The sequence below is a fragment of the Drosophila hydei genome, unplaced genomic scaffold (assembly GCF_003285905.1).
Source record: "Drosophila hydei strain 15085-1641.00,03,60 unplaced genomic scaffold, DhydRS2 tig00008116-arrow-pilon, whole genome shotgun sequence".
Taxonomy (NCBI): Eukaryota; Metazoa; Arthropoda; class Insecta; order Diptera; family Drosophilidae; genus Drosophila; species Drosophila hydei.
This window is the reverse complement of record NW_022045829.1, coordinates 1-58,423: the sequence shown is the minus strand read 5'-3', so window position 1 is coordinate 58,423 and position 58,423 is coordinate 1. Positions and strand designations below refer to the sequence as shown.

General features: G+C 39.5%; 20 protein-coding genes and 1 pseudogene across 21 annotated transcripts; 10 read left to right on the top strand and 11 right to left on the bottom strand.

Moving 5' to 3' along the window:
* Nucleotides 1-12,542: 12,542 nt before the first annotated feature.
* On the bottom strand, nucleotides 12,543-13,508 carry LOC111594183 (juvenile hormone acid O-methyltransferase). The gene is made up of 2 exons (XM_023307366.2): nucleotides 12,854-13,508; nucleotides 12,543-12,796 (listed from the first exon to the last, which is right to left on the bottom strand). Exons 1-2 carry the CDS (start codon nucleotides 13,506-13,508, stop codon nucleotides 12,543-12,545), a joined length of 909 nt encoding a protein of 302 aa, XP_023163134.1.
* An 8,909-nt stretch (nucleotides 13,509-22,417) lies between these two features.
* Nucleotides 22,418-24,127, top strand: LOC111594182 (protein disulfide-isomerase A6 homolog). The gene is made up of 2 exons (XM_023307365.2): nucleotides 22,418-22,547; nucleotides 22,639-24,127. The coding sequence occupies exons 1-2, from the start codon at nucleotides 22,529-22,531 to the stop codon at nucleotides 23,934-23,936; spliced, it is 1,317 nt and encodes a 438-aa protein (XP_023163133.1). The 5' UTR covers nucleotides 22,418-22,528; the 3' UTR covers nucleotides 23,937-24,127.
* A 427-nt stretch (nucleotides 24,128-24,554) lies between these two features.
* Nucleotides 24,555-25,161, bottom strand: LOC111594184. Its single transcript, XM_023307367.2, has 2 exons — nucleotides 24,990-25,161; nucleotides 24,555-24,901 (listed from the first exon to the last, which is right to left on the bottom strand). Exons 1-2 carry the CDS (start codon nucleotides 25,033-25,035, stop codon nucleotides 24,555-24,557), a joined length of 393 nt encoding a protein of 130 aa, XP_023163135.2. The 5' UTR covers nucleotides 25,036-25,161.
* Nucleotides 25,162-25,880: 719 nt separating this feature from the next.
* LOC111594194 (protein chiffon) lies at nucleotides 25,881-34,690 on the top strand. Of its 2 annotated transcripts, XM_030224646.1 has the most exons (3): nucleotides 25,881-25,959; nucleotides 28,260-33,741; nucleotides 34,523-34,690. In XM_030224646.1, the coding sequence occupies exons 2-3, from the start codon at nucleotides 28,279-28,281 to the stop codon at nucleotides 34,610-34,612; spliced, it is 5,553 nt and encodes a 1,850-aa protein (XP_030080506.1). In that variant the 5' UTR covers nucleotides 25,881-25,959; nucleotides 28,260-28,278; the 3' UTR covers nucleotides 34,613-34,690. The 2 variants fall into 2 exon arrangements, with proteins under 2 accessions (XP_030080506.1, XP_030080507.1); XM_030224647.1 differs by lacking the exon at nucleotides 34,523-34,690 and having other exon boundaries at nucleotides 28,260-34,400.
* A 1,010-nt stretch (nucleotides 34,691-35,700) lies between these two features.
* LOC115483318 lies at nucleotides 35,701-45,833 on the bottom strand. The gene is made up of 4 exons (XM_030224701.1): nucleotides 45,355-45,833; nucleotides 43,572-44,123; nucleotides 41,953-42,159; nucleotides 35,701-36,183 (listed from the first exon to the last, which is right to left on the bottom strand). The coding sequence occupies exons 1-4, from the start codon at nucleotides 45,761-45,763 to the stop codon at nucleotides 35,756-35,758; spliced, it is 1,596 nt and encodes a 531-aa protein (XP_030080561.1). The 5' UTR covers nucleotides 45,764-45,833; the 3' UTR covers nucleotides 35,701-35,755.
* LOC115483302 (histone H4) lies at nucleotides 36,414-41,313 on the top strand. The gene is made up of 2 exons (XM_030224655.1): nucleotides 36,414-36,481; nucleotides 40,947-41,313. The coding sequence occupies exon 2, from the start codon at nucleotides 40,947-40,949 to the stop codon at nucleotides 41,256-41,258; it is 312 nt and encodes a 103-aa protein (XP_030080515.1). The 5' UTR covers nucleotides 36,414-36,481; the 3' UTR covers nucleotides 41,259-41,313.
* Nucleotides 41,846-42,303, bottom strand: LOC115483297 (histone H2A). The gene has a single exon (XM_030224650.1). The coding sequence runs from the start codon at nucleotides 42,266-42,268 to the stop codon at nucleotides 41,894-41,896; it is 375 nt and encodes a 124-aa protein (XP_030080510.1). The 5' UTR covers nucleotides 42,269-42,303; the 3' UTR covers nucleotides 41,846-41,893.
* LOC115483299 (histone H2B) lies at nucleotides 42,473-42,937 on the top strand. Its single transcript, XM_030224652.1, has one exon. It carries the CDS (start codon nucleotides 42,515-42,517, stop codon nucleotides 42,884-42,886), a length of 372 nt encoding a protein of 123 aa, XP_030080512.1. The 5' UTR covers nucleotides 42,473-42,514; the 3' UTR covers nucleotides 42,887-42,937.
* On the bottom strand, nucleotides 43,316-44,203 carry LOC115483296 (histone H1-like). Its single transcript, XM_030224649.1, has one exon. The coding sequence runs from the start codon at nucleotides 44,143-44,145 to the stop codon at nucleotides 43,396-43,398; it is 750 nt and encodes a 249-aa protein (XP_030080509.1). The 5' UTR covers nucleotides 44,146-44,203; the 3' UTR covers nucleotides 43,316-43,395.
* Nucleotides 45,834-46,023: 190 nt separating the features above from the next.
* LOC115483301 (histone H4) lies at nucleotides 46,024-46,445 on the top strand. Its single transcript, XM_030224654.1, has one exon. The coding sequence runs from the start codon at nucleotides 46,079-46,081 to the stop codon at nucleotides 46,388-46,390; it is 312 nt and encodes a 103-aa protein (XP_030080514.1). The 5' UTR covers nucleotides 46,024-46,078; the 3' UTR covers nucleotides 46,391-46,445.
* A 523-nt stretch (nucleotides 46,446-46,968) lies between these two features.
* On the bottom strand, nucleotides 46,969-47,426 carry LOC115483298 (histone H2A). The gene has a single exon (XM_030224651.1). The coding sequence runs from the start codon at nucleotides 47,389-47,391 to the stop codon at nucleotides 47,017-47,019; it is 375 nt and encodes a 124-aa protein (XP_030080511.1). The 5' UTR covers nucleotides 47,392-47,426; the 3' UTR covers nucleotides 46,969-47,016.
* A 169-nt stretch (nucleotides 47,427-47,595) lies between these two features.
* On the top strand, nucleotides 47,596-48,060 carry LOC115483300 (histone H2B). Its single transcript, XM_030224653.1, has one exon. It carries the CDS (start codon nucleotides 47,638-47,640, stop codon nucleotides 48,007-48,009), a length of 372 nt encoding a protein of 123 aa, XP_030080513.1. The 5' UTR covers nucleotides 47,596-47,637; the 3' UTR covers nucleotides 48,010-48,060.
* A 378-nt stretch (nucleotides 48,061-48,438) lies between these two features.
* LOC115483295 (histone H1-like) lies at nucleotides 48,439-49,326 on the bottom strand. Its single transcript, XM_030224648.1, has one exon. It carries the CDS (start codon nucleotides 49,266-49,268, stop codon nucleotides 48,519-48,521), a length of 750 nt encoding a protein of 249 aa, XP_030080508.1. The 5' UTR covers nucleotides 49,269-49,326; the 3' UTR covers nucleotides 48,439-48,518.
* A 1,125-nt stretch (nucleotides 49,327-50,451) lies between these two features.
* On the bottom strand, nucleotides 50,452-56,077 carry LOC115483317. Its single transcript, XM_030224700.1, has 4 exons — nucleotides 55,604-56,077; nucleotides 53,818-54,369; nucleotides 52,199-52,405; nucleotides 50,452-50,903 (listed from the first exon to the last, which is right to left on the bottom strand). Exons 1-4 carry the CDS (start codon nucleotides 56,010-56,012, stop codon nucleotides 50,476-50,478), a joined length of 1,596 nt encoding a protein of 531 aa, XP_030080560.1. The 5' UTR covers nucleotides 56,013-56,077; the 3' UTR covers nucleotides 50,452-50,475.
* LOC115483312 (histone H4) lies at nucleotides 51,147-51,568 on the top strand. The gene has a single exon (XM_030224689.1). It carries the CDS (start codon nucleotides 51,202-51,204, stop codon nucleotides 51,511-51,513), a length of 312 nt encoding a protein of 103 aa, XP_030080549.1. The 5' UTR covers nucleotides 51,147-51,201; the 3' UTR covers nucleotides 51,514-51,568.
* Nucleotides 52,092-52,549, bottom strand: LOC115483310 (histone H2A). The gene has a single exon (XM_030224687.1). It carries the CDS (start codon nucleotides 52,512-52,514, stop codon nucleotides 52,140-52,142), a length of 375 nt encoding a protein of 124 aa, XP_030080547.1. The 5' UTR covers nucleotides 52,515-52,549; the 3' UTR covers nucleotides 52,092-52,139.
* On the top strand, nucleotides 52,719-53,140 carry LOC115483311 (histone H2B). The gene has a single exon (XM_030224688.1). The coding sequence runs from the start codon at nucleotides 52,761-52,763 to the stop codon at nucleotides 53,130-53,132; it is 372 nt and encodes a 123-aa protein (XP_030080548.1). The 5' UTR covers nucleotides 52,719-52,760; the 3' UTR covers nucleotides 53,133-53,140.
* LOC115483309 (histone H1) lies at nucleotides 53,564-54,449 on the bottom strand. Its single transcript, XM_030224686.1, has one exon. The coding sequence runs from the start codon at nucleotides 54,389-54,391 to the stop codon at nucleotides 53,642-53,644; it is 750 nt and encodes a 249-aa protein (XP_030080546.1). The 5' UTR covers nucleotides 54,392-54,449; the 3' UTR covers nucleotides 53,564-53,641.
* A 188-nt stretch (nucleotides 56,078-56,265) lies between the features above and the next one.
* Nucleotides 56,266-56,599, top strand: LOC115483313 (histone H4-like). The gene has a single exon (XM_030224690.1). The coding sequence runs from the start codon at nucleotides 56,327-56,329 to the stop codon at nucleotides 56,597-56,599; it is 273 nt and encodes a 90-aa protein (XP_030080550.1). The 5' UTR covers nucleotides 56,266-56,326.
* A 177-nt stretch (nucleotides 56,600-56,776) lies between these two features.
* LOC115483316 lies at nucleotides 56,777-57,615 on the bottom strand (annotated as a pseudogene).
* A 73-nt stretch (nucleotides 57,616-57,688) lies between these two features.
* Nucleotides 57,689-58,187, top strand: LOC115483307 (histone H2B-like; the record flags this gene model as incomplete). Its single annotated transcript, XM_030224678.1, has 2 exons — nucleotides 57,689-57,737; nucleotides 57,877-58,187. Coding segments are annotated over exons 1-2 (360 nt in total), but the record flags the coding sequence as incomplete, so codon positions are not given.
* Nucleotides 58,188-58,423: the final 236 nt, after the last annotated feature.

Below are 58,423 nucleotides of genomic sequence, written 5' to 3'. Positions count from 1 at the left end.
ATTCAAAAATGCCCACGAAGGATACATATAGGTGCATAATCTGCAGCTGGCAGTTTGGTTACCTTCTGTCAAATGCAAATTATTGCTCTTTGATGTTGAAGTGGATTGTGGACGGATAAAATTTAATCTTTGAATAGAAACGATAAGCGATTCGTAAGATATTACAAAAATTAATTAATTAATAAAGAAATTGTAATTGAAATTTATAGTAAATTAATAAACACAATTTTGGAATTCACTGAAAGTAAAAATGTTTTATTGAAGCAAAACATTGTCAAAGACAAACAAGGGGTGTTACATATTTTTAAATAAATCACAAATACCTATGTCAACTCATATACATATATCAAGTCTGAAGATACCCGAATATAAGATTTGGCAATCAAAAAACGATTCAAGTTTATTTACAATATCTGATTAAAATGAGGAAATCTCTTGACAAATGCATGGCACATGTAGTTAATAATTCTATGCCCACATTATTATCGATTAAAATATAAATGAATATTTTAACACGTTTTTGTAAAATTAATGAGCTCGATAAATAGCTCCCTAGCAGGCACTGAAAGGCCTCCCCACTGGCCGTGGGCTCATTTAAATTTAAATCCACATGTGTGCGCTTCGTGCATTTAATCTTAATTAAAAACCGGTTTTTCGAGTTCTGTTGTGCTCTCTCGCATTTTTGGTGCCTTAGCTCCAAAGGTTGAGCTTATTTCTAGGGCAAAATAAACCGAGTGCTCTCCGCAACATGGCACACATTTATTTAGAATTCATCATATTTCTGATTTATTCAGTCCAAATGAGCACGCGTATAAATGTTTATAATTACATACCGAAACTAATATACACGGGCATACACACACACATGGGTGAGAAATATAAATAATAATCCCTCAAACTTTTAGAAAGGGTGGGTCACAGCCGTGTGAATGTTTATATATTCATGCTAAAACTTATGGGGTTTATTTTAGCTTCAGCATATCACAGAAGAGATCCCTTCATGTATTTTAATGATTTACGTAAATTGGAAAGCACGTATCTCTTCATTTTAAGAAAGTCGATTTTATTACCAAATATTCTCAAAAGGATTCCAGTCGGCTAATTTATTATTTATGTAGCTAAATACACTTTTTATCTGTCTGTTTTATTTCTGTGAAACTAGAAACTAAGGATTCAATGATTTGCTTCAAAGTGGTACAAATTCATATTTAAAAGTAGAGTTGTATAAAAGACTTGTTTTTGTTAGCAATAGATTGATGAAGAATTAGCTTAAAAGAAGAAAAGGCTCATCATTTTTATATTTTACTATGTATGACAATACCTTTGGTAGTTACAATTGCTACTTAACAATAATAGATTTATAGTCTTCAACTGTATTACTCCTTCAACTGTAATACTTATTGAGTAAAGTATTTTACTCAATATATTTAATTTAATTATAGCAACAGGGTTCCATCAAAAACCAATTTAAATCATTTCCAGTGACAGTCAATAAATGTTACCCTCGCCCTGCTCAACTCCCAGACAGGAGCTCGATCATACCCTATTCCACACAGCAGCACTGTTCTATTGCATGCTTATTTTGCGGCTGTTCAGCACTTAATTAAATCATAAATAAGCATAAAGCGACGCATCGACAATTAAACAAACATAAAAACAAACCAAGTGGTAATGCTCTCAGATGCTCGCTCACAAGCTCAAAACAACCACAAACGTAAAATTGCGCACTCAAATGGCCAAAATGCATTCAATATTGCATTTAATTAAGTCAATTCTCTTTCAGCCCTGTCATAAAAGCCATTGCACACTTTCGGTCCATTTGGGGGTATTTCGTTTTACTGCAGACCTCTGCTGACCGAGTTCATCAACTAAGCCATGAAGCTCACTATATTTTCTATTAATACTAACTTAAGCTTTATAACTATTGTCTTTGTATGTAAAATGTATTTGGGAGAGACTTTCTGTTTACTTCATCCGACAATGTATGTGTTGAACTCGTATGAATTGTGTGTAATACAATCATTTATCAGTGTAAAGCCGCTTCGGTGTTGCAAGTGGACGGCTGTTAACGTTCTGATTTCAGCAGCACAGAAGTGAGATGCACGGCGTTTGACTGATAATGATATGTTGAATGATAATAATGACAATGTTACAGCTGCAAACGGGTCTTTCATCGACCATTGACCAGTGGTTCGGTTACAATGTTTATTTTAATTACTGAAATTGCATTCGAGTGCCAACTGCCAATTGACCGGGCGCTTGATAAAGTCCAATTCCCACTCCTGTCCTTTGCGTTGGTGCACAGGTCTCTTGTTGTGTTTGCGTCCAGTGCATTGTTGTTCTTGCATTGCATTGTTTGAGCTGCAGCTACCCCGCGCCCGAGCTTTGGATGCATTTTACCTTCATTTAAGTTTACATTTGGTTTGGCTTTGCCCATTTGCCTACGGCTCGTACCAATTCCAGCCAGCTCCATATATCAAAGTTTGTGCAGGTAAAATGACGCCGCGCAATAGCCAGGCAATGTTATGAGTGTCATCATCGTCGTCGTCATCAACAACAACAGCAAGGGCAGCCAGCCAGTCAGCCAGCCAGCCAGCCAGCATTATCTATGCAGGCGCACAAGTTCCGAAGGCGTAAGAGTAGGAAGGTTGCAGTGGTCGGTACCCAGTCTGTTCCTCATCGGCAAGCACGCGCCTAGTGCAAACACTTCGAAAGCAGAAATGAAAGCATAATATTGAGCGATTCTAATAGTAATAAGAAGGGACGAGCTGAAGTTGACAGACCTTCAGCAGCTGTTGAATTGATAAAAAACTTCGATGCGTTGACAGTGAGTGTAAAGTTTAAGAATTTTTCAATAGTCAAAAGCATACAAAAATATTACCTATTGCAGTTGAAAGCAAATGTTCCTGCTATCTATATCACTGAAGTCGTATAAACATAAAGACACATTTTTCTGTCAAAAATAACAATTTTTAGAATTCTAACAAAATCCTTATTTGGTACCAAGATCTCGCCTGCAGAAAGATACTAACATCGCTGTGAGTGAGAGGTAAGAACGACATCTAATCAGTAGATTCAACAGATGTATGAATAAAGGAACTCCGCAGGAAGCGAAATTGCGTTCCCAAATCATTTTCATAGATGTCAAAATAATTGAGTAAAAGTCCTCTCTGATATGCAGCTTTATCCAGTTACATTTCAGTCATTTATCACTGATCTTTTCACGTCCATTCTCGCTGTCCCCCGTTGATTACAAGTTGATAAGTTGCTGTGCTATGTACAGAGTTTGCTTTTAAAATTTGATTATAATTAAAATATAATTGAACTATTTATATGCCAGAAAAGGACGCTTTGATATTCAAATGCCGCTGAAAAGTTTTATTTGGCTTATTTTCAAATTGTATGCATAATTCAAAAAGTAGCCACTAGGCACTTCGGTCCAGCAAGGGTTAAGCAGCGCGAGCTTTACAGCATATTTCACATTTCATATTTCATGGTTTCATGCCCAAATAAATGCAATGAATTTCCTCAATTGACTTGATGCGCACATTGACGACGCGTCGTAAGAGCTGTCATTACCGGCATCGCAGTTCGCTTTAGACTCCTCCATTTGCATATAAATTGGTTTTGGCTTCGTGTTTGGTATATTTTATACTCTGTTCGCAAAATAAGTATATTGGCTACTGCCCGTCAGTTGAAATATTTGACTTTGATATATATATATAAAAGATATAAAATTGTGAGAACTATAAGAAGATCTATTAAAATGATTCACCTAATGCAATCTTAAAGTGTATCCATTATACTATGAACAGAGTATTACACGGTCTGCTATAGCCAGCTGCAAAGTTCTTATTCGTTTTAGTATATTTTTTGTCAACTGCTTATCGGGTTGTTGACATCTGTTTGTTGTTGGCATTTGCTGGACGGGAGTATTGTCAATGGACTCATTTTTAATTGACGCAATTTGCGCTTAAACGATTTGACAATTCAACATGGCCTGCAGCCAGCATCGCCGACACCCATGGTGACAATTATATCCGTACGGATCAATGCAGAAATGCCCATGTTTTCAGAGTCCTTCCCTTAGGCATTAACGTTTTGGGGGAGAAACCAAATATTTACTTATACATAATTGCGAAAAATAACTTTCGAAAAACATTTCAAAAATATTTGAAAATCAACAACAGAAAATTCAAGCAAACATCAAACTTCTGCCCTAGATGTTGGAGCTCTATTGCAAGATTATAGTTTAATTGCAATAAATTAAATAAATGAAAACATATATTTAAAATGATGTTGCAAAAATATATTTGAACACATTTATATTAAACAAAACTTACTTTAATCAGTTCCGCATAGATGTAAGCCTATTCATAGGTACATTTTATAAACCTTTTAAAAGAAATAATTCTTCCTGATTGAGTATCAACTATATACATATAAACTTTGAGGCGGGATCTATTTTTTATTTTATATTTTTTTTTGTTTAATAATACTTAATTATAAAAAGCAGCTAAATATTCAATGACTCGAAATAGAGATTTAATAATTTATATTAGAAAATTAATATATTCGCCTAGCTTTCTGGCAAGCACAGCTCCGAAGTAACTCCACGACACAGAAATTTGCTTTAAAAAGAAACCATAAGGCGTGTTTTTTAAAAGCACAGAGTCGCTGTATCCGAAGCTGTAGACGACAAGAGACTGGGGTGACATTATTTTTCATGTCGATGTCTAAAAAGGCCAAAAGTCTGTCAAGCTTTTAGCGGTTCGCAGCGTTTTGTTTGCCCTGCTGATTCTTTTGCATATCTGATGGCACATGGCCTACCGAGCACCCCCAAGGGCAGGTGGATGCTGTTGCGCTTTGTTTCTATTGTCATCAGCTGAAATTGGCTTTTAATGTTGCCGCAGAGATATCTTAAGAATAATTGTTTTGCGTGTTTTTCTTGATTTTTTCCGTCCCAGCTGACCCCGCAGGTGTATTTTATTCGTAGCTGTCGCGATTTTAAGAAACTTTTATGTTTCTTAAGGGTAATAGTACTTCCGAACGTTCAGCCATGGGCTGGGACCTTTTAATTGTACAAAGGTGCTAAAGTTCTTAGTAATTGCTTTTCTAGAAGCTCATTTTTGTTAACGAACTAGCTGAGCTCAAAGGGCCTCCTCACCAGATCAAGTTGAGGCAGCTAAGCCAATGCCAGCCTGCACTGACCAACTCCAACAATAGATAGATAGATGGCAAACAGATTCATATATGCATGTTAATAATAAAAAGGAAAAAAGTATCATCTCTACCAATTCGACATTGTTCCACCCCATAGCCATGAAATTGCTTTCCGCTTGACGCCCCATTCTTAGCCTGTGCTACAAGAATTGTTATCAAGCGACCCATATAACTGGGCTGGCCGCGAGGAACGGGAAGAGGAAACTTCCACTGTAGCGCCGACGGCAAGAACAAAAAATCGTCGAAGAACAGACGCAAAAAAAGTATATTTTTTAAAGCCAATGCGCAAAGTGGGAAATAAAAGGTTTTTGGGGTGAGTTTGCATTTTGGGTACGCAGGGTGGGTTCGGTCTTGTGCCAGGTTTTGCAGTGCCTGCAGATAGGCACAATAATTGTATCAAAAGCATATTTTCCATTCTAGTAGAACGAATTTTATGCCTTTTCAATAAACATTAACCGATTTTGGTATTTTTTCATAAAAGACCAACAACAACAGCAGCAACAGAGGCACATACCTCACTAACCAAACAGAAATCATATACGACTGATCTACGCAATAGCAGTCGACTAGAAGTTATCCCTTAAGCAGATGCAATGATTGATTTAGTAGCTTATTGTTGACAGTACACTGTAAGTGACTTGACAGAGCTCAAATCGTTGCCATGCTGGCAACCTACCAACCAGAAGAGATAATTCTAGAAGTATACTTGATGGAGTGTCGCAATGTCATGGAATAATATAATCTTATTAAACATATTGAGATTATTTAACAACTTCAGCCTAAGATACATCTCCCATTTACGCGTCCACACACCTATTAATACAGGGTATATAAATAGCCTTGTATGCGACGCCGTTAACGTAAACAGCCAAAAAGTATGCAGTGCTTTTGTGCGGCAATCATTCATGCGTTCATTATTTCATAGACTACGAGTTGAGTGCGTCGCATGCCCGAGCTCATCCCCATATATACATACCGTTCGAAAATATTTTTGTTGCCTACTTTTTTGGACTGGAATATGTAAAGTTAGGAACCCGAAAACAAAAATGGCAATCAATGAGTTGGAAATATTTGTTCAGTTTTTCCCCCATTCTTTTTCGTTTGAAAAATATTAGCTTTACTTCTTTCATTTCCTTCGCCTTTTTAAATTGGAAAATAAACAAACAAAGTTAAGGTATTGTGTTTAAAATTATCCACTTATTTTTCTCATTAAAATTGATCACTTTCGCCTACTCGTAAGAGATATATAGTCTATGTCTAGATATCTCGTTATTTCTTCTTTAAATATCAAATATATTGTGTAGACCAAACCAAAATTCCCCTAAGCTCCTGGCCTGTACATAAGTTTCCCTAGTTATTCCAGTCCTAAAATCAGTCCGTTTGCTTGACTATAGCGAGTCGATTCTTGTTATATATTTGGTGGAAACACACTAGCATATATTGAAGTATTTAAAGATGTAATAGCAACACCCTACATAATTATGCTTCCTCTCCCATGCACACTTAGCAGACGTCGCATCGATTTTGTTCTCAAGTTACGCCAGCTTTTGTTTACACAAGAATTATGTTTAATGAGAGAGACCCCGTCGTCGTCGAATGCTTTTGCTATTGGCATTATTACCCTAAGCTAGGGTTGAATCGCGCGGCTGGGCTACAAAAACTGACAATTATAATTACAAGGTCTTAAGATTTTTCGTAAAAATTATTATTTTAATTATGGTTTGGCCGCGCAACAGTAAGAAATGGGGTTGTAATAAAATCTTATATATTTATGGGCCACATCAAGGAACACAGATCATAAATCGCTCAACAATAAACGTAAATATATATCGACTTTATACGATTGTCTCGCACATAAAAACCAAAAAATCATGTACACAAAATAATCTAATCAACTGTCATAATCAGTTTTTATGGACCAAGCTTGCCGAGCTGCCCAAGCTGACCAGCTCGAAGCAATCATAATATTTTTTTATTTATCTACATGTATGCAGAGAGTTGTATTCGCTGGACAAACACGTTGATAATTTTTATTTGTCGTTGGCAGCAGAGCTTGTCTGTCGCTGGCAAATAAAATAAATTTCGCCTGTACTTTTATTTTCCGTGTTGCCAAAAGAGTCTGAGTAATAATCATTTATTTAATGTGCCACACATTTGTTATTTCTGCTGACCTTTTTCTGGAACGAAGACGACGAGGACGACGAGGACGACAGGCACGACGAGGACAACTCGACTTAGACGGGACAGCACGCAGATGGTCAAAGTTAGATTGGACACTTGCGCAATTTGCGCGTAATGAATCTAATTGAGTTTATCAAGTGGCTACATAATCTCTATGAAATCCTGCTGGTTACATGTGCAAGGACATTTAATCGAGCTCGAACATACAGGAATAATTCGTAAAAACTATTTCTGGTATTAGAAGTTAACATGCTTGCATTATAAATAAGTTTGTATCTTTAATTGTTATTATGAAAATATTTACAAATTAATTATAGAACTTAAAGCCTCATCGTTAGACAGCGCTGTAAGCCCTCAACTTTAAGAATTATAAATTAGTTAAGTTGTAGAATCAGCTGCAAGTCCGCCCTATAATATAGTGCTTATAAATTTGATCTGATGTGACTAAATAGAGACAACATTAAGTCCAGCAGCTTCAAAAGGCAGATACCCTGAAATTAACTTATCTTTAAAGCTGTCAACAGATAATTACATTTCATATAACACGCTAGCCAGTATGACTTCAAAACGTAGACATGTGCATCAGCTGTCTGAACGCTAAAGATACAAAAATATCTTGTTAACGTTACAACTCAATGTTGTTGACTTGCCAACTGTTCGAGTATGCCCAAGTACGAAACCGCAAGTCTCCCTTGCTCAACAATTTCAATTTAAGCAATAAGAAAATCATTAAAACTATCAGAAGCCAAGACAGCAATTATGCTTATGATTACAATTCAGAGTCTGCTTAAAAACAATTGACATTAGCAATTGGAGAGCTTAGTTGATAATTATATATATATATATGTGGCAAGCCACAGCCGCATCTAGGCACAAAAAGAGGCAATCGCCTGTTCTCGTTTCTCATTTACTCTCTTTGAATAAAATGAAAAATAACGTAGACCTCATCCTAGTAATGTAAGCAGTTGAGTCCAGCTGTCCAGTTGACCGCAAAATATGCCAAGTCAATTTAATGCCAGCGGCAATGCATTGAAATCGAAAAGTGAAGCGTATTGAATGCCAAATTGAAATTAAATTGAAATTTGATTGGACTTGGACCCGCAACCGAAGCAGTCGACCCGAAGGTTAGCCTAAGGGGCTGTTCACAAAATTGTTGCAATTAAATAAACATAAAATGTCAGCGACTTGGAAAATAATGCCGATAACTTAAACACGGTTTTCGGATCCGGATGGCCGGGCCACTGAACCATATGCGAGTCGAGCCGAGCCGCGCCGGCCGGGCCGTGCCGAGTCCGCTACCCGCTACAGTTTGGGAATGCTTGCGGTCTTTTTAAACAAACCGCAGGTGTTGCATACATTGGCCAGCTTTGCATTAATTATGATGTTTTGTGCAGTGCGGCACTGGCAGAGCTTGCAGGACTCGCAGGTCGTGCCAACTATTTGCAATATAAGCCAGCATTTTGTCGTAGTATGGCTGAAGTGTACCATACTTACGGACTAAAGCAATTTTATTGCCATGCACAGGAAGCTGCACAGACGACAGCAGCGTCGTCACTGTGCTCTGCTGGAGTCATGGGAGCATGCATCTTGTGTGACCCGTAACTTTACAGTTTCTTTGCTTATACTTCAGCCAACTATGGCTTATGGTTATTGTTTTCAATGTTGTTGCTGTGGCAAATTTGTTGCTGTTATTATTTTAGTTGACTGCTCAACTAGTTTTCGTACTCAAAAGGTATCAGGGGGCACGAGCGAGAAATGGCCACATAAAATCTTATTGTAAAAAAAGAAACTATTAAATTTCTCTAGGGATGAAAATATGATTAAAATCGATTTATTAAAAGCCATCGTCGTTGTCGTTGCTGTAGCAAAAAGGTTCTGCATCAATATACACAACATATGTTGCCAAAAACTTTATGCCACATATAGGCAAAAGGTTCCTCCAAACTACTCATTAAACAGCTAAGATGTAACTGCTGGCGAGGTGAGCACAGTGGTTAGTAAATATTTCATGCGGAATACTTATTATGGCTTCAGGCAACTCAACTGAATGAAAGATGTGGCTATGTAAAGACTAAAGAGAATTACAAGCAGCCTTTCGACTGTGCATTTGTAAATCCTTCAGGGCAAACAATTTTATATTTATATAAAAACATAAGGCTTAGAGGATCGCTTCATAGATCAAGCAAACCTTGTAGAATCTATCAACTTTCTTTCATCTAACATTTCTTCTAACCATTTCCATTATCTGAAACCTAACTCGTTTTTGCAAACTTAGATCGCAATCTTAGAGTTGATGTATTCATAAAATACAATTCTCAAAGAGTAAGGCATATAAAACAGTTGGCAATTACTGTCCACTGTGCACAGTTGTTGTTCATCTACCTTTGCCTTCTGCTAACTCACTGTTAGAATAACTTGAAAAACAAATTTACTATGTACACTTAATGTCTAGACAAAGCCTCCAATTACCTTATCCGATTACACGAAGATTTTCGCAGGCAACCCAATGTAACCCGTTGACCCGGCATGCCTCGTATTACTCTCTGGTCCCTTTGGGCCCATCTCACATCGTCGGCGTTCTCGTTGACGTCATCAAAAATGTTTCAAATTATTTTCTGCAAAAGTAATAGTCTCAAACCGGGGACATACCAAATATACAAAAGGAGTAAAAGGCACTTAAGTGCCTTGGTCAGGCCTTGGATTTTCAAATGAAGTGCTCCACCGATCGCGTTCTCTCTTCGCTATTTCCGGTATTGTTTTCATTGTCCCATTTCGCCTCCTCGCCCCTTCCTTGCCCAGTTCTTTCTGCAAACAGGTGTAAGGTTAAATCAAAAAATGAAATTAAAATAAACCAAAAACTGCGTAAGGCAAACGTAATGAAGTGGCCAACATGAAAAAGGATTTTCCTCCTGTCTTTTTTCCGTTCCTCCCTGCATTTTGGGCTAAAAACGTTGTGCATAATTAGCTTAGTACATGCCGCTTTTTTCTTTTGAAGAAAAAATTAGTTGAAATATTCATAAGCAGAGGGTAGACCCTTCAAAATTTTTATTATCGTGCCATATAAAAGGAAAATAAACAGAGACACGGAGAAACAGCGATGCATATTCTGCCCTATTGCAATATAATTTATTTAAAATCTTATTTACGAAGCGGGAATTGACATAGAGTTAACAAAAAGTATGTCGAGGCACATGAAAAATCATTTTTTTGAATGCTTAAAATTACTTTTTTATGCGAAAGTCAAATTGTAAAATATCAAAGTCAATTTTCAGATCACACATACATATATCATATATCTTATATAGATATAAGAAATGAAGTCTTTTAGTTTATGCTGAAATCATTTCAATTTGCCACCAGCCGCTGCTGCTGGGTGTAAAGCTTAGAGCAGGAAAAGTGTTCTGATCTGATTACTGCATTAAGCCTCAATGGCAGCGCCTTTACAGATTAGAAGATGTAAAGCGCTTGAAGTGCTTTGGGGATAATGTAACAGCAAAGAATATATAAAGATGTCTGTGCTTACCAGGGCCAAGATCAAGATCTGACATCAAGCTTTGGTAGTTGTTCCCATTAAGCTCGAACTGACATCCATTTGTAACTTATAGAAATTGCTGCTTGCCTTAACATTAATCTGATAAGGAGTCTATATTCTACAGATAAACCTGAAAATGATATGGTAACAAGTCTTCCGTTCTAATTGATTGCAATTTATAAAATCAATCGAAATCCTCCATTAGTCGATGGCCAAATTTTGTGAAGATTTCAATTTTGAAATTAGCATTTTTTAAAGCAAGGCACAAATATTTCAGCCGATTCGTCTTGAAGTTCAAAAAATTAGCTAAACAAATGATGCAAGAGAAACCAAAATGCCAGGCACATTCTCGACGACTGTCGGGCAATTAAACGACGCCCAACCACGCGCGCGCCCATCTCCCTCAGGCTCTGAGCCAGTGCACGCAGCGAAGCAAACGGAAAATTCATTACAAACAAATTAACAAATAAATCAAATTTCAATACGAAAATTTGTGTTTGCGAAAACAATTTTGAGTGGGGTTCCGGAAGCTGTGCGTATGGAGGGTATCACAAATCGCATGCCACGCCCAAACGCTTCGCACAACCCAGAAAAATAGCGATGGGGCACAACTGACAGCCGGCAAATCGTCTAAAACTGTAGCCGTAGACGTTGCTGTAGCTGAAGCTTTCCACTTGAGAAATCATTTGTCTAAATTAATTCCTGTCGTTTACATTTGCCAGAACAGAACAGCAAGAGAAATCAAAGATTAAGACAAACATTTACTACTACTTCTCTGACCCACCACCGAAATTGGCAGGCAGTTGCCATGCCTTGGAGCTGTCTAACTCTAAACTGTAAATATTATGCTGCCGCTGCTGCCTCTGCTGCTGCTGTTGTTGCCTCACGCCTTTCCTTGCCCATGATAAATGACATGATGCGCATTTGTTGGATCAACGTCGCCGCCGACGTCGTAGTCGTCGCGTTAATAACTCATTTGAAAATTCCGCCGACAACGTTGCATACGTACATTTTTGCCCAAAAAACAATTAAAATTTTTTGGCCGGGTTGAGTTTCAGGTAGCGCATAATTATAACTCCTATATCCTACATAGTATGATATCAAAACGCGTAACAGCGCTTCAACCCTTTTTACAGCTCCAGCTGACATGAGAAACTCGAACTCGAACTCAAACTCGAACGCGAACTCGAACGCCAACTCGAGCACGACCTCGAGCTGTTTCTGTTGCAGCTTGATTGGGAACTCACATTGTCACGTGGAAGTCACGCTGGCAGCAAAAATTAGCGTAGTAGTTGAGTGTGAGCCAGCTCTTCTCAATAATTATTCTGTCACGAACAGAGATTATATAAATAAGGCATTCGACAGTCCATCTGGAGTCTAGGCAACTATTTGATGCAGAAAATGAATGCAAACGATTTAATAAAAAGCAAAAGAAAGATAATATAAGCTAAAGCAATTTATTTTTAAATTTAACTACATATTTCAAATATTTAAATGCAACTAAATGGGTGCATATTATTCATCTACAACTTGTATATTTTCCGATTCCTGATCAATGTGTTTTCTTTCATTTCTGCAACAATCTGTATACGCAGCTCCCTGGCTGTCACTTAACACCTTTTACATGTTTCACATTGACCAAATCGCTAAAAACATTTTCTAGAAAGTCTGGGGACTTGCGAGCATAGGCAACAATTAGTTTATAAGGTGATATGAAGCGCTCTTGCGAATGCCCAGCATTGCAAGTCGCATCCTGCTTGAGGTTCATGGAAACGACAACGTCAACAAAATCATTTAGGAACTCTTCGTGCAGAGACGTTGGAATGCGCTCCAGAAAAGGACAGATGGCCTTGACATTATCTAAGAAAAGAATGAATTAAAAACTTATTTGAAAGGAAAGTAGTTAAATAAACTCACCTTTCAAGGTCTGAACGCCTTCGTACACAAAGACTTCGCTGCGTAGCTCCACATTTTTATAAACAAAACCAGCTTCGTTGAGGAGGTCTTCGAACTGCTTGACGGGATCAGAGCTATAATGCAAGGGTGAAATGAACTGATCCACGTCTTGCATATAGCACGCCCATTTGGCACTGCTTTGCAGCACTTTGTACACTTCATAGACGGGATTCGTGGCCAGGAACACAAGTAAACTGTCGCCTCCTTCGTTACGCAGCAGGTTGTAAATGTTACGCAGGGCAGCTCGTAGATTCTGCACCCAATGCAGACAGTAGAATGATGTCACGTGATCGAATCGACCCTTGAGCTGTTCAGGTAGCTCCTCGCAGCCAATGTCGAGCACTTGAAACTGCGTGCGAGCGTAGCGCTCGTAGCACTTGTTGGCATAGCCCACCATTTGCATTGAGACATCGGTGCCCACCAGCTGCTTGAAACTCTTCGGCAGCAGCGGATGCACAAAATCCATGAGCACATTTCCTGGTCCCGAGCCAACATCCAATAGACTGTCTTGTCCATCGGAGCGCCACTGCAGTATTGACGCGTATTCGCTCAGTATGAGCTTGGCATCGTGGCGCTGCACCTCGTTGGCGCGCTGATAGAGCGAGGCCAGGTTCATTGCGCTCACTGATATCGGAAGCATGAATCCAGCGCTTATATAGCCAGATGCTTAGATGCTTAGAGAGAATAGACAGTGCCGCCAGCTTTGCTGACATTGGCCCTCAATCTGAATTTATTTTTAAAGCTTCCAGTACTGTATGCTTCACGCATCTTTTTCCTCGTTTTAAAATAGTTACAAATTTCAGAAAATTATTATTGAGCTCCTAAAAAATATGGAGAGGTTTCAATATTAGATTACAAAAACTCTATAAGCACAACTCTTCTCAGTCACATAAAGTTTATATATATAAGTTCCCAATTTGCATGTTTACAGGGTATACAATGTCGACATACCCACATTCAACACATATTTTGTACATATCTCTAGACAACACACAAAAGCGTTAGTGACCTCGCTAAGACTTGGACAAAGTAGATCAAGTTCTAGGTCATATTGGATAAGCAACGCTTCCTCACCAAAGCCACGTAACAGCCCATTGAAATGTAAATCGGCGCACGCGTTTTTCAATACTTTTACTGAATAAATGAATAATTATAATCAATAGCAAAATATCAAAAATGTGTATACAGAAGATGCATTATATTACAATATATTTGGCCGAAGAGAACCAGCTGTAAATCCAATTCATAGTAAGGATTTAGTATCGCCTGCTTAATCCTATTCTAGCCACTGAGCACGATCAATGTCTGTTCCTCCGTCGGTCCACAGATCGTACTCAAAAAGAGAGCAAATTATAAATATTTCATTTTCTATGATGCCTCCCACAGTTGCACGCTTCAATTAGGACAGTTTTTAGTTTTTATATTTCAATGAAAAGTATCTATAGCTGCTATAGCAAACGCAGATTAAAATAAGTTCTAATGTGCATTAGCCTCCCACGGTTTGCTCAAAAAAGATTTAAAAGAAACATTGTCTAATCTATTCATGCAGTCAACTAAATACCCTTTAGCAAATGACTAGACTTTTATTTTGGTTTAAATATTTTTAATTATAGTAAAGTTTAAAAAAAATTAAACTTTTTCAATACCAGAACTGCATTTTTGAATATATGGAATATAGCAAACATGACTGAATTGTCGATTCCAATAAGGAAACATATATACCCGACATACACAACAACTTGGTGACAAAATGAAGAGTGAAGAGAAGAAATGGATTTTAAGACGCAATCGGCTTTTGTATTTCTATGCCATGTGCTCACGACTATTCTTAGTCGAAGCTGAACGAATCAATGCAGTTCAATCACCTACGTTAAGGCAGGTACCGCGTCCCGTTCTATTTTAGGATGTACAGCAAACATAGAGAATTATATTTCATAGGGAATAAAATGATTTCAGTTCGGCTTTGCACCCCATTTCTGACGCTGAAAATATAAATTCATTAAGAACATTCCATTTTGCTCTAAATGCATTAGTATAATTACTGACGAGCTCCACGTACTGCGGGATATGCTCATCTGACTGCAAATATGTCACATATGATGACAAGGACTGCGTTTGATGTATACTTTGTGCTCAAGAGTTGAGCGAATTCTGCGTTCCATGGCATTTTTTGGTCTTGCACTGTGACATCAAAAAGGCTTTGTTTTCCCAATTATGGCATACCTTGCGCTGCTTAATGTGTGGGCGTCACAGCTAGTTAATTGTATTTACGGCAATCCTGGCCCAAATGTGTTCACATGCAAAAGGGGTTTGATGGAACTTTGCTCTTTAGGCTGCTAAACTGGAATTTGCCTGAGCTGTTGATTGGTTGCTGAGGGTTGCTTATCCGGAGATCAGTTTAACTGTATTACTTTTTAGAAGCTGTGTAATTCAATTGGAAAAGCTGTCGATATTTATCAAGATGAAAATCAGTTTACAGAAAACATTTGACTAAGCAAAACCTTTGAAGAGCTTAGTCTAATCTCTCGCTGGTCAAATTTCGATAGTTTATTATTAATACATATTTTGAATATGTTCTAAACTCTTGGCTTAGCTTACGTCTCAAGTAAATCAATCAAAATAGAACGACTATACCAGACGCACATCCGTGCAAGCCAATTATTTTTGGGGTCATTCCAAGCAAGGGATGCATATCTGGTGTAAGGCTCAAATTATTTTGCTGAATGAATGTTTGCTCAAAACTTTAGGACAAGGTACAGTATGCTCACTCTATGCACGGACGTAGGTCTGTAAACAAAACAAGAAATGTATTTGCAAAGGGGTTGAGTTTTCGTATGTGGTTCATAGTTGGATGTGAATAAACGAGATTTTAATGTTCCATGGGGGAATTCCACTTATATACGCAGACACGGAGGAAGAAGACGGAGAGAAGTCGTGGATTTCAAATACAAAGTCTATGCTGATTTGCTGATATTGATTAGTGTGAACTTGCCGTAAGGGTAACAAACGAAATCTCCAAGTCGAGCTGGAAACGTAAGGCGCGTGTCTTGGGAGAGGCAGCCACAACTTGACGAGTATTTAAAAGTTTCCCATTGTCTGTCTGATGAATATTTAATTAAGCGTAAGAGAGCAACACGTTTGAGACTAAAGCTGGAAGATAAAACTCCAGCTCTGCCTTTGGCTGGGGCACAAATGAAACAAAGTCAAATCAAACAAATTATTTTTATTTGTTTTTTTTCTGATACATCCGAAGAAGATGTTCATGGTATCTTCTTGCTTACCGCAAACTTATTGAAATGTAGATTACGGTTATAGAAAAGTTGTTCTCATATCAAAAAGTATTCGATGAGGGCGCCGCCATGTGCTTCTGGAAGAGCTTCATCTTCTATGGCTTTGCAGCAAGCCTCTACCCCATATTTCCACCAATTGAAGGAACAGCTGAGCGAATTGTTTAAATACATTGTACGAAAAATTTAATTACATTTCATTTCGTAGGATTAAAGAAAAGTTTGTGGCCGACAGAATATTGCATCTTGAATATTTATATCTTATGAAAAAAATTAATGTTTCTTTTGCTGTTCATTAAAAAATGATTATAAATTTTATAATTTGAAATGAACGACTAGCAACTGCTCTAAACAAGGAGCAGATCTGCTGAAACCTATACAGAAATAAGCATAAGCAACCCGAGCCGGCATGGACTGACAGACAGACGAACGACACAACTCTGATACTGAGGCTGCTCAAGAAAATCTATCTATAATACTCCTAAGTAGATAGCTTCCTTCGCGTATTACTTAGGACTCCAAAAAGCCACGTTACCCATTACAATGGGTTCAGGGTATCAAAAAATAAGCGAAAAAATAGGTAAAAGGGATACCTTACGCCAAATAGCCGAAAGCGTGTGAATGTTACTGGCAGTCCAAGCCGCAGCTATACATAAATATATATATACTTTCACAATACTTTGTATATTAATTTGTTTTCTCTTTGTTTCGATTTTGTGGCGCTGAAAATTAATTAAAAATTACATGAATGAACGTTGAAGGATAATGAGCCCCTAAGCTGATTTTGCGCTGAAAATATTTAAAGAAAAAAATTGTCGACTGTGCGCCACATGAAAACAAAAGGAGGTAAAAACAACTGAGGTGCTCTGGGCGAGAGTGACCGACTGCGAAATACCCTAAGCTGCGCTGTATCAACTAGATAACATTAAAAAGAAAACTGATGTTTCCACAAGGCAGTTTCTGCACAACTTTTTATTCATTGTAAATTCTTCCAGAGTAGATCTTTAGTATATAAAGAACACATATATATATATATAATTATTTTAATTACGATATATTTTTATTTGTAAAATAGTTATTTGTAATTGGCGCTTATCACTTTGAAGCTGCCAGATTAAATATCTCCTGATAAGAAAAGTCCATGTCCCAATACAAAGGCATGCACCAAACCAATATACCCCATTTGCTCGTTATCAATAGCTGCAGGGTACGAAAAGTACTTGCCGCGTACTCAGCTATACAGGTATTCGAAAGAGAAAAGTAAAAAGTAAACGTTTTCTAGTTGACAGTGCTTGACTTGCAGATACCCTATCTACAGCATGCGTGACTCTAACTAATCTCGACAAGCATCAATCCAAATACAGATAAAGATTTAAGTGAATTAAAATGAATATGAGTTAGAGTGAGATATAGCGCTTATATATAAGTTTTTTTATGCAAATATATTTATATATTTAACTAGTGATAATAATTTTACTTGAAAGTAAAAGCATAAAGTCGAGGGTATTCGATTGTCGACTACCTAGTGGCAAAAGCAGTTTATTATTTTTATTTAATATCGACGAAACAACGAAATGAAAAAAGCGAAAAATAAAATGGAGTGGGAGCTAAGGGCAGGCGAAAAATGGAAAAATGTAAAAATGTTCTTAAACGTAGCAAAATATTTTTATAAAATAATTAAGTTTTCCGTTTTGTTTGCTGCAAATTATTATTTTATCGAGAGCCAAAGAAAAAGAGCAGAGAATCGAAGGTTCTGCCTTCTTTTGCCTCAAAATTAAATTGGAATTGTAAAAGGTGATTCGTAACTCGAACTAATATTTCAATATTAATTTTATTTTATTATTATATATTATATTTCCATAATTAATACTAGAAACATAACAAACCAAACCACAGGCAATTCAGACTATGCTCAACTGTCTTGACTGTCTCTAGATTTAGTGATTAATGAGAACTTGCATAGCTTTTGCATTTAATGAGATAATAGTAAAACTAAAGCAATGCTTAAGCATCAATAGAAATTATTTTGCAATTCAACTTCTTCACTCAACTGAGGCCTGCTCGAAGAAAGTCTTTTCTCTTGGCAAGCGACTGAAAACTTTAATTGAAAATATCTAATTATCTTCAAGTTATCGTCTCGTCAGCAGAAAACGAATCAGAAGACGCTAGACTAGAAGGCTCGAAGAGCAGATACCTTAAATAGAGCTTGACTACATGAATAATAATTATATCTTATATTATGCGAGAGACCAAGTACTATATTCTATATGCCCTTTCAGTTCAAGACATTATATCTTTTCTGAGTTGTACTTTTTCATTTGCACAATATTTATCTACCCAATGTTCGTGGACTTAGGGTATAAAAAGTCATTTATGCATATAACTTACAGAACTTTTTGGCCACAACAGGCATATATTTGTGCTAGAGATGCGAGAGATCACGACACGAAAGTTAAGCCTTTACTAAATAGAGTCAGTTGCTTAAGATATATTTATATTTATTAACTTCCCATTTGAATCATGATAAATGATTTTTTATTACAAGAAATCTTTAGAGAAACGGCCAACATCTACTCTCGTGCTAAGTCCGCAGTCGAAGTCGAGTCGAGTCTAGTCGAGTCCAGTTGAGTCGAGTCGAGTTGAGTCGTGTCGTATCAAGCACGACACAAAAGCTCATCTACAGTTTGCACATAGACAATGAATTTCATTTCTTAACGATGTAGTAATGAAATTTGGGCAATTTAAATTGTAATGATTTGGCGTTTTTCGAAGCGTTCTACGACCGAAAGCTGTGCTCAGAGGGAGCGTCTTTGTTGCAAAGTAGCTGAAATGACATTAAAAAGGCAACACGTACAAGTGCAGACAATGTAGGCTTAAGGATAAGCAAGAGTTTCGAGTGGACACAGAGCGATGAACCCAAACCCTTTCGACACCCTCCATTGTCCTCTCATAGTTTACAATCTTGTTATCTTTTGCCAAGGCATCTCGTGCCACATACGTAGCAGGTCCCCAAAATATATATGTGTCTGTGTGTGTGTGTGTGGGCGGCATATACCACATCTCTCAAGGCAATTAAAATCCTTGAAGGCAAGTTGATGTCATTTTGCCCTTTTTCGGTTATTTGCTGGCATTGTTATCGCCCTTGGCTTCGGATGATTATATGGTGTTTGAGGATCGTTTATTTAACATATTTTGCTTAAAATTCACTTTACTTGCAGTTAATTTTGTAAGAAAATTACAGCCAACTTGTGCTACCCGGCAAAGTGGCGCTGCAGTAGGTGGGCTAATAGTTTTCCTTATACCTTAGCTTCAACTAAAAATTATGTGCAAACACGTTTTAGTTTTTGACACTGTTTGCTATTTGCTTACAGAAGGAATGATAAATAAGTCCGAGCACTCAAGTCGCCAGCCCTCGACTCCTTACACTTGCATAAACAAAATCTCGAACTCCGCTGAGTAATTGGGAAATGTGAAATTGGCTTCGCCTTAGCTGTTTGCTGTTTGCTGTTCGATCGGAGCTTATAGATAACATTCATTTAGTCCACTATTGAGTCGACAGCATATTCCATATGTATATGTTATAGGGCGACGTGATGCCCATTTACCTTGGCAAAGTATAATCATTGATCCGAATTATTCATTATTCCCAAATCTATAGATTTTAATATTTTTCTAACTCTCTTGGTCTATTTTGTATATTTGCCGCAGCAAGGCGCATTAGGACGCTGATGATACGAAGTCAATAGCAAATCAACGAAACATTTGCGCACAGACAACCCCTCGCCTGTGGCAGGGTCCATGGTAATCGAATCCAACCAGAAGCCCAGACGCCCAGACACCCAGACACCCAGAACCCAGCAAATCCCATAAAAAGCAGTTCAATGATATAGAAAAATAGATAACGCAAAAAATTTGCAAGCAACAACATGGTAAGGAATCGCAACAAACAACGATATACGAGGGGGCGGAGAGAAAAATAAGAAGCGTGTCAGAAAATCAACTTTAAACTAAGCCGCAAAAACACTCAAACGGAGCGTCGTCAAGTGAATAATGGGCAAATCCGCAAAGTAAATATGACACATCGCAAAATGGCATTTGGCGATAAAAGGGAACACGCCTTGTCACAGTGACAGTCGCATCGCCAGCCAGTCACACATCCAATAGAAAGGTGTTTGACGAGTCCTGCCAGCAAGGGGTTACAGCTCGCTCCACACTTACTCAATTTCACCCCCTAACGATGGGTATCAATAAAAAGATTGCTCCGCTGGGCATACGCTTGGCCCAAAGAGTGCCATCTCGGTGAGTCGAGTGGGGTTCGAATTCGTATAAATATACCCACAAATATTTTGGGTCTTAAAAGTCAAGAAGAGTGCAACGCAAATGTAGCATATTTTACATTTCAGACTTAAGGCGTTAGGTTCGCTCTCTTTGTCTTGCAATTTATGGCACTTTGGCCCTAAATCTTGATATGCCAGAGCATTCGATGTGCATTAAAATTCAATAATCATAAAAGCAAAGCCCCAATAACTGTCATCAATTAACCCTTTACTTAAATCGAATGGACTCACAGAGAAATCACAGATATCTAGACACAGTCGCAACCAAGTCACAGTCACAGTCACAATAACAATCCTACTGACAGTCACTGGTACAGTTACAGTGATAGTTACAACCATAATCAAAGTCACAGTCACAGATACAGTCACAGTCACAGTCACAGTCACAATAACAATCCTAGACACAGTCACTGGTACAGTTACAGTCAGAGTCACAGTCACAGATACAGTCACAGTCACAGTCACAGTCAGAGTTACAGTTACAGTCACCGTTACAGTCAGAGTCACAGTGACTGTTATAGTCATAATCACAGTCACAGTCGCAATCACAACCAAAATCACAGTCTGAGCACCGTCACAACCATAAACCCGACTGTCACAGGCACAATCCCAGTCACAGTTGCAGTCACAGTTACAAATACAGTTAAAGTTACAGTCACAGTCACAGTCACAGTCACAGTCACAGTCACACTCACAGTCACAGTCACAGTCACAGTCACAGTCACAGTCACAGTCACAGTCGCAGTCACAGTCACTGTCACAGTCACAGTCACAGTTACAGTCAGAGTCACAGTCACTGTCACAGTCACAGTTACTGTTACAGTCACTGTCACAGCCATACAATCACAGACACAGTCAATAGCCATGAAGTTGTCCGCTGGTTTCATATGCACGCAATATTAACGTCACATAAATCTTGGCAACACTACTACTAAGTCGCTATTAAGTGAAATTGACCACATATTTTATCTTATACGCACACACGCAGACCGAGTCCAGACAGTGGATGCTGGGCCTATGGGCAGAGGGTTGGTTAGAGGGTTGGGCCAGTAATTGGTGCGACAGGCGCATAAAACAATCTGCGAGGAAAATATATGAGACCAGTAACAGGACACATGAAATTAACTAACTGAAATACCAACAAAAAACATGTACATATAATAACTTTATATGCGTTTGGCTTGAAGCAACCCGAGCAGTTGAAGAGTTGAGTTCCATGGATGTCAGTAAATTGTCAGCCACCTAGGAAAAGTTGCTACATCTGAGTAAACTGCTGAAAAAAACTGTTATAAGTCTTATATGCAAGACCCAATTGAGTTCCATAGCAGCCAGTAAATTATCAGCGAGCCATCTGTGAGTAAACTATATGAAATTGACCATAAGGATTTGACCAAATGGTATAACTGTAATACTTTAAACACGACAAACGGGTTGCTTTGCGTTTCACAGCAGACAGTTAATTTTGCCAAACATGTAATAGCGCTGCCAGATCAATAAAAATTGTTTGGTTTGCTTTGAAAGAAATTTTATTTATTTTACTTAATGCGTTTGAATTTTGCGTGGATTGAATTAAAAAAAGACTATTAATGTACAATATATACCTGTAAGTGTTAACATAGCTAGTAATAAAGAAAAATCTAACTTTAGGACATCAGAAGCACAAACACAATATAAATATACTGAGCACTCAATAACACTATAGCACTTAAAAAAATCTTCCTAACAAGTTAGCAACAGTGTTATCAATAAGTTAGTTTTTAATTTAAATGATTAAACCGTGTTATCTATCTGTGATTTATCGATGCTTTACCCAACATGCACTTTTAGTATTTTCAAATGTTAACTTTTCTGGGTGCCCACAGCAATATCAAATCTTTAGTGTTGATTATGGCTTACTTAAAAAGCTGTAAGCAAGTGACGTGTAAGTCGGCGATTACAGTTAGTGAATCGCCTATTGTTCTAAGGTAATATTAGAGTGAGCTGGATTTAGTAGAATTAAAACCTATCCAATAATGCAGTTGGTATATGCATGTAAGTAATAAAATCCAGTGTAAAACAAGTGATAGCATATACTCTTACTCATATTAATTTTGTTGTATATTACTTTATCCGCCCCCTTTAGTTGTCAGCATTTTTTTGCTATTTTTATGCCGAGCGAACGCGTTTTATTCTCCCTCCGATAATGTTGTGGAGCTTACGCCATCTAACTTCAATCGCGAGGTAGTGCAAGACGATGCCGTATGGATTGTGGAATTCTATGCGCCTTGGTGCGGCCACTGCCAGACGCTGGCGCCAGAGTACAAGAAATTGGCCGGTGCAGTGAAGGGTGTAATCAAAGTGGGTTCGGTTAATGCAGATGAACATTCGGAATTGAGCAGCAAATACAACGTACGTGGCTTTCCCACAATCAAAATCTTTGGCGCCAACAAAAAAACGCCCATCGATTACAGTGGCCAACGCACAGCGAATGCAATTGCCGACGCAGCTCTCGCTGAGGCAAAGAAGAAGGTTCAAGCTGCTTTCGGTGGCGGTGGCAGCGGCAGCGGCAGCAAGAGTGGTTCCTCAAGCTCTGGTGATGACGTCATTGAACTCACTGAAGATAACTTTGACAAACTTGTTCTAAACTCTGATGATATTTGGCTAGTGGAATTCTTTGCGCCTTGGTGCGGTCATTGCAAGAATCTGGCTCCAGAGTGGGCCAAGGCAGCGAAGGAGCTGAAGGGAAAAGTGAAGCTTGGCGCCTTGGATGCCACAGCTCATCAGAGCAAGGCATCTGAGTATAATGTGCGTGGCTATCCCACCATCAAGTTCTTCCCAGCCGGCTCGAAGCGGGCCAGTGATGCTGAGGAGTACAATGGTGGACGCACTGCCTCCGATATAATTAGCTGGGCCAGTGACAAGCATACAGAAAATGTGCCCGCGCCGGAACTGGTCGAGATAACGGACGAGTCCACTTTTAACACTGCTTGCGAGGGCAAGCCCTTATGCGTTGTCTCTGTGCTGCCTCATATTCTCGACTGCGATGCCAATTGTCGCAACAAATTCCTGGACACCTTGCGTACCTTGGGCGAGAAATTCAAGCAGAAGCTTTGGGGCTGGACCTGGGCGGAGGGTGGTCAGCAGCCAGCGTTAGAAGAGTCCTTGGAAGTTGGCGGCTTTGGCTATCCGGCAATGGCAGTTGTGAACTTTAAGAAGATGAAATTTTCGGTGCTCAAAGGCTCCTTCTCCAAGGATGGCATCAATGAATTCCTACGCGACATATCCTACGGTCGTGGCCAGACTTCGCCAGTGCGCGGCGCCAAGAAACCAGAGATCGTTAGCGTCGACGCTTGGGATGGAAAGAATGGACAGCTGCCCACCGAGGAGGACATCGATCTGAGCGACGTTGACTTAGACGACGATGTCAAGGATGAACTGTAATAACTTAACACCAAAAAACCGTATCTTCAAGCTCAACTCTTCCTCGATTTTGAGTTCAACTAATCTTTACTAATACTAAGTCAGACTGCTTAACTAAATATTAGCATTTTCTACTATTTGTAAAAAAAAAAAGAAAAAGAAAACTGAAAAAAACTACGCCAAGAATAAACTTTCCATAATTTAAAAGCATTCGTGTTGGAAGAAATGTTTATTATACTAGAATATCAAGTAAAATATAAAAGTCAAAAAATATATGATTAAAGATGAAAATTGAATTATGTATCAAATCTTTAAAGAATTGGCACTAAGCTAAAAGTGTATAATTAAAGAACGGATTAAGTACATATATATATAAGTTGGGCATTTTAAGTACAACCTGTATAGAAGTTTTCCTTTTATCTTATGGCTATTTGTAAAGTATATCCAAAAATAAGTCTGTCACAATCTCTTTAGTTAATAGAAAAATATCTTGAGCGTAAATTCAGAGTTTTTGAAAGTGCAAATGTAAATGAGCACTACCTGAATCATATATATATATAAGTATATAAGTATATATATATATATATACATATATATATATATATATATATATATTTATATATTATATATGTCAATAGCTTAGGCAAGTTGATGATGATGCTTCTGATCTACTGGATAATTCTCTATCGATTGTATTGAACGCGATGTGGCTGCCGTAATGGTGGATGAGACGTCCATAAATCGATATTTTTTATCATCGCGACACAAGAACGGATAACACATGATGCCATAGTAAAACACTAAAGATACTACGATGATCGAAAATAGAATGGCAATGATTCCGAATGTGGAAAAACTCGACTTGCTATCCAAGTATTCCTTAGCTGTTAATGGCGCTGGGCTACTAGTCGTTGGCATTGGCGTTGTTGTTCCACGTCTAAGTCCGCGTTGAAAGCTGTCCACGTTGGATATGAGACAACTGGAGGCTGAATAGTGTGAAAGAAAAATTAAGATTTATACAAATTATGATAGAATATTTATATATATATATATTGATGTAAAATTCAAACGCACCTATAACAAGCAAGCACAGGAAATACACGTTACTTTGATGGAACATATTCAATAAATAATTTTTGAGTAATATTAGTAGATTAAGAATGGACGCAGGCGCAGACACAAATGCAAACACTACAGCGATAAAGCAACCGTAAACAAGGAAAACTGGTATATATTGTAATATTTGTTAGTATCGATACTTTCACATTTGCAACCAGCTATGCTTGATGCCACCGCTAGCGATACCAATTGTTATCGACAGTATCATTGAACCAAGAGTTATTGTGCTAGTTGAGTTTGTGTGTGCACTTAATTTGTAGGAATTGTTATAAAATCATTGGACAAATTAATAATAAAAAAAACACAAACTATATTCCTGCTTCATGTACACGAATACCGCAAAAACATTATTGGAAAATGGACGACATCACAGTTGTCTGAAATAAAAAAGCAAAAAAAAGTGACGCGACGGCGACGCTAAATTATAGCTGTTTTGCCGTGCAAATCGCGTAAGCAACAGCAAGTTTTCCAATTCGCCACAAATAACCATTTCTATAATTTTAACGAAATCTAAGAAATAAACTCAATTCAAAGTATGCGACAGAAAAAGGTACAGTGAACATTTTCTTGCTTGTCAATTCGATTGTCGGCAGTAAACGGCAGCACAAAGCGGGCTCAAAAAGAAGCACAAACACAAAGTGAACAGCAAAGAAACGAAGCAACAACAAAAGAAGGAAAGAGAAACGCTATTTAGTTGGCAGTAGTGGTGGACGTATGCTTGCTTGTGAGTATATGAGTTTGTGTGTGTGTGTTGGTGTGTATGTGTAGCTTATGAATATAAACAGTAACATTTTTTACAAATGTAGATCAGTTAATGCTGGAAAAATGTCACATTTGCCATTGGATGCGCGCGCTATACTTCAGCACCTAAATGAATTGGGCTATAGAAATATATCTGCCGAACAACTACGTGAATTTTTAAAAGGTAAGGCCTTTCTAAGAAATAAATAAGACAGCAGTTCCCGCCATTGCATATAGTGTTTGTGTATATATAGATATATATACATATACATAAATATATATATATATATTTATATGTGTGCGTTGTCGTTGAGTGTGTGTGAGTGAATGCAATGAACGCTTCAAAGTGTTATTTGAATTGCAGCATGTTTTGTTCTGTTTTCGTTAATTTTTATGAACGATTCGTCACCATTTTTTCGTATTTTCTCGTTAAAATATATGAGAAATAAGTGACGATGACAAAAGTTCGTAGCTGTGTATCACGAAAAATGAACGAGTATTACTCGTAAATTGTAAATAACAGAAATAACGAAAACAATTTCTGCTGAAGCGTTCTGTCTACTTAAAGCGCTTATACGCATACACATTCACACGCATAAATACACGTTTGTATTTATGTACATAAAAATGTACGTGTGTGTATATATATTCTATTGTATACGTTTAGAGCAAGGCATGTTTCGACTGACGGCGACAGCAAAACCAAAAGTTGCTGTTGGGCTCACCGCTTGCCGCAATGGTTGCGCTGTCGCTGCATGTCTGTGCGTGTTTAGTTTGTGTGCGTATTTTAAATGAGTGTGGACGTTTCTTCATGGCATACAAAACATGTAAAACGTGCACACAACTACATATGTATGTACACGTGTATATGTATATATATATATATATGCATGCATTTTGTAGTAGTTATTAACATTTGTTTAGTACTTTTATTTACTGTACATAAATATGTGCATGCATCTGTGAACGCGCATTGCAACTGTACATAAACACACACATGCACGTTGTTTTCTGTTTTCCCACTTCGTTTATATAAATTTTTTGTTTTCCCATTGTTAGGTTCTTTTAGCTTAAAAAATTAGTGTTTTTGCTTTGAACATCAAGCGCACAGTTTTGAGTTATTCAATTTGTAATGGAGGTTTAAAAATGAACTAGACCACTATTAGTCGATTTTATTCTTTACTACTATGATTTATAAAATACTATGAATATTTGTACAGATTACTTTTTAATTGTAAGCAGCTGCTGGATTATTTACATGCTGCCAATGTTACCGTTTACTCTGCGGTTGTTCATTGTTGGTTGCTGCAGCGGTTCGCATTCAACCCTGCACACAAATACATATGAACGTTTCAAAATTGTGCGGCATATGCAATATAGTTAGGTATGTATGTGTGCGTTTGTACATGCAATGGAAAAATGCACATGTATTATTGTTTTTTCGAAGTAGACCGCCGATCCACATAAATGAAATAAAAATAAATACATACACAAAATAAAAATCGAGTCTCATGTGCTGTGAAACAGCAAATGGCAAATGGAAATTGAAAGTTGATTTGTTGTGTTCGAAATGAATTCATTTGAACGGGTCGTTGAAATGATCTACGAAACTTCTCTGTTTCTCACTTTTGCTTCTCTATTTTTATACTTCCATGGATAATGGATAAGCCAATTATAAGGACAAATGTTTTTAACAGTCGTATATATATTTAGTCGACTTCATCATCTTTAGCAAAATTATTCTAGTAATATTTGCTCGTCTGCCTACATTAATGTATAGACTCAGAACTATGTGTTATCGTTAGAAATCGATATTAGACCCAACTAATTTTGTAAACAGTAAAGGCTTGCAAATTAAAACAATTTAAAATATAAAAAATATATTTAAATCAAATTAAATTAGACGTTACTTTTTATTATTTTTGTTTTGGTATCACGACCAGTGTACATTTTCAAAGACTATGTATGTTTGTAGTTTTAACACTATTAAAGTGTTTGTTTCTATATCAAACTGGAGATCTCTATAGCTTATATAATCTTTGAAAATGTCCCCGCAACTGTCCGTGCAAGCGTTTCGAATTTATTATCTTATTATAATCAGAACTTTATAGTTTATTTTCTGTATGATTTTGCACATATTAGTAATGCCTGCGTCTGCGTCCCGATGAAGACATGCTATTGGCAATTGTTTAAAAGCTTTAATCTAAATTGGGAAGGATACGTCGTTGGTTTGCCGCTCTACGAATTTTGCAAATGTATATACGTTATCTGCAAGTCAAATTGTAAAAAACCTATGTTTTTATTATTGCACGAAATTATTTGTTTAATTATTATATATAACTTTGAAGATGATGTCGGATAGTGCTGTGTCAGTTGGTTGGTGGCTGCTGCTAAATACAGGCCTAGAGCATTTAAAATTAACTAATTAATTTCAATTTATTTATATCTAATTCTTGGTCCTTCGCATCACAACAACAAATGCAGCTTATTTGCGCCTAAAGGTATGCAACCACAGTCGGATAAGCAAAGTGCTAGCAAAAGCAAACTCGCAACAGCAAGAGCAAGTCCTCAACAACAGCAGCAGCAGCCCCAGCCAGAGCTTCAGCAACAGCCTCATCACCGCTCCAAAGTAAAGGTCATTAAGAGCAAGCGTCCACTTTGCCACTTTAAGTTTTACTTGGACATTTGCGATCATCAGCTAGCCAAGCGCATTGAGGCGGATATCAAGGCGCTTGGAGGCACGCTTGAATTCTTCCTCAACGACAGTATTACTCACTTCATTACCGATAAGGAAAACGGATCGGCTCTTGGAATTTCTGAGGCTCGTAGGAACTCACGTAGCCAGCCGGGCACTCCTTTAACGCAGCCTACAGCTAATAGCCCTCATACGCCCATTACACCCATTGCAAATACTCATGAAGACAGCAATGGCCTACAGCGCAGGACCCGGCAAACGCGCGCCGATGCTATTCTGAGTCGTGTGCGCGGAGTACAACAAATAACACCAATTGCAACTGAGGCCCATTCCATTCATCGGCAGCAACAGCAGCAAATTTATCATAAAAATTCACAAAATTGTGGCAGGTTAACGTTTGCTACGTACACCATCTGGCAGACTGAGTATGCCTTACGCTTCTTCCAGCGTATACAGACCGAATTACGGCAGTATTTAAAAGGGGCAGCATCTGGAACATCAGGTGGATCCCAGACAGCAGGAACAACTAATATACACCTGAAGGGCAATTACATCAAGATCGAGTCAATCAAACGCAATCACCGACCATACTATCATCTGTTAAAGCAACCAGACGAGTGGCCTAAAATTGATTTATGCAGCGAAGATAGTGCCTTTCGTTTGCAGACCAAGGCTTATGTGCAAAGTATGACACGTAGGTCGCTTGGCTCACGGACCTCGCAACGTCAACAGGATCAACAAGATCAGCGACATCCACAGTCGGTGCCCGTGCAGCACGCGGCCGTTCAAGCACTCAAAAAGCAATCAGTTTCTGTGCATACTCCAGACAGTCCCAGATCGCATTGCAAAGAGTTGAAGGAGTCTAGCGATAAGCAGTGCGGTGTATGCGAGATTTGTAAGATCGAGTACGATACGTTAACAACACATTTGCAAAGTAAGGAGCACGATTTATTTGCTAAAAACGTACACAACTTTTTGGCACTCGATACGCTCATTCAAGTGTCGGCAAGCGTTACCGATTTTCTTAAAAGAGAGCAGCAGAAACATCGTAATCATTCAAGGAAGGAGAAGGAACAAACTGCCGCAGAGACAAACAGCGACATGGAAGTTGATGAGCTTCTCAACAATAGCACCGTTGCCCTCAACACAAAGTCACCCAATCAATCAGATTCGAACGCAGCTCAACAAAGCAGCAATAATAATAGGCAACGCCCGTCCCCAGCGTTACGTGAAAAATCTAAGCGTATTACTAAGGGCAAGCATTCGTCGGAAAAGTTCAGAGCCACGGGAAATACATCGCCCAATCCATTAACTCCGTCACCTAATAAAAAAATTACAGCAACCTGTAGTCTTCTTGAGCTACAGCGTGTCGAGGAAACGGCCAATAATGCAACAATAGCTGCTGCAACTCCATCCAATCCGACGCGGCGTAAGACGCAGAATTCGGTCTTATCGCCGCCAATTCGAGCAATGCTGCCACCTTCATCCTTGTACAAGGTGGTAGAAGCTAACGATGCGGTCGCATCATCCCCTCGAATCAGACGTGGTACAACCAATGTCGCTGGCAATGTGATGGACTCCCCATCGCTGATTGTTAAGTTCCAAAAAGTGCGTCAATCCGAACTACAACGACTTAATGGAGAAGCGGAAAATTTTATGTTTCCCCGAACGACTATTCGCAGTAGCAGCGAACTTCCTACAGATGTAGATCGTCACACAACCTCAGATGCACGCGGCCACCAGAGCAATTCATCGCCTAGCTCCCACAGTACAAGCGAGGTGGAAATACCCGGCTTAACCACGCCAATCAAGTTGCAGGGTCGAGCCACAGCGGTGGGCAGAAGAAGGAAAAGACCGCCACCAACACAGGTGCAGACTGCATTGACCCAGCTACAGCGCCAGTTGTCAACAGGTAGCAGCAGTAGTAATGGTGGTGGTGGAGTTGGTGGCCAGCAACAGCAGCAGCGCTTTCCAAACGCCCCCATCCAGCCAGAGATGCAACCGCAATTGCTAAGCCAAAAGCAGGCGACGGCTACACGCAAGAGCAGCCGCATGGCCACTGCCATTGTGACAGCGGCCACAACAAGCAGCCAACTGCAGTTACGCCGACGGACAGAGTCTACGCTCATAGTAAGGCGCGGTAGCAACATGGAGGATCGGATGGGGGAGCAAACAAATTCGAAGAAGACCGAAGCACGTCCGGAATCGGATGAGCTGGAAGATGAAGAGTCAAACGACGAGTCGAGCTCTTCTGGCAGCGATGAAGACTATGTGGCAAACGGAAAATTGCGTAGGACTATGCCTGCCACAAATCGCTTAGATACAAGAGAAGAGCGCGCTGCCAGACGCTTATCACGGCTGACAATTAGTATCAATCGTACCGCTGGTGACAAGCTTCCACCCTTAGCGCCGGCGACACCAGAGAATAAATCGACCCGTACACGAAAATGCAGCAGAAATCGAAAGCCGTCGATAGCAAAAGCGAAACAATCTAAACAACAGACAACGCCACCAACATCGGCGAAAAAGACATTGGCAACGGAACTGATCTTTGACTGCAGCAAGAGTGAGCGACTGAAAAAACTGCGCTACGCATTTGAGAAGTCACCTGAAGCGGACTTATGGCATCGCGTGTTTCAGCGGCAAGATGCCTGTGAGGAGCACTTTTACAGTTACTATGGATCTACGGAATACCGCAAATTACCATACGAGCTGGGTCCAATACCCATGGATCGTACATCTGCTCATAGCTGCACTCTATGCCGGGGTCAACAGGAGCATACTGAAGAAGAATTTAAAGTACAATCGCTTAGACCCATAAAGCTAGAGCGAAATCGCGATTTAGAAACAGAACAAATTGCTGCACAGTCTGACAGTAATCAAACAGTCGCAACAACAACATCCACAACAACGTCATCGATGTACAGGCACAAGAAGATGCATCTGCTGCAGCGCTATCAGCAGGAACAGCAACAGCAACAACAGACTTTAAACACTGCCATACCGTTACCGAAATGTGATAGTAAAGCCAGCACACCGGAGTTGCTGGAACGTGAGTTTGCTTCACTAACAGAGAACGCACAGGTAGTGGAGTTGGTGCGTGCTGCATCCACACAGAGCAATTCAAGCAGTAGCTGCAGCAATAGTCAAAACAGCAACGCCACTTGTCGTAACAAGCAGCTGGCGAGAATCGCTGAGCTGCCGCCACGTAAATCACCTAGGGAGCATGCATCTACGTTGGCCCTGGTCAGCTGCATTATACGGCAGCGACAAGATTCCCTAAGCAAAACTAACTCAGAGGTGGATGAACCAGGATCAGCAGCTTCTGTGAATATAGTTGCACCAATCTTGAAATTGCCACTGAAGCAGGAATCAGTGATATTGAGTTCGAATTCCCATAACACACGGTCACAAGCTGCCACACCAGTGGAAGAACTGCGTTTTGCCACCGAAATAAGTGAGACTGTAAAACGAATGCGACGTGGTCAAAACAAGTATGATACGTTGCCTTCTACACCGGCATTAGTAGCGGCAAAAACGCCCACGATAACCAGATGTCGTCGCCCGACAGCAGCAGCGGCAGCGGCAGCAGCAGCAACTTCTGCTAGCTTTTCTAGTCGCCTCGAGTATTCAGGAAGAGATGTTACCACAAAGGTGCTGTTGAGTAAACGTAAACGCCGACAGATATCCAGCGCACCAGCTATGCGGCTGCCGCAACAGCAACCACCGGGGTCCATAGGTCTAGTTGCCGGTGTTCGTAAACTGCCCAGTAAGAAGGGAATCCTGGAATATGAGATGGAGGCGAGTGCACTTAAGGCGCTGGATGCAAGCATTCAATATGCTGATCCTATGCTAATAGCTTGGAAGATTGATAAATATCTGGAACTAACAGGCAGAGAGTATGATTTTAATTCGGATGAACAAATGCAGTTCTTACAAACAGCCGAACGTTACAATGAGGATGTGGATTTTCAGATGTGTACAGATGCGCATACGCCGCCTCCTACAGATTTTTGCTTTACCAGTGAATTTGATCTTTGCGATCTGTTGGCTGCAAGCTCTGGAAGTGGGGAGGACGATGAGATATCTGGGCGTTCTGGTTGTCGACGAAATAGTAGAATGAATTTGTATTGTAGCTATCAGCGTAAACGAAAATGCCTAAAATCAAATCGGACGGGTTGGCCCAGAGCGCAGAGACGACGAGCGCCGGTATTATCAAATGCAAAACTTCAATCTAGTGAGCGCTCCAGCTTCCGAAAATTGAGTATTGGCGAGTCCCATGAAGCACAAAAGCTTAAGGATCCAAAACAGGAACATATAGAAACAGAAGAGGAGCAGACCACAACGACGACGACAACCACAACTACCGATAAAGAAATTAGCAAAGAACAGGACGATGATAAATACGAGGATGGCAGTGGTGGGGCAGGCAGCAATCGAGAAGCTGCAGAAAGAGAAAAGCCGACACGTCAAGCAACTGATATGACGCCTCCGGCCACGGATGTAGACGAACCGGTAGAAAGTGGAGATTATTCGGGCGATGAAGCGGCAGCAAGTGTGGACAATGAAAGTCAAGTCGATGATGACGATGACGAAACAATGGCCGACTCTATTGACCAGGTGCGTGATGGCAAAATAGAGATAGAAGCAACCGATGCTGATGTTGAAGAAGATGATGGTGAAGACGACGACGACGACGATGATGATGATGATGTTTTTGAAGACGCTTTCGGTGGGGAAAACATACAACATGAAGAGCTAAACGTACAAAACTTCTCTCAGTCGTACGTTGATGAACCAGAAGACAAACGTATTCGAATAATCTCCGAGTCTCCCGCCAATAATTCTGATGAAAATCGTTCGCAAAAAATGTCCCTGCTCACGCTACAAACTTCCAACGGATATCGCCTGAATGCCACTTCTACACCGAGCACACAACAAACGCGCCAGCAGCAACAACGACGTACGCCGCAATTGAACGGTAGTCTGGGTAGCTGCATTTCACCCAGCGAGAAATTGGGTGACCATTCGGACGTATTTACTGTGTCGTCTGATGGTCTCGATACAGATATGGATTTGAGCAACACTCAAGCCGGCGACTCACTGGAACATTGCTCACATCAGAGACTGCAGCAGACAACGCCCAAACGCAAGTTTGATCTCTCTAAGTATGCCCCCCCTAACAACGGCATGGCCGCAAGCAGCTGTGCCGCAGAGGCGGCTACTGCAGCGGTCAAATCGCTTGCCATATCGCAGTTTCTAAAAAAGGAGGTGCGTGTCACATGCCGGCGACTTCGAGCGCCCTTTCGCCGCTTTCGATATCGTCGCTAATCATCTCTTCTATCATCATTTTGACATTAAAAACCATTATTAGTTTAAGTGCAAAATTGTAAATTCAGATGTACAGCGAGGAAGATCAAGAAAATTGTTCATTAGGTTTATTACACAGTCCCTCCATAAGCATTTACAGTTTCGATTTTTTATTCCCCTATCAAACCCTCTACTCTCCCTCGATCCTGCTACTGTACATTATTATAATATTGACGATTCATTGTCATCGTTGTTCGAACTTTATATAATTCCACAGGTGCAGTTCCCCTGTCATTGATACCCAAATTCACACATTGTGCATAATGATAATTAGCTTAATTTAAAATACAATATCAGCTAAATACGTAAAGTAAGATAAGATTAATTTTAGCTTAGATCAAATTTAGTACTCTTTGAAGCACCTTAGCCTGACTACCCAACAAAGAAAAGGAATAACGAAAAGAAACGATGGAACAATACAGACATAGTTTGCATAAGTAGAGCGTATAGAATTATTACAAAAAAATCATTAAATTTTGTTTCTACAACAATATCAACTGATGCTCAAATTATGTATAACAATATAAAACCAAAAGCAATTGTAAAAACTTAAAATCAAAGAGTACATTAAAATATATAATAAAATTAAAGCGACTGCATTTCATTGAAAAATATCAACAAAATTCAATCACTTTTCGTTAAGTAAAATTGTTCTAATTGAAAATTCTTTGATCTTATCCAGACTTGCGCCGGCTTATTAAATATGAAGAGCGTATGGCGACGAACCCGAAGGAGGACTATTTCAGCAGCCTTCATAAACGCAACACCATAAGCTCGCGCGCCAAGCTAGGCGACAAGGAAAAAGACCCTGTGCCTCCTCCGGTTGTCAAAGACAAAACGAAGCAGCCGCTAAGCGATAAAAACAAGGAATGTGTTATCAATGAAAGCAGTGCCACCGCTTCCAACTTGAATTTGGCAGCACTGTTTCGTGAAAAGCTTTTGATAGACGAATCGAAAGAACCACAGACATCTACTGATTGTGTACGTCTCAGTCGCTGCAAGACACTGAAGTCGAGTTCTTCGAAGGAAACAAACTCACAGGACGCACGCGACGTACATCGCTCAAAATTGCGTAAATCACGTCCGCGTAGCTTGAGTCGAAATTCTATACAAAGTAAGTGTTCTATTGTCCATGATATAACTTTTGTTTGATAATAAAATGTTTTTTTGTTAGGTTACAATCAGGATAAGAACAAGCTGAAGCCTTTACGAAATGATCCGGTGGCTTTGTATCATTATTATAAGAACGAATGGTTCCACTTTCGTGACCAAATTCCAGGCGAGACCTCGCATAGTGATCTGCGATGGGAAATACGGAACAGGTTTGATCCCAAATGAGAGGCATGCAGTTGGAAATTTGTTTGTTCATTAAAACTTAACTTGAGCTGACGCTTAAATGCAAAATAAAGTTTAAAAGAACGTGTATTTTTTATACATACTGTGTACTCTTAATTGTTGGATGTGAAATAGCTTCAAGATTTAATTTTTAATTTTTTACGAGCGATATGTTTGTAGCAAGTGCTTATAAAAACAAAAGGAAAATCTCAGAAAAGAAATATATTATCTTAAGTTACATCAAACGTATCACACATTAACGATACGTTCACATTCGATATTCGCTTTAAAAATACACATTTTTTATTAAGCAAGAAACGTTTCCCTTTAACAAAAATATATTGAGATCCTTACTCAATTACTTGACTAGGACTAGGACTAGTTAGTGACATTTGCTCTAACCTACATTTTATTATGTAAATATAAACCTATATACTCGTTTCCTTTATTTTTATATCAACTCAAATTCAAAATGATTGTCGTTTAAACGAAAATAGGAATCTCCTTGTTATATTGTGGTCCTAAAAAGGACCGATTTGTTGGGTGCGATTTGTATATGTACAAGGCAGAGAGAAGCAATTTAAGCGCGCTCGCCGCGAATACGTCTGGCCAGTTGAATGTCCTTGGGCATGATTGTGACACGCTTAGCATGGATGGCACACAAGTTTGTATCTTCGAATAGGCCAACCAAATAGGCTTCGCTAGCTTCCTGGAGAGCCATCACAGCTGAGCTCTGGAAACGAAGGTCAGTCTTGAAGTCTTGAGCGATTTCACGCACTAGACGCTGGAACGGCAACTTGCGAATAAGCAATTCAGTGCTCTTCTGGTAGCGACGAATTTCACGCAGAGCAACAGTGCCAGGGCGATAGCGATGAGGTTTCTTGACACCGCCAGTAGCTGGTGCACTTTTACGTGCTGCCTTAGTGGCCAACTGCTTGCGAGGAGCCTTGCCTCCAGTTGATTTGCGAGCGGTCTGCTTTGTACGAGCCATTTTTTTCTCTCTTTCACAATTCTTACTTTACACTGTCACTGTTAAAAACACAATAATCGAGATGCTCGCTTACGCATCGCTTATATAGAAAACTGGTGGTGAGTTAGAATGAGATAGACATATTCGTTACTCATGTTAAATGCTATGCGCTCTACTCTACAAGTTGAGAGGGTAGTGTGTGAGAGGGATGCAAGCATTTGTGTGCTCCCTCGTGTTTTCGGGTTTCTCGGTATAAATATAAGTGGATGTAACGATGCAGACATTAGTTTGTTTCTGACATTCGTGAAGTGTTCATTAAAAAGTAAAAAGTGAAAAATGACTTTTTTTTTTTTTTTTTTTTTTTTTTTTTTTTCTTTATTTTGTTGCAGCTTATTGTCTTAGACTCTATAGCGCATTTAGCTCTAAACCTTAACTAATGGGAGGGCAGATATGCCAATTATTCTGCACTTGTAGCTACTATCTTAATTAGTTCTAATATTGTCTAGAGGATGCAATCTCTTCAGTCTTCGCCTATTGTTGTTTATAGCCAGGTTGCTTGCGAGATGGTTAGGATGCGCTGCAAGTCTGTCCGCGTATCTTGAACTGTGTCGCCCAATGAGTTCAGCAACTGTGGGAATTGCTAAATCCCTATGTAAGACTGAGTTTCTTACAAACCAGCTGGCTCCAGTCCATCTGCGTAGTGCTTTATTCTGCAGGGTCTGAATTTTGTTCCTTGTAGTCTTCGCCGAGGAGCCCCATAGAGAGATACCATATACGAAGGTTGGGACAACTATTGCCTTGTAGATGGCGGCCTTGCTGCTGTAAGACAACTTGCTTGAAGCTCTCAGCATCCAGTCGAGGGTTTTTAGCTTGCTTTTGCATTTTGAGGTTACTTGACTTATGTGCGCTTTAAAAGTCAGCCTTCTGTCAAGAGTGATACCAAGGTACTTTACTTTTGAGGCTTTGGGAATAGTGGGCCCCAATGCAACGCTTGGGCAATCTCCTCTTCTAGTGGCGAAGGTAGTATGTACAGACTTTTGTGCATTAATGGTGATACACCACCGTTTTGCCCAGCGTCCGAAAGAGTCCAGATATTTTTGTAGTGAGTCTGAAGCTTCTTGCGCAGATACGTGACGTGATAAGATGGCGGTGTCATCTGCATAGGTCGCTATGAGTACTGCATCTGTACTTCCTATATTTGGCTCGGGAGTTGGCATATCTCCTGTGAATAAAGTATAAAGTGTTGGGCCTAGAACACTACCCTGTGGTACTCCAGCCATAATTGGTCTAGTCAAGGATACTGCTTGCCCCCTTGACACTTGGAAGGTTCTTCCAATAAGGTATGAGGATAGCAACGCGAAAAATGGGGCTGGAAGGGTGGTCCTCACTTTCTGCAGCAGTCCCAGGTGCCAAACTCGATCAAACGCCTGTTTGATGTCTAAAAAGACGGCAGAGCAGTACATCTTTTCTTCAAAGGCTCCAAGGATATGGTGCACAACTCTGTGAACCTGTTCCGGTGTTCCATGCTGTCTCCTGAAGCCAAACTGATGGTTTGGAATGGCCTCCTGGCGTCCCAGATGTGTCAGTACTCGTTCCAGAAATATTCTTTCGAATATTTTGGAGAGTACTGGCAACAGGCTAATTGGTCTGTACGACTCAATTTCTCCCACGGGTTTGCCAGGCTTAGGAATCATCACAATCACGGCGCGCTTCCAGCAGGCTGGAAAGTGCCGGATGCGGAGCATGGCGTTGTACACCATAGTTATGTAGTCTATGGTGGAGTCAGGCAGTGCTCTAAGGACTCTGCCGTTTATTAGATCATATCCAGGGGATTTTTTTGCCTTCACTCTTCTGATGTGTTCAAGAACCTCTTCTTTTGTACATCCAGTTATCTGGTCTTCAGCTGGGAGGGGCGAGAGAACGATGTCTTCTGTTGCTTCGATTTCTGAGGCCTCTGCGGTAATCACCGGCGTGAATTGGTCTTGAAGGTGGTTTGCAAAAGCCTCAGCTTGAGCTTCGTCACCAATGTGCCAGGAACCAGAAATGCTCCGAATGGGATGTCGACGTATTGGCTGCCGTTTGAGCTTTCTTGTAAATTTCCATAATTGAAACTCTGCGTCAGTGGGCGATTCAGCTCGTACCAGCGCATCGCTGATACACCTCTTTTGAAGCAGGGCGAGAGCAGCTTTAAGATGCCTCGTGGCTTCGTTGTACGTGGATTTGGCATCAGGCGTGCGTAATCTTAACCAGCGTCTCCTGGCCCATCTTTTGTGTATTAGTAGGTGTTGGGCCTCCAAGGTGAGGGGGATGTTGTACGGAGACTGTTGTCTTGTTTGGCAAGATGGTGGGGCGGCTTGGTGCGCAGCTTTGACTATTTCTTCCTGCAGTTTGTTTGCTGCGTAGTCCACGTCTTCAGGAGTGTTAAGTTCCATTTCTATGTGCAAAGAGTAATGGAGCTCGCGCCTAAAGACTCCTAAATCTGATCCTGCTGGCAGTAGTTGTTTCCTAATGGGCAAGGGCTGTGGCTGCGCGTGGATTGTGACTATTAGTGGCAGGTGGTCAGAGGATAGGTCCAAGGATTCTTCAATGGTCAATTGCCGGTCACAGATGCCTTTGTAGACAGCGAAGTCGATTGCCGAGGGCCTGTGTCCATTAATTGGGTAACGGGTGGGGGCTCCAGTCGCCAATATGCTGAATTGTAAGTTTTGAATCGCCTCAAATATGACTTCCCCGCGACGATTCGCACTATTGCTTCCCCAAAATGGGTGCCATCCATTCCAGTCGCCGCCGATGAGGGTCTTATTCAACCTTTGGCCTAGAACCTGTTCCATGTGATGATCACACAGACCAGTGTTTGGCGGAAGATAAATTGACGCAACTTCGATCGCTCCAATAGACGTAGGCAGGGTGATGGCTGAGACCTGCATTGTTGCGTTGCAAATTGACAGTAAAGGTGTATGCGGTATTGTTGCTCGTATGAGGATTGAGGATCCACCAAAGCAGTTTGCTCCTTCACCATGAGCCTGATAGTGTTCGTATCCGAAAATTTGTGTAGTGGGGCACTCATGAGTTTCTGTTATTAACATTATATCTATGTTTTCTTGTGAGAGAAACGCAGCCAGTTCCTGAGTCTTGTTTCTCAGGCCATTGGCGTTCCAGATACCCACACGTAAAGCCATTATTTGTAGGCAAGCTTGGTTATGATGGCCATTAAACTGTTTAGCATGGTTGCTTGTTGGGATTGTACTTCTCGCATCGCTTTGAGCTCGGCATTAATTGCGTCAAACTGACGTTGTTGTTGCTGAAGCATTTCAGTGAACAAAGTGTCACTTGTGGTATTCTTATTTGACGGTCCACCTCTAGCGGCCTGTGCGTAAGAAACACCACTAATAGGCGTTGCAAAGCTCGTGGCTTGGGTAATGCTCCGGGGCCTTGTAATTTCGGAAGCAGTACTCGGACCCGTAGACGGTGTTTGTGTGGGACTCCTTTTTTGTGCTGGGGATTGCAATTTGCGCAACCGCTTGTATACTTGGCAGCCCTTATAGTTGGCTGGGTGCTGTAACTCACAGTGCACACAAGTTGGTGCCTGGTCCTTTTCGCGGGTGCAGTCTTTGGATGCGTGTTTCCCGGCGCAACGCACACACCTGGGAGCTTTGTGGCAGTAGCGTTGTGTGTGTCCAAATTCTTGACAGCGATGGCATTGTGTCAGGTCGTTGTATCTTCTTGGCAGTTCCACTGTGCAGCGTTGCCTGCAGACAACTCGAATGTCCAAAATTTCTTTGTTGTTGGGGGCCTGAGCCACGACAACAAAAAATATATTTAGCGGTGTTTTGTCCATACGGCTCAGTGGGTTGTGCACATTTGTAATTGTGTGGCCTTTGGTTTCCAATTCCTTTTTAATTAGTGTTGTATCAGTGCTGGAGTGAAGCCCTTTGAACACGACTCTATATGGTTTGTCCTCCTTAAGCTGGTAGCAGTGGAACTCCAATTCCAGCTTAGTAAAGTGGTCTATAACTCTGCGATAGTCCTCACTGCATTGGGTTAATACACCTATGTTATTCTTCTTTGGCTTAATTACGTATGATTTAGCATCAATTACTTTATCTATTATCTGTTGAAGTAGGGCCACAGACTTGATGTTTGGACACCATATGGGGGGCGGACGAGGTTTCGGTGTAGTTTGCTGGTCGGTCAATACTGGGGCTTCTGGAGCTACAGGTGATTCGCTGTAGTCTTCATCTTCTTCTACGAGCAGTGAAAATCGATTTTCTGATATTAATGCTGCATTGCTGGTGCTTGGTTCGTCGAAGATGAGCCTTTTCTTGATGGTTTTTGGTGAATTTGGCTGTTTACGTTTCGTGTTTTTGTTGTTAGTGATGCCTTGCACGGAGGCGATATCTATTTTTGAGTTTATTGGCATGATGGAGGCTTGCCTATTTGCCATCACAACGTTAAGCTGGGCTTGCATTTCTGCATTTACCTTTACAGCTGTAGCGCGGTCATTGACATTAGATGTCATCGCGGATTGTGCTTTTGAGTGCAGGCGCACTCGCGCCAAGCGACGAAATTTCGTAAATTGCAATTAAAGCAATTGAGTTACGCGGAAGCAAGCGATAAGAAAACGCTGCGTGTGCGGTTTTTGTTGCTGTTGCGTTGAAGAATGCACCGCAAAGTTCTATTTTTAGAACTCTGCAGCAGTAGAGCTTAAGCGAAGGCTGTTCGAATTCACGTCTTTACAGGTCGAACGACTGATCGCGATTGAAAAAAAAAAAAAAAAAAAAAAAAAAAAAAAAAAAAAAAAATGACTGGTCGTGGTAAAGGTGGCAAAGGCTTGGGTAAAGGAGGTGCAAAGCGTCATCGCAAAGTGTTGCGTGATAATATCCAGGGTATCACGAAGCCAGCTATCCGTCGTTTAGCTCGTCGTGGTGGCGTGAAGCGAATCTCTGGACTTATCTATGAAGAAACTCGTGGCGTTCTTAAGGTCTTTTTGGAAAATGTTATTCGTGATGCTGTCACATACACCGAACACGCCAAGAGGAAGACAGTCACAGCCATGGATGTTGTCTATGCGCTGAAAAGGCAAGGTCGCACACTGTACGGCTTTGGCGGTTAGGAAAGAAGAAAGTATAAAAAGCAACTTACACTCGCACCAATCGGTCCTTTTCAGGACCACCAACATGTTTCCCTAAAAGAGCTTGAAAATATAAAATTCAATATACATTTTTTTTTTTTTTCGCAAACCAAATCGGTATTGGGCATATATTTAGCTGATGTTCAGTATTGGCTACGAAATGATCGAGAAATTGAATTAATTCCGTCTAGTTAAACCATTTGGTTTCGACATTTATGAAAAATTTGAAGCTATCAAAAAGAAGTATTGTGCATATTTCATATTCGAATAAGAATTCGATGTTACAGAAATCTTAGCTAAGCTGCGGTGAAAACTCGCGTGTATTTCAAGGGTACATTGCCAAATTTATAGTTTACATATCAGCAATATTAGCAATATTTCAGTTCAACATATTTGAAACCTTTGGAATATGGAACAGAAACACTAAATGACTAAATGAATGGCGATGACTGTACTTTTCTCAGCGTCTACCATCTGTAAATTTTCCCTTTATTTTTTCTTATTATATACATATTATTTAGAATGTTTACGTATGAAAAAAGTCATCTCTTTTGTATAAATTGGTCGTCCTGAAAAGGACGTTTGGTTTCGATTTGCGTAAATTCGTTATTAGTAATTTAAGCCTTCTTTTCGGTCTTCTTGGGCAACAAAACTGCTTGGATGTTAGGCAACACACCGCCCTGGGCAATAGTGACGCCTGAAAGCAGTTTATTCAACTCCTCATCGTTGCGGATGGCCAATTGCAGATGGCGAGGGATAATTCTGGTTTTCTTGTTATCGCGGGCTGCATTACCAGCCAACTCCAAAACTTCAGCGGCCAAGTATTCCATAACAGCCGCCAAGTACACTGGAGCACCGGCACCAACACGCTCGGCATAGTTGCCTTTGCGAAGAAGACGGTGAATACGACCAACGGGGAACTGAAGGCCAGCGCGGTTCGAACGCGACTTTGCCTTTCCCTTAACTTTTCCACCTTTACCACGGCCAGACATTTCTTAAATTCTTTTTTTTTCACTTTAACACTGCACAAACAAGTATCGAATGCCCAGCCCTCTCAACAATATGACAACTTATACTTTTTTCACTACCTACTTTTTCAGGTAAACGAGGGTGAGTTGTGCTGTGCGCAAACATGAAAACGTTGTACAAAAAAAACCTATAAATGTTAAGCAATTTGTGTGCTTCTGTCAAACATTTGTGAAGTGAGTTAAAGTGAACTTGAGTGAATAATAACAATCATGCCGCCTAAGACAAGTGGAAAGGCAGCCAAAAAGGCTGGCAAAGCCCAGAAGAATATTACCAAGAATGATAAGAAGAAGAAGCGTAAGAGGAAGGAAAGCTACGCCATCTACATTTACAAAGTGCTAAAGCAGGTCCATCCTGACACTGGAATCTCGTCAAAGGCCATGAGCATCATGAATAGCTTTGTGAACGACATTTTTGAGCGTATCGCTGCTGAAGCCTCTCGTTTGGCCCACTACAACAAACGTTCTACGATTACCAGTCGGGAAATCCAAACTGCAGTCCGTCTTCTGTTGCCCGGAGAGTTGGCCAAGCACGCTGTCAGTGAAGGAACAAAGGCAGTTACCAAGTACACTAGCTCCAAGTAAATCTTAGCTTGATGTATGCAGAACACCCAAAAGCAAAAGGCCCTTTTCAGGGCCACAAATCTTTTTTCAAAGAATATGAAATATTTCCATGCTAACAAAATTTCTGATTCTGATTCTGAATAGATTACCTTTAATTCTTATTGTATAAAACTTACTGAAGCAAATATATTTGCTTGCTATTCAAGAAAAACTATAAAATTATCGTTACTCCACAAATATCCCACTACAATTTCCTACGTTTTTATTATGATGAAGTTGGACACGTAAAAACTATTTGACGAAAACAGAAATTAACATCGAATATATTTCAAATATTGCTGCTGACTAAATAGGATCCGTTTCTTTTTATATTACTTTTAACAGCAACAAGAAAGATACAGGTAGAAAAATATTTTTTTTTCTCTTGGATATATAAAATTGTAGTCCTGAAAAGGACTTTGTTTAATAGCAAATTTCATAGTTTTGAAATTTGTTCATACTCTGTCTGAAGAGTATATTTCGATGTGAAATTACTTCTTTGTTGCAGACGCAGTTTTTGCCTTTGGCTTCTTGGCAGCAGCTTTTTTTGGCGACGCAGCCGCGACAACCTTCTTAGGCTTAGCACTGGTGGTCTTAGGTTTAGGAGTTTTTGGCTTTGCTGCGCTTGACTTTGCCTTTGCTGTTGTGGGCTTGGCTTTAATAGTACCAACTTTCTTTGCATCTTTGGCCTTCGCTTTTTCAGCTTTCTTCTTGTCAACACTCTTTTTGGTCACCACAGCCTTCGACAACTTCTTATCAGCGACTCCCTTTGGTTTCTTGGTAGCACATATAGTTTTCTTTTTAGCTGCTGCTGCCGACGAAGTTACCTTCTTGGATTTCTTCTCTACAGAGGACACCTTAGGCTTAGGCTCCTTTTTGGAAGATGCAGACAACTTAAACGAACCAGATGCACCCTTGCCCTTTGTTTGAATCAACTTTCCATTCGCAACTGAATTCTTCAGGTACTTCTTAATGAATGGGGCTAGTTTTTGGGCATCGCACTTGTAAGTGGCACTGATATATTTCTTTATAGCCAAAAGGGATGAGCCACCACGTTCCTTTAAATTTTGTATCGATGCATCCACCATCTGCTGAGTTGGTGGGTGTGTTGGAGGAGCCGTTGTTTTCTTTGCCTTCGATGCGGATGCGGATGCTGGCTTTTTAGCAGCTACCTTCTTCTCAGCTGAGGCTGTTTGGGGAGTCACGGGAGACGCAGATACTGCAACAACGGAATCAGACATTTTTATTCAGCACTTCTTTACTTCTTCACTATAAAAACAAATGCAACGTTTTTGTTTAATCGAAATTTGCCAGCTGCGGCATGGCATTTTGGTCACCCGTTTCAGTGAGAATCGAGGAGGAAGGCTACGCGAGAATGTTTTTGCTATTGAACGTTCGTTACACAGAAGTTTACAATTACCATTTTATTGATTTATCTTTTTGAACAATTTATACATGGAATTTAAACTAAATAGTTAATTGAACATATTCCAAAATGTTTGAAAAATTGAAAAAATAAGTTCTCAGTTTGTTAAATATGATTTAACGATTTTTAATTGCCATCTAAAGTTTGACATTGTATGATAGCAAAATAAGATATCTTGGAAAAATCGCATTTTTAATTAAATAATAATGAAAATGTTAACAAATTATGTTGACAGATAATAATTCATTAATTTTTTTGTCAAATTCAACTATTAATATGAACATTCCTTATATCTTTCTCTTTTAAATGCGATTTTAACTAACCCATTTGGTGTTGAAAGCAGACTTGCATTCGAGGCAACGCAATACAAAAATGGTTTGTAAAAATAAAATCTTCTCCTTAACAATAAATATATGTTAATAAAGATAATATTAGAAGAAAAATGTTTTATTCTCTTTACTTGCATCAAACATATAGTCATTTCATATCGTAATATTATATATATAATGCGATATACACTTCTCCCTCACCAAGAAATACAGTGATAAAATATTTTTTCATCTAAGCCACTTTATTTTATTAAGAAGAATGCTAAAATGTTTAAAAACTAATATAGTTTTATCTTCAATAGGAAGTGCTTATAAAAATAAAAGGAAAATCTCAGAAAAGAAATATATTATCTTAAGTTACATCAAACGTATCACACATTAACGATACGTTCACATTCGATATTCGCTTTAAAAATACACATTTTTTTGTTAAGCAAGAAACGTTTACCTTTAACAAAAATATATTGAGATCCTTACTCAATTACTTGACTAGGACTAGGACTAGTTAGTGACATTTGCTCTAACCTACATTTTATTATGTAAATATAAACCTATATACTCGTTTCCTTTATTTTTATATCAACTCAAATTCAAAATGATTGTCGTTTAAACGAAAATAGGAATCTCCTTGTTATAAATATTGTGGTCCTGAAAAGGACCGATTTGTATATGTACAAGGCAGAGAGAAGAAATTTAAGCGCGCTCGCCGCGAATACGTCTGGCCAGTTGAATGTCCTTGGGCATGATTGTGACACGCTTAGCATGGATGGCACACAAGTTTGTATCTTCGAATAGGCCAACCAAATAGGCTTCGCTAGCTTCCTGGAGTGCCATCACAGCTGAGCTCTGGAAACGAAGGTCAGTCTTGAAGTCTTGAGCGATTTCACGCACTAGACGCTGGAACGGCAACTTGCGAATAAGCAATTCAGTGCTCTTCTGGTAGCGACGAATTTCACGCAGAGCAACAGTGCCAGGGCGATAGCGATGAGGTTTCTTGACACCGCCAGTAGCTGGTGCACTTTTACGTGCTGCCTTAGTGGCCAACTGCTTGCGAGGAGCCTTGCCTCCAGTTGATTTGCGAGCGGTCTGCTTTGTACGAGCCATTTTTTTCTCTCTTTCACAATTCTTACTTTACACTGTCACTGTTAAAAACACAATAATCGAGATGCTCGCTTACGCATCGCTTATATAGAAAACTGGTGGTGAGTTAGAAAGAGATAGACATATTCGTTACTCATGTTAAATGCTATGCGCTCTACTCTACAAGTTGAGAGGGTAGTGTGTGAGAGGGATGCAAGCATTTGTGTGCTCCCTCGTGTTTTCGGGTTTCTCGGTATAAATAGAAGTGGATGTAACGATGCAGACATTAGTTTGTTTCTGACATTCGTGAAGTGTTCATTAAAAAGTAAAAAGTGAAAAATGACTGGTCGTGGTAAAGGTGGCAAAGGCTTGGGTAAAGGAGGTGCAAAGCGTCATCGCAAAGTGTTGCGTGATAATATCCAGGGTATCACGAAGCCAGCTATCCGTCGTTTAGCTCGTCGTGGTGGCGTGAAGCGAATCTCTGGACTTATCTATGAAGAAACTCGTGGCGTTCTTAAGGTCTTTTTGGAAAATGTTATTCGTGATGCTGTCACATACACCGAACACGCCAAGAGGAAGACAGTCACAGCCATGGATGTTGTCTATGCGCTGAAAAGGCAAGGTCGCACACTGTACGGCTTTGGCGGTTAGGAAAGAAGAAAGTATAAAAAGCAACTTACACTCGCACCAATCGGTCCTTTTCAGGACCACCAACATGTTTCCCTAAAAGAGCTTGAAAATATAAAATTCAATATACATTTTTCGTAAACCAAATCGGTATTGGGCATATATTTAGCTGATGTTCAGTATTGGCTACGAAATGATCGAGAAATTGAATTAATTCCGTCTAGTTAAACCATTTGGTTTCGACATTTATGAAAAATTTGAAGCTATCAAAAAGAAGTATTGTGCATATTTCATATTCGAATAAGAATTCGATGTTACAGAAATCTTAGCTAAGCTGCGGTGAAAACTCGCGTGTATTTCAAGGGTACATTGCCAAATTTATAGTTTACATATCAGCAATATTAGCAATATTTCAGTTCAACATATTTGAAACCTTTGGAATATGGAACAGAAACACTAAATGACTAAATGAATGGCGATGACTGTACTTTTCTCAGCGTCTACCATCTGTAAATTTTCCCTTTATTTATTCTTATTATATACATATTATTTAGAATGTTTACGTATGAAAAAAGTCATCTCTTTTGTATAAATTGGTCGTCCTGAAAAGGACGTTTGGTTTCGATTTGCGTAAATTCGTTATTAGTAATTTAAGCCTTCTTTTCGGTCTTCTTGGGCAACAAAACTGCTTGGATGTTAGGCAACACACCGCCCTGGGCAATAGTGACGCCTGAAAGCAGTTTATTCAACTCCTCATCGTTGCGGATGGCCAATTGCAGATGGCGAGGGATAATTCTGGTTTTCTTGTTATCGCGGGCTGCATTACCAGCCAACTCCAAAACTTCAGCGGCCAAGTATTCCATAACAGCCGCCAAGTACACTGGAGCACCGGCACCAACACGCTCGGCATAGTTGCCTTTGCGAAGAAGACGGTGAATACGACCAACGGGGAACTGAAGGCCAGCGCGGTTCGAACGCGACTTTGCCTTTCCCTTAACTTTTCCACCTTTACCACGGCCAGACATTTCTTAAATTCTTTTTTTTTCACTTTAACACTGCACAAACAAGTATCGAATGCCCAGCCCTCTCAACAATATGACAACTTATACTTTTTTCACTACCTACTTTTTCAGGTAAACGAGGGTGAGTTGTGCTGTGCGCAAACATGAAAACGTTGTACAAAAAAAACCTATAAATGTTAAGCAATTTGTGTGCTTCTGTCAAACATTTGTGAAGTGAGTTAAAGTGAACTTGAGTGAATAATAACAATCATGCCGCCTAAGACAAGTGGAAAGGCAGCCAAAAAGGCTGGCAAAGCCCAGAAGAATATTACCAAGAATGATAAGAAGAAGAAGCGTAAGAGGAAGGAAAGCTACGCCATCTACATTTACAAAGTGCTAAAGCAGGTCCATCCTGACACTGGAATCTCGTCAAAGGCCATGAGCATCATGAATAGCTTTGTGAACGACATTTTTGAGCGTATTGCTGCTGAAGCCTCTCGTTTGGCCCACTACAACAAACGTTCTACGATTACCAGTCGGGAAATCCAAACTGCAGTCCGTCTTCTGTTGCCCGGAGAGTTGGCCAAGCACGCTGTCAGTGAAGGAACAAAGGCAGTTACCAAGTACACTAGCTCCAAGTAAATCTTAGCTTGATGTATGCAGAACACCCAAAAGCAAAAGGCCCTTTTCAGGGCCACAAATCTTTTTTCAAAGAATATGAAATATTTCCATGCTAACAAAATTTCTGATTCTGATTCTGAATAGATTACCTTTAATTCTTATTGTATAAAACTTACTGAAGCAAATATATTTGCTTGCTATTCAAGAAAAACTATAAAATTATCGTTACTCCACAAATATCCCACTACAATTTCCTACGTTTTTATTATGATGAAGTTGGACACGTAAAAACTATTTGACGAAAACAGAAATTAACATCGAATATATTTCAAATATTGCTGCTGACTAAATAGGATCCGTTTCTTTTTATATTACTTTTAACAGCAACAAGAAAGATACAGGTAGAAAAATATTTTTTTTTCTCTTGGATATATAAAATTGTAGTCCTGAAAAGGACTTTGTTTAATAGCAAATTTCATAGTTTTGAAATTTGTTCATACTCTGTCTGAAGAGTATATTTCGATGTGAAATTACTTCTTTGTTGCAGACGCAGTTTTTGCCTTTGGCTTCTTGGCAGCAGCTTTTTTTGGCGACGCAGCCGCGACAACCTTCTTAGGCTTAGCACTGGTGGTCTTAGGTTTAGGAGTTTTTGGCTTTGCTGCGCTTGACTTTGCCTTTGCTGTTGTGGGCTTGGCTTTAATAGTACCAACTTTCTTTGCATCTTTGGCCTTCGCTTTTTCAGCTTTCTTCTTGTCAACACTCTTTTTGGTCACCACAGCCTTCGACAACTTCTTATCAGCGACTCCCTTTGGTTTCTTGGTAGCACATATAGTTTTCTTTTTAGCTGCTGCTGCCGACGAAGTTACCTTCTTGGATTTCTTCTCTACAGAGGACACCTTAGGCTTAGGCTCCTTTTTGGAAGATGCAGACAACTTAAACGAACCAGATGCACCCTTGCCCTTTGTTTGAATCAACTTTCCATTCGCAACTGAATTCTTCAGGTACTTCTTAATGAATGGGGCTAGTTTTTGGGCATCGCACTTGTAAGTGGCACTGATATATTTCTTTATAGCCAAAAGGGATGAGCCACCACGTTCCTTTAAATTTTGTATCGATGCATCCACCATCTGCTGAGTTGGTGGGTGTGTTGGAGGAGCCGTTGTTTTCTTTGCCTTCGATGCGGATGCGGATGCTGGCTTTTTAGCAGCTACCTTCTTCTCAGCTGAGGCTGTTTGGGGAGTCACGGGAGACGCAGATACTGCAACAACGGAATCAGACATTTTTATTCAGCACTTCTTTACTTCTTCACTATAAAAACAAATGCAACGTTTTTGTTTAATCGAAATTTGCCAGCTGCGGCATGGCATTTTGGTCACCCGTTTCAGTGAGAATCGAGGAGGAAGGCTACGCGAGAATGTTTTTGCTATTGAACGTTCGTTACACAGAAGTTTACAATTACCATTTTATTGATTTATCTTTTTGAACAATTTATACATGGAATTTAAACTAAATAGTTAATTGAACATATTCCAAAATGTTTGAAAAATTGAAAAAATAAGTTCTCAGTTTGTTAAATATGATTTAACGATTTTTAATTGCCATCTAAAGTTTGACATTGTATGATAGCAAAATAAGATATCTTGGAAAAATCGCATTTTTAATTAAATAATAATGAAAATGTTAACAAATTATGTTGACAGATAATAATTCATTAATTTTTTTGTCAAATTCAACTATTAATATGAACATTCCTTATATCTTTCTCTTTTAAATGCGATTTTAACTAACCCATTTGGTGTTGAAAGCAGACTTGCATTCGAGGCAACGCAATACAAAAATGGTTTGTAAAAATAAAATCTTCTCCTTAACAATAAATATATGTTAATAAAGATAATATTAGAAGAAAAATGTTTTATTCTCTTTACTTGCATCAAACATATAGTCATTTCATATCGTAATATTATATATATAATGCGATATACACTTCTCCCTCACCAAGAAATACAGTGATAAAATATTTTTTCATCTAAGCCACTTTATTTTATTAAGAAGAATGCTAAAATGTTTAAAAACTAATATAGTTTTATCTTCAATAGGAAGTGCTTATAAAAATAAAAGGAAAATCTCAGAAAAGAAATATATTATCTTAAGTTACATCAAACGTATCACACATTAACGATACGTTCACATTCGATATTCGCTTTAAAAATACACATTTTTTTGTTAAGCAAGAAACGTTTACCTTTAACAAAAATATATTGAGATCCTTACTCAATTACTTGACTAGGACTAGGACTAGTTAGTGACATTTGCTCTAACCTACATTTTATTATGTAAATATAAACCTATATACTCGTTTCCTTTATTTTTATATCAACTCAAATTCAAAATGATTGTCGTTTAAACGAAAATAGGAATCTCCTTGTTATAAATATTGTGGTCCTGAAAAGGACCGATTTGTATATGTACAAGGCAGAGAGAAGAAATTTAAGCGCGCTCGCCGCGAATACGTCTGGCCAGTTGAATGTCCTTGGGCATGATTGTGACACGCTTAGCATGGATGGCACACAAGTTTGTATCTTCGAATAGGCCAACCAAATAGGCTTCGCTAGCTTCCTGGAGTGCCATCACAGCTGAGCTCTGGAAACGAAGGTCAGTCTTGAAGTCTTGAGCGATTTCACGCACTAGACGCTGGAACGGCAACTTGCGAATAAGCAATTCAGTGCTCTTCTGGTAGCGACGAATTTCACGCAGAGCAACAGTGCCAGGGCGATAGCGATGAGGTTTCTTGACACCGCCAGTAGCTGGTGCACTTTTACGTGCTGCCTTAGTGGCCAACTGCTTGCGAGGAGCCTTGCCTCCAGTTGATTTGCGAGCGGTCTGCTTTGTACGAGCCATTTTTTTCTCTCTTTCACAATTCTTACTTTACACTGTCACTGTTAAAAACACAATAATCGAGATGCTCGCTTACGCATCGCTTATATAGAAAACTGGTGGTGAGTTAGAAAGAGATAGACATATTCGTTACTCATGTTAAATGCTATGCGCTCTACTCTACAAGTTGAGAGGGTAGTGTGTGAGAGGGATGCAAGCATTTGTGTGCTCCCTCGTGTTTTCGGGTTTCTCGGTATAAATAGAAGTGGATGTAACGATGCAGACATTAGTTTGTTTCTGACATTCGTGAAGTGTTCATTAAAAAGTAAAAAGTGAAAAATGACTGGTCGTGGTAAAGGTGGCAAAGGCTTGGGTAAAGGAGGTGCAAAGCGTCATCGCAAAGTGTTGCGTGATAATATCCAGGGTATCACGAAGCCAGCTATCCGTCGTTTAGCTCGTCGTGGTGGCGTGAAGCGAATCTCTGGACTTATCTATGAAGAAACTCGTGGCGTTCTTAAGGTCTTTTTGGAAAATGTTATTCGTGATGCTGTCACATACACCGAACACGCCAAGAGGAAGACAGTCACAGCCATGGATGTTGTCTATGCGCTGAAAAGGCAAGGTCGCACACTGTACGGCTTTGGCGGTTAGGAAAGAAGAAAGTATAAAAAGCAACTTACACTCGCACCAATCGGTCCTTTTCAGGACCACCAACATGTTTCCCTAAAAGAGCTTGAAAATATAAAATTCAATATACATTTTTCGTAAACCAAATCGGTATTGGGCATATATTTAGCTGATGTTCAGTATTGGCTACGAAATGATCGAGAAATTGAATTAATTCCGTCTAGTTAAACCATTTGGTTTCGACATTTATGAAAAATTTGAAGCTATCAAAAAGAAGTATTGTGCATATTTCATATTCGAATAAGAATTCGATGTTACAGAAATCTTAGCTAAGCTGCGGTGAAAACTCGCGTGTATTTCAAGGGTACATTGCCAAATTTATAGTTTACATATCAGCAATATTAGCAATATTTCAGTTCAACATATTTGAAACCTTTGGAATATGGAACAGAAACACTAAATGACTAAATGAATGGCGATGACTGTACTTTTCTCAGCGTCTACCATCTGTAAATTTTCCCTTTATTTATTCTTATTATATACATATTATTTAGAATGTTTACGTATGAAAAAAGTCATCTCTTTTGTATAAATTGGTCGTCCTGAAAAGGACGTTTGGTTTCGATTTGCGTAAATTCGTTATTAGTAATTTAAGCCTTCTTTTCGGTCTTCTTGGGCAACAAAACTGCTTGGATGTTAGGCAACACACCGCCCTGGGCAATAGTGACGCCTGAAAGCAGTTTATTCAACTCCTCATCGTTGCGGATGGCCAATTGCAGATGGCGAGGGATAATTCTGGTTTTCTTGTTATCGCGGGCTGCATTACCAGCCAACTCCAAAACTTCAGCGGCCAAGTATTCCATAACAGCCGCCAAGTACACTGGAGCACCGGCACCAACACGCTCGGCATAGTTGCCTTTGCGAAGAAGACGGTGAATACGACCAACGGGGAACTGAAGGCCAGCGCGGTTCGAACGCGACTTTGCCTTTCCCTTAACTTTTCCACCTTTACCACGGCCAGACATTTCTTAAATTCTTTTTTTTTCACTTTAACACTGCACAAACAAGTATCGAATGCCCAGCCCTCTCAACAATATGACAACTTATACTTTTTTCACTACCTACTTTTTCAGGTAAACGAGGGTGAGTTGTGCTGTGCGCAAACATGAAAACGTTGTACAAAAAAAACCTATAAATGTTAAGCAATTTGTGTGCTTCTGTCAAACATTTGTGAAGTGAGTTAAAGTGAACTTGAGTGAATAATAACAATCATGCCGCCTAAGACAAGTGGAAAGGCAGCCAAAAAGGCTGGCAAAGCCCAGAAGAATATTACCAAGAATGATAAGAAGAAGAAGCGTAAGAGGAAGGAAAGCTACGCCATCTACATTTACAAAGTGCTAAAGCAGGTCCATCCTGACACTGGAATCTCGTCAAAGGCCATGAGCATCATGAATAGCTTTGTGAACGACATTTTTGAGCGTATTGCTGCTGAAGCCTCTCGTTTGGCCCACTACAACAAACGTTCTACGATTACCAGTCGGGAAATCCAAACTGCAGTCCGTCTTCTGTTGCCCGGAGAGTTGGCCAAGCACGCTGTCAGTGAAGGAACAAAGGCAGTTACCAAGTACACTAGCTCCAAGTAAATCTTAGCTTGATGTGTGCAGAACACCCAAAAGCAAAAGGCCCTTTTCAGGGCCACAAATCTTTTTTCAAAGAATATGAAATATTTCCATGCTAACAAAATTTCTGATTCTGATTCTGAATAGATTACCTTTAATTCTTATTGTATAAAACTTACTGAAGCAAATATATTTGCTTGCTATTCAAGAAAAACTATAAAATTATCGTTACTCCATAAATATCCCACTACAATTTCCTACGTTTTTATTATGATGAAGTTGGACACGTAAAAACTATTTGACGAAAACAGAAATTAACATCGAATATATTTCAAATATTGCTGCTGACTAAATAGGATCCGTTTCTTTTTATATTACTTTTAACAGCAACAAGAAAGATACAGGTAGAAAAATATTTTTTTTTCTCTTGGATATATAAAATTGTAGTCCTGAAAAGGACTTTGTTTAATAGCAAATTTCATAGTTTTGAAATTTGTTCATACTCTGTCTGAAGAGTATATTTCGATGTGAAATTACTTCTTTGTTGCAGACGCAGTTTTTGCCTTTGGCTTCTTGGCAGCAGCTTTTTTTGGCGACGCAGCCGCGACAACCTTCTTAGGCTTAGCACTGGTGGTCTTAGGTTTAGGAGTTTTTGGCTTTGCTGCGCTTGACTTTGCCTTTGCTGTTGTGGGCTTGGCTTTAATAGTACCAACTTTCTTTGCATCTTTGGCCTTCGCTTTTTCAGCTTTCTTCTTGTCAACACTCTTTTTGGTCACCACAGCCTTCGACAACTTCTTATCAGCGACTCCCTTTGGTTTCTTGGTAGCAGATATAGTTTTCTTTTTAGCTGCTGCTGCCGACGAAGTTACCTTCTTGGATTTCTTCTCTACAGAGGACACCTTAGGCTTAGGCTCCTTTTTGGAAGATGCAGACAACTTAAACGAACCAGATGCACCCTTGCCCTTTGTTTGAATCAACTTTCCATTCGCAACTGAATTCTTCAGGTACTTCTTAATGAATGGGGCTAGTTTTTGGGCATCGCACTTGTAAGTGGCACTGATATATTTCTTTATAGCCAAAAGGGATGAGCCACCACGTTCCTTTAAATTTTGTATCGATGCATCCACCATCTGCTGAGTTGGTGGGTGTGTTGGAGGAGCCGTTGTTTTCTTTGCCTTCGATGCGGATGCGGATGCTGGCTTTTTAGCAGCTACCTTCTTCTCAGCTGAGGCTGTTTGGGGAGTCACGGGAGACGCAGATACTGCAACAACGGAATCAGACATTTTTATTCAGCACTTCTTTACTTCTTCACTATAAAAACAAATGCAACGTTTTTGTTTAATCGAAATTTGCCAGCTGCGGCATGGCATTTTGGTCACCCGTTTCAGTGAGAATCGAGGAGGAAGGCTACGCGAGAATGTTTTTGCTATTGAACGTTCGTTACACAGAAGTTTACAATTACCATTTTATTGATTTATCTTTTTGAACAATTTATACATGGAATTTAAACTAAATAGTTAATTGAACATATTCCAAAATGTTTGAAAAATTGAAAAAATAAGTTCTCAGTTTGTTAAATATGATTTAACGATTTTTAATTGCCATCTAAAGTTTGACATTGTATGATAGCAAAATAAGATATCTTGGAAAAATCGCATTTTTAATTAAATAATAATGAAAATGTTAACAAATTATGTTGACAGATAATAATTCATTAATTTTTTTGTCAAATTCAACTATTAATATGAACATTCCTTATATCTTTCTCTTTTAAATGCGATTTTAACTAACCCATTTGGTGTTGAAAGCAGACTTGCATTCGAGGCAACGCAATACAAAAATGGTTTGTAAAAATAAAATCTTCTCCTTAACAATAAATATATGTTAATAAAGATAATATTAGAAGAAAAATGTTTTATTCTCTTTACTTGCATCAAACTTATAGTCATTTCATATCGTAATATTATATATATAATGCGATATACACTTCTCCCTCACCAAGAAATACAGTGATAAAATATTTTTTCATCTAAGCCACTTTATTTTATTAAGAAGAATGCTAAAATGTTTAAAAACTAATATAGTTTTATCTTCAATAGGAAGTGCTTATAAAATAAAAGGAAAATCTCAGAAAAGAAATATATTATCTTAAGTTACATCAAACGTATCACACATTAACGATAGATACGTTCACATTCGATATTCGCTTTAAAAATACACATTTTTTTATTAAGCAAGAAACGTTTCCCTTTAACAAAAATATATTGAGATCCTTACTCAATTACTTGACTAGGACTAGGACTAGTTAGTGACATTTGCTCTAACCTACATTTTATTATGTAAATATAAACCTATATACTCGTTTCCTTTATTTTTATATCAACTCAAATTCAAAATGATTGTCGTTTAAACGAAAATAGGAATCTCCTTGTTATAAATATTGTGGTCCTGAAAAGGACCGATTTGTATATGTACAAGGCAGAGAGAAGAAATTTAAGCGCGCTCGCCGCGAATACGTCTGGCCAGTTGAATGTCCTTGGGCATGATTGTGACACGCTTAGCATGGATGGCACACAAGTTTGTATCTTCGAATAGGCCAACCAAATAGGCTTCGCTAGCTTCCTGGAGTGCCATCACAGCTGAGCTCTGGAAACGAAGGTCAGTCTTGAAGTCTTGAGCGATTTCACGCACTAGACGCTGGAACGGCAACTTGCGAATAAGCAATTCAGTGCTCTTCTGGTAGCGACGAATTTCACGCAGAGCAACAGTGCCAGGGCGATAGCGATGAGGTTTCTTGACACCGCCAGTAGCTGGTGCACTTTTACGTGCTGCCTTAGTGGCCAACTGCTTGCGAGGAGCCTTGCCTCCAGTTGATTTGCGAGCGGTCTGCTTTGTACGAGCCATTTTTTTCTCTCTTTCACAATTCTTACTTTACACTGTCACTGTTAAAACACAATAATCGAGATGCTCGCTTACGCATCGCTTATATAGAAAACTGGTGGTGAGTTAGAAAGAGATAGACATATTCGTTACTCATGTTAAATGCTATGCGCTCTACTCTACAAGTTGAGAGGGTAGTGTGTGAGAGGGATGCAAGCATTTGTGTGCTCCCTCGTGTTTTCGGGTTTCTCGGTATAAATAGAAGTGGATGTAACGATGCAGACATTAGTTTGTTTCTGACATTCGTGAAGTGTTCATTAAAAAGTAAAAAGTGAAAAATGACTGGTCGTGGTAAAGGTGGCAAAGGCTTGGGTAAAGGAGGTGCAAAGCGTCATCGCAAAGTGTTGCGTGATAATATCCAGGGTATCACGAAGCCAGCTATCCGTCGTTTAGCTCGTCGTGGTGGCGTGAAGCGAATCTCTGGACTTATCTATGAAGAAACTCGTGGCGTTCTTAAGGTCTTTTTGGAAAATGTTATTCGTGATGCTGTCACATACACCGAACACGCCAAGAGGAAGACAGTCACAGCCATGGATGTGTCTATGCGCTGAAAAGGCAAGGTCGCACACTGTACGGCTTTGGCGGTAGGAAAGAAGAAGTATAAAAAGCAACTTACACTCGCACCAATCGGTCCTTTTCAGGACCACCAACATGTTTCCCTAAAAGAGCTTGAAAATATAAAATTCAATATACATTTTTCGCAAACCAAATCGGTATTGGGCATATATTTAGCTGATGTTCAGTATTGGCTACGAAATGATCAAGAAATTGAATTAATTCCGTCTAGTTAAACCATTTGGTTTCGACATTTATGAAAATTTGAAGCTATCAAAAAGAAGTGCATATTTCATATTCGATGTTACAGAAATCTTAGCTAAGCTGTGGTGAAAACTCGCGTGTATTTCAAGGGTACATTGCCAAATTTATAGTTTACATATCAGCAATATTAGCAATATTTCAGCTCAACATATTTGAAACCTTTGGAATATGGAACAGAAACAGTAAATGACTAAATGAATGGCGATGACTGTACTTTTCTCAGCGTCTACCATCTGTAAATTTTCCCTTTATTTATTCTTATTATATACATATTATTTAGAAGTTTACGTATGAAAAAAGTCATCTCTTTTGTATAAATTGGTCGTCCTGAAAAAGGACGTTTGGTTTCGATTTGCGTAAATTCGTTATTAGTAATTTAAGCCTTCTTTTCGGTCTTCTTGGGCAACAAACTGCTTGGATGTTAGGCAACACACCGCCCTGGGCAATAGTGACGCCTGAAAGCAGTTTATTCAACTCCTCATCGTTGCGGATGGCCAATTGCAGATGGCGAGGGATAATTCTAGTTTTCTTGTTATCGCGGGCTGCATTACCAGCCAACTCCAAAACTTCAGCGGCAAGTATTCCATAACAGCCGCCAAGTACACTGGAGCACCGGCACCAACACGCTCGGCATAGTTGCCTTGCGAAGAAGACGGTGAATACGACCAACGGGGAACTGAAGGCCAGCGCGGTTCGAACGCGACTTTGCCTTTCCCTTAACTTTTCCACCTTTACCACGGCCAGACATTTCTTAAAATTCTTTTTTTTTTCACTTTAACACTTGCACAAACAGATATCGAATGCCCAGCCCTCTCAACAATATGACAACTTATACTTTTTTCCACTACCCTACTTTTTCAGGTAAACGAGGTGAGTTGTGCTGTTCGCAAACATGAAAACGTTGTACAAAAAAAACCTATAAATGTTAAGCATTTGTGTGCTTCTGTCAAACATTTGTGGAGTGAGTTAAAGTGAACTTGAGTGAATAATAACAATCATGCCGCCTAAGACAAGTGGAAAGGCGCCAAAAAGGCTGGCAAAGCCCAGAAGAATATTACCAAGAATGATAAGAAGAAGAAGCGTAAGAGGAAGGAAAGCTACGCCATCTACATTTACAAAGTGCTAAAGCAGGTCCATCCTGACACTGGAATCTCGTCAAAGGCCATGAGCATCATGAATAGCTTTGTGAACGACATTTTTGAGCGTATTGCTGCTGAAGCCTCTCGTTTGCCCACTACAACAAAAACGTTCTACGATTACCAGTCGGAAATCCAAACTGCAGTCCGTCTTCTGTTGCCCGGAGAGTTGGCCAAGCACGCTGTCAGTGAAGGAACAAAGGCAGTTTACCAAGTACACTAGCTCCAAGTAAATCTTAGCTTGATGTATGCAGAACACCCAAAAGCAAAAGGCCCTTTTCAGGGCCACAATCTTTTTTCAAAGAATATGAAATATTTCCATGCTAACAAAATTTCTGATTCTGATTCTGAATATTACCTTTAATTCTTATTGTATAAAACTTACTGAAGCAAATATATTTGCTTGCTATTCAAGAAAAA

Bases quoted from the DNA above. Each gene is read 5' to 3' on its own strand.
- LOC115483300 (XM_030224653.1), top strand. From the start codon at position 47,638: ATGCCGCCTAAGACAAGTGGAAAGGCAGCCAAAAAGGCTGGCAAAGCC.
- LOC115483298 (XM_030224651.1), bottom strand. From the start codon at position 47,391: ATGTCTGGCCGTGGTAAAGGTGGAAAAGTTAAGGGAAAGGCAAAGTCG.
- LOC115483311 (XM_030224688.1), top strand. From the start codon at position 52,761: ATGCCGCCTAAGACAAGTGGAAAGGCAGCCAAAAAGGCTGGCAAAGCC.
- LOC115483309 (XM_030224686.1), bottom strand. From the start codon at position 54,391: ATGTCTGATTCCGTTGTTGCAGTATCTGCGTCTCCCGTGACTCCCCAA.
- LOC115483297 (XM_030224650.1), bottom strand. From the start codon at position 42,268: ATGTCTGGCCGTGGTAAAGGTGGAAAAGTTAAGGGAAAGGCAAAGTCG.
- LOC115483296 (XM_030224649.1), bottom strand. From the start codon at position 44,145: ATGTCTGATTCCGTTGTTGCAGTATCTGCGTCTCCCGTGACTCCCCAA.
- LOC115483318 (XM_030224701.1), bottom strand. From the start codon at position 45,763: ATGGCTCGTACAAAGCAGACCGCTCGCAAATCAACTGGAGGCAAGGCT. The intron at 44,124-45,354 runs AAATTTCTTCTC...CCGTTGTTGCAG, and splicing joins TATTCGCGGCGAGCGCGCTT to TATCTGCGTCTCCCGTGACT. The intron at 42,160-43,571 runs GTACTATTAAAG...TTCTTCGCAAAG, and splicing joins CAAAGATGCAAAGAAAGTTG to GCAACTATGCCGAGCGTGTT.
- LOC111594184 (XM_023307367.2), bottom strand. From the start codon at position 25,035: ATGTTCCATCAAAGTAACGTGTATTTCCTGTGCTTGCTTGTTATAG. The intron at 24,902-24,989 runs GTGCGTTTGAAT...CACACTATTCAG, and splicing joins CCTGTGCTTGCTTGTTATAG to CCTCCAGTTGTCTCATATCC.
- LOC115483310 (XM_030224687.1), bottom strand. From the start codon at position 52,514: ATGTCTGGCCGTGGTAAAGGTGGAAAAGTTAAGGGAAAGGCAAAGTCG.
- LOC115483312 (XM_030224689.1), top strand. From the start codon at position 51,202: ATGACTGGTCGTGGTAAAGGTGGCAAAGGCTTGGGTAAAGGAGGTGCA.
- LOC111594183 (XM_023307366.2), bottom strand. From the start codon at position 13,508: ATGAACCTGGCCTCGCTCTATCAGCGCGCCAACGAGGTGCAGCGCCAC. The intron at 12,797-12,853 runs GTGAGTTTATTT...TTCTTTTCTTAG, and splicing joins AGGCGTTCAGACCTTGAAAG to ATAATGTCAAGGCCATCTGT.
- LOC115483299 (XM_030224652.1), top strand. From the start codon at position 42,515: ATGCCGCCTAAGACAAGTGGAAAGGCAGCCAAAAAGGCTGGCAAAGCC.
- LOC115483317 (XM_030224700.1), bottom strand. From the start codon at position 56,012: ATGGCTCGTACAAAGCAGACCGCTCGCAAATCAACTGGAGGCAAGGCT. The intron at 54,370-55,603 runs AAATTTCTTCTC...CCGTTGTTGCAG, and splicing joins TATTCGCGGCGAGCGCGCTT to TATCTGCGTCTCCCGTGACT. The intron at 50,904-52,198 runs GTGTGTTGCCTA...AAAGTAAGAATT, and splicing joins CGTCACTATTGCCCAGGGCG to GTGAAAGAGAGAAAAAAATG.
- LOC111594194 (XM_030224646.1), top strand. From the start codon at position 28,279: ATGCAACCACAGTCGGATAAGCAAAGTGCTAGCAAAAGCAAACTCGCA. The intron at 33,742-34,522 runs GTGCGTGTCACA...GATCTTATCCAG, and splicing joins CGCAGTTTCTAAAAAAGGAG to ACTTGCGCCGGCTTATTAAA.
- LOC115483313 (XM_030224690.1), top strand. From the start codon at position 56,327: ATGACTGGTCGTGGTAAAGGTGGCAAAGGCTTGGGTAAAGGAGGTGCA.
- LOC115483301 (XM_030224654.1), top strand. From the start codon at position 46,079: ATGACTGGTCGTGGTAAAGGTGGCAAAGGCTTGGGTAAAGGAGGTGCA.
- LOC115483295 (XM_030224648.1), bottom strand. From the start codon at position 49,268: ATGTCTGATTCCGTTGTTGCAGTATCTGCGTCTCCCGTGACTCCCCAA.
- LOC115483302 (XM_030224655.1), top strand. From the start codon at position 40,947: ATGACTGGTCGTGGTAAAGGTGGCAAAGGCTTGGGTAAAGGAGGTGCA.